This window comes from Nicotiana sylvestris, chromosome 1 (assembly GCF_000393655.2).
Source record: "Nicotiana sylvestris chromosome 1, ASM39365v2, whole genome shotgun sequence".
Taxonomy (NCBI): domain Eukaryota; kingdom Viridiplantae; phylum Streptophyta; class Magnoliopsida; order Solanales; family Solanaceae; genus Nicotiana; species Nicotiana sylvestris.
In genome coordinates, this window is record NC_091057.1 from 180,324,793 (window position 1) to 180,396,881 (window position 72,089).

A 72,089-nucleotide genomic window follows, 5' to 3' on the forward strand; every position below is an offset into this window, starting at 1 on the left:
GAAAGCAAGAGACAAGTTTGGAGGAAACCCTATAAACGCCCACAGGAGTAACTCATTTTGGAATTGTATCAACAATTGTCACCTTGTAGACCTAGGGTTTAAAGATAGTAAATATACTTGGTCAAATAAGAGGTACAAAAATAAGTCAAGTCTAATCCTAGAAAGAATTGACAGGTGTTTTGCTAATAATCAATGGGTAAATGAATACCCTGAAACTAACATTACTCACCTCCCCAGGACCCACTCTGACCACTGCCCCATGCTTATCAATCTAAGCAATACCAATCATACTCCTCTCAATAAACCTTTTAGGTTTGAATCAATGTGGTGCAGCTACCTTCTGTTTCAAAACTTAATTAGGGAAGCTTTTCAGCTTGATTCCTCCCTAATCCCTTCCACCATTTTGTTCAAGGAAAATGCACTCAAGTGGAATAAACATACCTTTGGAAATATCTTCCAAAAAAATCCCCCTATTATACTTTTAGCACCTCCATGCAAACCCTTGAAAGGACCCTCATTGAGGAGCTTAGTTCTATCCTAAAGAATGAAAAGGATTTCTGGAAAATGAAGTTTAGAATAAACTAGCTCTCAGATGGAGATGCCAACATAAAATTCTTCCACACTTCTACACTAAATAGAAGAAGGAGGAACAAAATCCTTTCCCTCAAAGATGACTCAGGACAGTGGATGTTTGAGCCTAGGGAAATCAAGCAATCAATTTCAAAGTTCTTCCAAGAACTTTACACAACATCCCTCCCCCAGTCCTAGAATGGCTTTTCCTCTTCTGAAAGCCAAGGGCAATGCCTCTCCCATATTCAACAAACAACAATTAAGATGGCTCTTAGGGATAGTGAAATTAAAAGTGCCATGTTCTCTTTCAAGCCCATGAAAACACCCTGATGGCCTTCATCCTTTCTTATATCAAAAATACTGGGACATAGTGGGTAAGGATGTCATCCAATTCTGCAAAAATTGTTTCTCCACATCAATAGTGAATCCAGTCATGAATGAAACCCTCTTGTGCATCATACCCAAATTCCCTCAAGCCTCAATGATCAAAAACTACAGGCCCATAGGCTTATGTAATATTGTCTACAAGATAGTGACAAAAATCATTGTTAACATAATCAAGCCTTACCTCCCTCACATCATTGGGCCTAGTTAGGCTAGCTTCCTCTCCAACAGGAAAGCCTCAGAAATGCCATCATAGTCCAGGAATACATCTCTCACTTTGGGAAAATGAGAGGCAAATCCTCTAACATGATTCTAAAGATTGATCTGGAAAAGGTTTTTGACAGACTATAATGGTCTTTTATTAAGCAAACCCTCCATGCTTTCAAATTCCCAAACACAATCACCAAGCTCATCATGTCATGTGTCAGCTCCTCCACCATCTCTGTAATTGTTAATGGAGAGCAAACTAACCCTGTCATGCCTACTATGGGCATCAGACAGGGTGATCCTTTCTCTCCTTACTTTTTTATCCTGTGTATGGAAAGGTTCTCCAGAGACATTGACTAAACTTTCCTCCAGGGTAAGTGGCACCCCATTAGCATTAGCAGAAATGGCCCTAAGATACCACACATATTCTTTGTTGATGATCTAACTCTTTTTGCAATAGCTAACCAAGCCAATTGCAACATAATCATGAGTACTCTCAACTCTTTCGACTTGACATATGGGCAAAAGATCAACCTTACCAAGTCTAAAGTCTGTTTTAGTGCAAATTGCCAACCTACCAAATGGAACTCATCTCAAACACTCTTGCCATAAAAGCTTCAGCAAACTTTGGAAAATACCTGGGCTTTCCAATCTTCCACAAAAGACCAACTCACAGTGATTTCCAGTTCATCATTGACAATCTCCATTCTAAAATGGCTAGATGGAAAACAAGTATGCTAAACATGACTGGGAGAACCACTTTGGTAAAAGCATCTCTGAACTCCATCCCAAATCATGTAAAGCAATACATCAAATTGCCTACAAAAACAACCAAAGAGATTGATAAAATACAGAGGAATTTCATCTGGGGCACTACTGCCACTAAAAGAAAGATGCACCAGGTCTCTTGGGATACAATCACTATGCCTAAGGATAAGGGGGGCTAGGGATTCAGTAAGCTGAATTGAAAAACAAAGCCCATCACTCAGGTCTTGATTGGAGGCTATATCAAAATCCCTCATCCATCTGGGTAAAAAGTCTGATTGCAGAACACTGCAATTGGAGGAGCCCTCCTAAAAAAGCTAAGTCACACACGTGGCAATGCATTATAAAAGGGTGAGAAATATGCATGAAAGCAAAACGATGGATAGTGCATTCAGGAAACAGAGTCAGCTTTTTCAATGATCCTTGGATTAATAACTTCTCAGCTATAAGGTCCCTAATAGAAGGACCTCTGATAAGAGAAGACATGACCAAAACTGTAGCTTCTGCTCATCATAATGGAACTTGAGATCTCTCTACACTCTCTCTTACCATCCCCCAAAATATCCAAAACTCCATCTACACTACCTTCATCTCACCCAACCTAGTTAAGGAAGATAGAATGATCTGGGGAGCCACCTCAAATGGAATCTATTTTACAAAATTTGCTTACTCACTCTTGGATACTTTTCAACACCAAAGAGAGGAAATCATGACCCACAATTTTTCGTGGATCTGGAAACTACAAGTTCCCAAAAAGATTTAGTCATTTTTTTGGCTACTATTCCATGAGAGGCTCCCTACTGGAGCTTTTCTCCACCATGTTGGGATACAAACAGACCCCATGTGCAGTTTTTGCAATAAAGCAAATGAGACATCAACATACATCTTTTTTGAATGAACAAACTCCAAACTCTTCTGGAAAGCAATCCTCTTACAAAGCACAAACTACAACGCTGCTCCTATACCATCATTCACTCCTAGGGATTGGCCAACCACATGGGCATCCCTTAAGAAAGAGCATTATAACAACATCATTACATGGAAAAAGCTACTACCCTTCTGCTTCTGGCAAATATAGCTCACAAGGAACAACAATCTTTTCAATAATCGAAAGGAAAGGGTAGACTCAAAAAGTGCTATAGCTAAGGCAACTGAATATGTTACCATTATGTTGAATAAAGCACCCAAAACTAAAAAGAATATCTGGGTAAAATGGGAGCCACCAAAAATCAACACCTGCAAGCTCAACACTGATGGAGTTGCAACAGAAAATCCTGGAAGGGGAGGACGGAGATGAGTCTTCATAAATGCAAGTGGAAATTGGATACTCGACTATATGGGTTCCATCCAGTGCACCATTAACACTCATGCAGAATTGCTAGCCATTCTGAAAGGGCTGCATCTTGCAGAAGAAAGACAGTTAACCCCATTGGAAATAAACACTGATTCAACAGAGGTAATTAGAATGCTAATCATTGGGAACCTCCCTTTTGACTCACTTATTCATGAATGTAGGTCAATTGTCCAAAGACTAGGCGATGTGGTAGTGAAGCACAGCTACAAGGAAACCAACAGAGTTGCGATCTACTTGCAAAAGAGGGCACTAACAACAATTTTTTTGAAGATATTTTTGTAACAACAATTCCTCCGGTGTTTGTGACGCATGTATTTTGGGCAGACATTGCAGGAACTGTTTTTAAAAGACAAATTATGGATTGTAATATTATTAACGATAGCCAAGTAGTTGGAGATTTGATATATCCACCTGCAAACAATCTGTTTGTAAACCCTAATGGGTAGTTTGTTTTATAATATGCATCTAATTTAACCAAAAAAAAAATATCTATGTTCAAGCATTTGGGAAGCGGCTCTCCAGTTGGTCTTATTTCGTAAATCAAACAATCAAACAACTATGCCTCAACACAAAATAAGTTGGGGTCGACTATATGAGTATTGTGATCTTTTCTGCTATATTTGGATCTTGGACTAGATAGCAACAACAAGTTGATGTTTAGGCCTCGCTCGTATCAACACTCATGGAATTTTGTGCAAGTAATGTCAGTTTATTATCATAACTTAACTCGTATGTGACTTTGAGCTTTGCACGGTATAGGTTGTAAATTTTACTCCCTCCGGTCCATTATAACTGATTTTTTGGTCTTTTTGTTGTGTTCCACAATATTTGAGTTTTTCAGTTAACTTCTTTTTTTCAAAATTGTATATTTCCAATGTAACAAATTAAGGTCAATATGATCAATTTTATTGTTAATAATGCTAAAAGATAGATTCCTTAATATGTGTGAAAACAACCAAAAGAATCAATTAAAGTGGACCGGAGGGAGTAATGTTTTACATTTCCTCCCAAATGAATAAATTACCTTGCATTAGAGCTCGTTTGGATTGACTTATTTTAAGTGCTTTTAAGCTAAAATAGCTTTTAAGTCATTTTATAGTGTTTAAATAAAGTAAAAAAGTGCTTTTAAGCACTTATTTTTAAGCTAAAATGACAAAAATAAGCTCAAATCTAGAATTCCTAACTTATGGCTTTTGGCTTAAAAGCCACTTACAACAAGCCCATCCAAACGAGCTCTTACTTTTTCATTGAGAATATTGATAGCGAGAAGCTGAAAACCAGCAAGTAGGCAAGATGTTGCACCTAATCGCATACTAATAATGGTAATCCAACATTACGCAAACAAATTTTTAGGGCTACACTAAATATTGTATAGGTATCCACCAGACAATCATAACCACATATGGATGACCTTTTTCCTTAAAAAATATTGCAAAATATGACACTTTTGGGGGCGATTTTTAACTTTTGACCCTCGCTTGCCCCATGTGCAAAACTTCAAGGTTAATTGTTAAAAGTGTTACCCAAGGGGCAACACTTTGAAGTTCTGCTCGGCAAGCAGGGACAAAATTTCAAATCCATCCACTTTGAGGGCTATTTGTATACTTCATCCCCTTTTTTCTTCTATTTTGATCGGGATGAGCGTAAAGCTATGCACGGATCGAATCGGATCGGATTTAGCACATTTCGGATTTCGGATTCTAGAAAATGCAATCCGAATCCGATCCGAATTATATCAGATTGGATCGGATTTCGGATCGGATCGGATTTCGGATCGGATCGGATTTCGGATCGGATTATTATGCCTCAAAGTTAAACTAATATGTATATTTTCTTTGTAAAAGAAGCAATACATTAAGAAAAAATTATGTTTATGCAATTATGAGAGTACTATGGTGCCAATATAGCTAAATCTAGCAATTGTAAAGGTAATAACTTGGAGGTTGATGTAAAGGAAGTACTGACTATCTGAAATTAAAGTGTAGTATTTATACATTCCCTAATAATTTCGGATCGGATCGGATTAAAATATACCAATCCGAATCCGAAATTTTAAAAAACACAATCCGAAATCCGATCCAATACAAAATTCGAAATTGAATGAATCGATTCGGATTTCGGATATCCGATCCGAATGAACAGCCCTTGATGAGCGTCATGATTCTTGAATAGGAGCTGTGGTGGGAATTCTTCAGCTTATCTACATACATAAAGAAAAGAGGAATTGATAGGGCACAATGAGTATGAGATATTTATTTTCTGATTGAACTTTCTCTAGCTAAGACAAATTACATTGTCAGGCCACAGACTTTCAGCAGAGTTCAAATAAAGTCAAAAACTCAGTGGGATTTACACAAACGCTGAAAATGACTAACATTTTTATCCACAACCGTAATTTACATCTGGAGTTGCCACAACTGATTCAAATGGGATCTCAACTCTCTCTTTCACGACGCACCGAGTTTCACCATTTTCAACCACTGGGACTTTTCCTGGAGGGCATTCAACAAACATTGTCGCCTCCCTGTTTGCGAGCTGTTGAAACAAGTTAGCGACCTTGAGCTGATTATCCCGTTTCTTTAGCTGAGGCTCGAATCCAGCCAACGTCAAGACAGAGATTACGCCAACAACTGTAAGTGCTGTTTTGGCTGCAGCACTAACGAAGAACTTAACCATTTTTAATGGGCTTTTAGGCTCCGATCTTTCGCGGTTAGCTTCATCGAGATCTTTCCTGGAGTCGTGGTTGTGGCTACCAGTTACCCCATTTTGAGTGAACTTACGTGCAGACGGCAAGTGCGCACCATAACCCTTGTCTGACACCATTGCACGAGAAGGTCTGCTTGGGTACGGGGGAAGTAGAAGATCGTTGTTGTCTTCTACTGTTTCAGAAACAAAAGCAATTGCCTCATGTATGACTCGGAATTCCTTGCCTTTGTACCCTTTCAGTGTCTGGAGCAATTTTTCTTGACTATAGCCTATCTCAGACAACGCTGCTTCTTTCTCATACCATTGTTGCTCTTGTAGTGCCTGAACATTTTAATTTGAAGGCAATAAGGAGGAGGACATAACTCAAATGCACAAACATAGAAACAAGACGAATGTTATAAAAGGCACGTTGTATAATTAATGCATAAACAAGCCTGTACAGATAGAATGGCAATAACAGCTTTGGAGTATGCAGCGAATAATCTCAGGCAATCGGGCCAAGAAGTTCCACAAAGTACTCAGAAATACTGTTGAAAGAGGCACGTGCAATTCAATCCATAAGGGAATCAGAAAATACTGCAGCTTTGGGATATTTAACTACGCCATGTTTGACAAGGGGAAGTTCTACTAATTTACTCAGAAATACTGTCGGAAGAGGCACAGGCAATCCAATCCCTAAGGAAATCAGAAAATACTGCCACTTTGGGATATTGGACTACATTCATGTTTGAAACAACAAACAGGAAGAAAAAAATCTTTACCCATGTAACTTCTCAACCTCAGCCAAACCATTATTTCACGGTTGGCATTATAAACATCTTCAACAGATACTTTGAATAAAGTATAATAATATAATCAGCCAGGTGCTACAAAGACGAGATTCTTGGCATCTCACCCCGCAGGGACGGGAACAACCTTTGGGCTTTACTGTTACCAGTCTTTTCATCGGATATTTCGATGGACAAAAGCTGAACTAATCTATCTATTAACCCAAGATTAAATCCTTCCTCCAACATTGTTAATAAGTCAATCTACTTACACTAAGCGAGTGACGTTAAACATTCACTAAGTGCAAATGAATATTATTAACAGGACAAGCCTCCTCACAGAAGATTATATTTAGTGGTAGTTCTAAAGCTTATAAATGGCATTACAATCATCAGACCAAGATCGACCATTGTAATGGTTAGATCAAAAAACTAATTCTGCATCTAGAAACAGTACCGGACAAGGTGCACTGCAGAACAATACAATCAAGCACATGCTACAGCCCCAAGCTCAGCATGCCACAACCAAGAGATAATTAAGAATAACAATTATCTGAAATTCACATGAAGATTTCGAACTCTTTGATGAAAGCCAGTGATGACACACTCAAACCACGGCACTCTTATTCTGGAAGCAAAATGTAATTCCCCTAACAACATGGTGATATCACTTTTCGGTTGACCATACATAGCAACTAGCTTGCAGATTAGTTAGGACTTAGGATCATACAATCACTTGAAACACACTTGCCTCCATGACAGAGTGACTATGAATTCCTGTATAAATGAGCAATGTTTTGCAGACACATTACACTCAGAAGTTACTTTACTATTATTGGATAGTAATTTTAAGCAATTTAAAAATAACGTGAAAAGAACAAATTTGTAATAAGAAATATCAGAAGTTAGACTAAAAAGAAAGAAATACCCAGTTTATTTAATAGATATCATAGCCGGAACCCTTGTTAAGCAGTTGCGGATTTAAGCTTCCCAAATCACCTTATCAAAAAAAATAAAAAAAATCAACTCTACGTCAAAACAATGGATGGATTGGGGGGTTTTGCAAACTAAGATTTGTGTTTCTCATGTTAGAATAGAGTGGCCAGACTGTTTTATCACAAATGTCACCTGAAATGAGGTATCTACTTCACCTAAATAGAGACTGCTAGGAACCAGCATTCATAATGTTTGTGGAATCAGTTTCAAAGTCAATAATTTTATGGAATGGTTGATCAAGTTACATTTTAAGGGGTTGGTGAGTCCATAAGATATGTTTTTCAATATCGTACTTCTACATCTCAATATCTTTAGTTTCAAATAGAGATGAGAAGATCATAATCTCTCTCTATAATGAAGATCATATTTCCAAAAAGCATTTCTACAACAAGCATGTGTTTAGGCAATTGACATTCCATTCACTATTCACCGCGTTCACTTTGCTTGAGGAGGCAAGGGTTCAGATCCCATCAACAGCTACCTTCCCCTTCCCATTCCCTTATATTCTATAGGTGCGTCAGTCTCTTGAATACAAAAGTAACAGAAATTAAAAAAATTCTCACTCAAATGTGAACAGGGTTGCATTCAAGAGAACTGAGAATCCTATCCGTATTATGGTTGATCAGGATCTTGAACTCTGATTCGTCTTACAACATCATAGACAGAGTAAGAGATTTTATCAATATCAACGTTAGGCAGTAAAGCAAACAACTTTACTCTCGGTTACCTCATCTAAACTTTAAACCCGATATGTCCGCTTATCACGGAAGAATCCACGTACTACTGATTCCATTTAAGTCTACCATTATGCCTCACTCCACAGAACAAAGACAACAAAATCTCCAAACTCTAACAAAAGCAAATAATAGTAACATGCAACAGCATTAGTGAGCAGATATATAACGGAATACCAATCCTAACTATCAAAAAATTTGTCAACTCTAAAATGCTATCCATTCGTTGGAACAAAAGAACTAAAATGCATGCTAAAGTACTGAGACAGATAAAACACTTTTTATCCATTTCTGTCTAGAAGACCTCATATCCACTTGATCGAACAAATCTAAATTGTGTTTAATTCATCTAATGCACCATTATATACCTACTTAATTCTCACAAACGCAAAATTCTAACGAACGTCAACATTAGTCTAACCATCAGATATGCATCCCAACTTCAGCTCCAAAAACTTTTATGCAAAATCTTGCTACCTAATGCACCATTACATGCATCATCAAGAGGACGAATGAAGTATATATCAAGACCAAAAAAAGAATTAAAAAAGGACCTCAACAAGAGAAAAACGTAAACACACAGAGGAAAATTTCCTAAAGCAAACATACTCATAGCACTACAGACAAACCAGACTAAGAAATCCCTAAGGTAATTAGAAAATGGAGAACAACTCAAATGTAACTTCTAACAACTATTTATTAAGGTGGAACCCTAATTTGGGCGCCGTTTTGCTTATTAACTCGACAAAAGGGCAATTTTGCAAAATTCCGAGTAGCATGAAGACATAAACAACTACTACGTCTCAATCTCAAATTAATTGGAGTCTGATTATATGAATCCTCTAAATATATGATATATACACATTTAGAAGCTGAAAAATAAAAAAATAAAAAATAAAATGAAGAAGAAGAAGAAGAGACCTGCAAAGAAGACACCTGAGCTTCAAGTGATTCAAGAGCATCCTTAATCTTCAACAAACAATCCACTGCCTCATCGTCCTCCTCAGCCTCAGGGTTCGTTCCATTTGCAGATTCCACTTCTTCATCATCTAATTTCTTTGATGCTTTGTGAATGCAGTTTGTTATCTCCACTCTCAGCTCAGAGATTCTAGCCAGTACTAACCCTATTCTGTCTTCATCCATATTAACCTAAAGATTTCGACTTTGGCTTCTGAAAAATGAAAATCTTGAATTTTTGCAAAAAAGGGTTTCTGTAATAGGGACAAACAAGTGCCAAGAAAGTGCCAAAATGTGAAATACAAGTGATTGTGGTGCTTTCTTGAAGCCTAAAGAGATGACATTAGAACTTTTTTCCTGCTAGACTCTATAAACCTCGAAACCTCCTCCTAACAAAGTAAAACAAAACAGATTATGCATTTGTCTGTTTTGTCCTTTACCTTATATTGAAAAATCTCCAATAAATATTTGATTTTGGGAAATTATTTTTGTGGTCCGGATCACACTCCTCGTTGTTATTTTTATTTTTCATTTGTCTTTCTTTGAATTTAAATAAAGGAGGGAGACCTTGGCGCAATTGGTAAATTGTTATTATGTGACCAGTAAATCACAGGTTTAAGCTGTGTAAATAACCCATTGCAATTGGTGTTGATCAAGCTTTGTGCTGTCGATCTCTAGAATATTCCGGCGGTGATAAGTACGATGAAAGAGCAAATGGTTATGTTGAGTTTATGTTCTGTATGAATTGTTACAAGACATATTATATTTGTATAAGAGATGGGTGACCCAGTTTCATATGGGTTTAGTTTGCATTGGGTCTGAATGAAGATATTAGCTTTGGGTCTTGGCTTATTTTAGCTATGACTCAATGTTTTGGGCCTACATGCATTCCAGACCATGGTCAAGAGATTAACTATTGTGGTTATCATTTTATAGATATTTTTATCCTTCCTTGTATTTATCTGATGGGTGGTTAGACATTAGGAAATAGGATACTGTCACTTGGCAATAATTAGTTATAGCTAGATTCCTTTCTTGTTATATTTATACGTGCACCTGGTACAATGTATTTTCTCTCTGCTTCTCATCCTGCATGACAAGTGAGTAAGCCTGACCAATAGAGGGTAAAGGGGAAGACAACAATATGTTGCTTCTGACCCCAATAAAAGTCTCATTTAGGCCCATCAAAAATTGGCCTCTCATCTTGACGTGCCTTTAGGTTTTAGCCTTAGCTCCATAATCACATTCACAAACACAAGCAGAAAAGGTGTTTAAAGCATCTAATTCATCCCATAGATTTTTTATTTTAGTGAAATACCTTGATACACTACTATTACCTTGAATTATTGCACTTAACTCTTTCTGCAATTGGAACAATTTTGCCCCATTTGTCTGACCAAACCTGTCTTTAAGGTCTCCCCAAAGATCTTTGGCACTTTGAGAGTACAAGACACTCTCTGCAATTTTCTTTGACAAAGAGTCGAGCAGCCATGACAGTACCATGTCATTACAACGAGCCCAGTGCTTTTGAAGCCCAGAATCAGCAGCTGGAACAGCTAGGGATCCATCAATGAAACCTAGCTTGTTCTTAGCAGATAATGCTATTACCGTAGCTCTTCTCCAGCCCTCATAACTCTTTCCATCGAACACTGAAGAGACAAGATTCATCCCTGGATAATTCGAGGGATGAAGATAGTAAGAATGAGCTGAATTCACTACACCAGTCATCCCTGAAGCAGTAGATCCAGTACCAGCTATAGTAGAAGAATCTGTAGTTGAAGCTAGTGTATCAGTAGGTTTGGAAACAGTACTCATTGTATAGAGAAAAAGAGGAGAATGAAAATTTGATTCAAAGTGTAAAAAGCAAATTAAACCCGCTCTGATACCATGTCAAATAAAGAAGAAGACACTTTGAGAATTTTTCTTTTGTGTATTGAGAATGAAAATACATTGTACAGGGTGCACGTATAAATATAATAAGAAAGGAATCTAGCTATAACTAACTATTGCCAAGTGGCAGTATCCTATTTCCTAATATCTAACCACCTATCAGATAAATACAATGAAGGATAAAATTATCTATAAAATGATAACCACAATAATTAATCTCTTGACCATGGTCTGGAATGCATGTAGGCCCAAAACATTGAGTCACAGCAAAATAAGCCAAGGCCCAAAGCTAATGTCTTCATCCAAGCCCAATGTAAACTAAACCCTTATAAAACCGGGCTACCCATCTTTTATACAAATATAACATGTCTTGTAACCATTCAGACATAACATAAATTCAACCTAACCATCTCCTCTTTCATCGTACTTATCACCACCAAAATATTCTAGGTATCGACGACACAAAGCTTGATCAACACCATTTTCAACATACGGCTACGTACAATAGACCCTTATAGTCCAGCCATTCCCCGGACTCCACTAGTGCACGGGCTGCCCCTTTGAATTTAAATGAAGGAAAACATATACTCCTATTTTCGAGTTTATATTTGTAATAATAATTTTAAAAAATAATTAAATCTTATTTCCAAGTAATTATCTTTGCCTTTTATTGTCATATTAGGAATATTCTGAATACCATTTCACAGGTCTTTTTAAAGTCTTTTTAGTTCATATGAAAATCCACTATTTTCTAGAACTAGAAATGTATTAAATCTTATTTCCAATATTTTTTAAAAAAATTAATTTTTCAAATTCAAATTAACCTTTGATTCTTTAAAACTTCTAGCTCTGTCAAAAAATTACAATCAATATCTAATTTTTTTAATTATTTTCTTGTATGGTTACATTAAGAATATAGTAGGTCTCATCTTCAAATTTAGTAATTTATTTTAATATAAATATTTTAGAACTTTGAATTAAACTATTCAATTCTTCATATTAATAAATAAATTTTTTACAATAAGATCCAAAATAATATATTATTAATACGTGGGTACCATCTTCTTGACTTAAATTAACTCTTATCAATATAGATAAACATTAGTAACAGTTCATGTGAAGTTAAAAACATGTCTGATAAGAATACAATATTATTAACAACAAGTAGGAAAAAACCGAAAAGTGATACTAACATTTTGCTTACGTGTCATACATATATAATATAAGTAATTATTTAAAAAAAGTTTAAGGTCTTTTATTAAAATTGACTTTGATAACCACTAACTGTATTTCTCTTTGTGTGGGAGGCTCTATATATCCCCTCTTTTCGACGACTTTATGTCTCCCCTCTTTTCGACTTTCTTATAGTGATTTTGATAGGGCAAGTTATTATTCTCCATACTTGCATGGCTCATCTATGCCTATTATGCATATTCTACGTATGAGACGTTGTCAGCATTGCCTAAAATACGGGATATACCAGTTGTCGTTGCAGCATAGCTCAAATTTATATATATGACAATCTTCGCTCTACATTACAAAACACACCTCCATCAGGGGTGCATACTTTCCTTATGACACTTTTCATACTTTTGGGTGGGGATTTTGCCAGTGGGGATGGAGAGACTTTCGGTTAGGACTGAGTTGCCGACACACTCATTAGCCGAGATGAAGCTTAATGTTACCATCGCATGCTGCCAAGGGAGGGCATTTAGATTAATAATACAAAAAAAAAAAACAATCTATCTATTATATCTTCATAAATTAGAGATGTTATGCATCGCGTCTCATGTCTCTTTAATTTTCTAGAATCCCTTCGCCATGCAATTCATATCATTATCCTAGTCAAGAAAGGTTGTTGCCACCACTGCAAGGGATACATTGCTATCAATTTTACATATGATTTCTCACCATAATAATAGTAGCATATTGGGATGTATCGAGCCATAGTGTAGGTTGTAAGTAGCATAAATAATTAATTTTTCAACCTTTCCACATTGAATTAATAGTTTAAAAATGGTTCATTATAATAGTTGAAGTGCAAGTACTCTTCGTAATTACTTCATTGAAGTACTACTGTGACTTGTAGCTTACTGATATGGTTTTGAACTAAAAATGGAATTTAAGACTCCATTGCACGAATCTTGACAAATTGTCTATTTAAGACTAGGGAACGTTAAAGTTAAATACTCTCAAGTACAAAACCAAAATTTGGGTTTTAGTATAACCTTTTGTGTTAACCGTTGAGCAGCCTTCAGCTTGCCAATGCAGGCATCTCGTCTCAAAGTTGAACAAGTTGGTCCAAGAGAAATCATGAGACATGAAGAGAAGCTAGCTTTCTAGATTCATCTCTACTATACACTGGTGATGCTTGTTAGATTTTTCTAGCTGAGAGAGGTGTCCAAATTTTGCTTAGTTTGTACAAACTTGTTAGTACTTGTTTTCAGATTGCACATTTCTTAGTCTTGTAACTGAATACCATTCAAGACCCTTGTGGTCCGGCCCTTCCACGGGTTCGAGCCATGGAAACAGCCTCCTGCAGAAATGCAGGGTAAGGCTGCATACAATAAACCCTTGTGGTCAGGCCGTTCCTCGGATCTCGCGCATAGCGGGAGCTTAGTGCATCGGGCTACCTTTTTAACTGAATACCATTCAACTAAGTGACTTGTGGGGTTGTGATTTCCACATCTTATGTTCACTGCTTGGGCCTCATTCATGTAACTCTGAAATAAAGCTTACGTCCTTGGTCCAAACAAGCAAAAAAAGTAATCACAAATGGTCTTCATAATTTATAATACCACTTGCTTTATACCTTTTGGCTTTTTGCATATCATTGATCTATTTAGAGCTACTATAACCAAAGAAACTCTAACAAAAAGGGGAAGAAAAAAGAAGAGAATAGATGAAGTTTAGACCATCCAAATTATTACAAACTCACTTGGGAAAATGAGGATACAATCATTAGGAATGACAGTTGAATCACAATTATGGCAAGAAGCAGCTCAAGAAAGTTCACTAAATTGAACCACCTCTCAATCTGAAAAAACCTTCTAATATATTCATGTTTTTAAGCTACTTTATTCTCAAAGCTGCTCTTCAACATGTTTTATTGTGATTCATCTGACATTCAAAACCATTGATAGTGAAGAGCCTGAAGAGAGGAATAAGACTGAGACTCACTCAACCAATTCACTTGAAATAAGGTAGCGGAAAGTGAAGTTGTGAGGAATCCAATCAATTTTCTTCCACAACTTACGTTGCTCGGGCTGCTGAATTTTCTTCCTCAAATAAGAAGGTAATGCTTGCTCCATCATTTCGAAAAAACCAGATGTGCCCAAATTTATCTCTTTAATATAAGATTCCACATTCTTTGGAAGGACTAGTTTTTGTTCTTTGTTTACCCTTATGTTTGCCTGAATGTACTCGTCTTTAGCCACTTCTAGTTCTTCGAACACTCTCTTCGATGTGTACAGACGAAGCTACAAACATATAATGGAATAACAAGTCAAAACATATAGGTTATAAATCAAGAAAACTATCATTCTTATCGATCAAGATACCATTAGTTTTAGGCAAAAAAGGAAAAATACAGTTTGACTGGACAAAAATGTAATAAGATACTAAGTAATGTTTTTGTCAGTGCATACCACATTATCAGAATGGTTTCCTGAGCAGAGAGTAAAGCGTAGGCGAGGATCTGGATGCTCTAATGCATATCCCTTTCGTGCATCTCCAGCCTTAAATCTTTGTTTAGTAAAGAACAATGATTGAAGCCACTATAGGCAAAATTAACTCCAATAAGCCCCACTAAACATACACACGTCTAACAAATTAATTATCTAAATAATACATATGGAACCAAAGAGGGAATACAGATGACTTGACTGTTACAGAAAATAGTTTTGACTTTAACTTACTATTCCAGAAATAGGAACTGAATTTACCTGACCAGGACGAGGCAACTGGCATCGTAGTATAGAATTTTGAATCCTGTCTGCGCTTACTGTATTCCCTCCAATGTTGTAAGCTGCCTGAAACATGAAAAGGTCATTCGCAGTACCAATTACAGTGCAACTAATTTCCATGTAAATCAGACACAATTTTGTTACCTTAAGAAGTAGAGATGCTCTCTTTAGATTACTTCTTGGAATCCCATGAACCAAAAATGCCTGCAACATATACAATGCCGGTTCATAATCTTTCACATTTTAATATAAAGCAGGAATACACAGTAAAAAACTCTAACTCCTAGCAACAGAAATCTTACATGCATCACTAGTGCATTGTGGACATTAATCCAAAAAGCTAGTTTCTCTCCATGTCTCATTTTCCTAGGGTCAACTTCTTCCAACTTTGAGACCAGATACCTGCATTGGAAAGTTTAAGACTATTCAGAATTGCAAAAGTTGCACAACTCCGCAAGCTTATTGAAAGATCAAAGTTACACCAAACAGAAATTTATTTTGTACTTGAAGTCGACTATATTTTATAAAAGCTGTCAACACTAAAATACCATTTTTAGTCATGTAGATGCACTTAGGCTTTGTTTCTTTAGAACGAAAAGCAAAAGGAAAGGGAAACTCAAAATCAGTACAATGATTTCGCCTCTGCTACCCTTCCTTCCAAATGCTTCCGTCCAACAAAATGTCAACTCGTCTATTGTTCTGCTAGGGTGTGTTCCAACATAATGTTAATCTAAGTGTACATATGAAGAGTTTAGCAAGTGGTATCAAGAGCTACCATCCACAAACCTACACATGGTATCAAAGTCAATGCTCCACTTATGAAAATTTACAAGCAAACACGAGCTTGAGGTATTTCCAAACCAGTGTGAAATGTGTCTGATTGGTAGACTTTGGGCCTACTACAGGTGTTCAATCAGAAAAAAGCCTAGTTAAAGTGTCCAAATGAAAAATCGTGGCAGCTTTAGGTATCTTCGCATGTATTCAGCCTTTAAATTTTGATGGCTTATATGTGGAGGTATTATACAAACTACAGCTTGAGTTATTAGGCTTACCTAAATTGCTTTAGCATGTGCTCTGCACCATTTAAGCTCTGGCTATCTCGACGCAGCCCTTGCACCTCAACCATTCTGACAAAACATCTGCTAAATCCCTTTGAATCTTCAATGTGGAACAGATTGTTCAACGACGAACCAGAAAATGAATTTTCTCTGCATTGCTGTCCCTGGATATCACCCTGAGCTTGAGGAAAACATTCCAGTTTTGATGATGAGACTGAGATGGGAGACAAACTTAAATCATGGCCAAAGAAAGGCGGATCAGCAAGCTGACAATATATGGCTGAAATGCACTTGATCATTTCTTCTGACAGCTGGCTTGGCGAGCCATGATAATTATTAAAACAATTGGGAACAAAATGCTCCGCGAGACTCCTATTAGAAGTTGACAGCTGAGCGTGCTGGTTGCAATATGATAAGATTTTCAATTGTTAGTTACTCTACAATGCATATTAACAAAACTTAGTTCATGTATTCTGCGCAGTAGCTACAAGAGATTGTTGCAAAAATTTATGACATGGTTCTTTTTCGATATCACTACTTACCTCGAGCATTGATAAAGGCAAAGAATGGTATGAGTCTACAGCCTCAACAAGAGCTGCAACTGAAGGTGAAGCTCTGAAGGAAAAAGCAGCATGTGATAGGGAAGAATGGCATCTCAAAATGGTAGAATCAACTAGTTTTTGTGTGTCATCACATTCTTTGATTGGATTATCCAAAGGTGGTAAAATAGGACTAGTATTAGTCATTTGATTTTCCTTTGGCTTGCCATTTTGCTCTTTGATTTCTGAAAGTCTCCTTTCGTTGGGAGTTGAATTAGTTTTTGACAGTGATTTTAAGCATTTAGCAAATGTTTTTCGATACATTGAAAGGAGATGCTTCTCCAAACACAAAATATCCAGCTCCAGAAGAGAAATTTCTCTAATCAGATCTTCATGAGCACGCTGAAAATAGGAAGAAATAAGAAAAGTTACTAAACAAAAGCTGGATTAACTAAAGACAGAACAAGTCAGATAGCATTTCAATTCCCTTTAACAGTCTAGTTCAGTTCTCAGGCTTACAAATATTTTATTTTCCTTAAACAAGAAAGTCATTAATCAAGTGCATGTTTGGTACGACTAACAATTATTTTGAAAAAAGGTTATCCAGGAAGTCATTTGTCAGAAATATTTTTATTTTCCAGTGAAAATATTTTTCACCAAAAAGAGGGAAAATAACTTCCTTCTCTTTTGGGCGAAAGTCGTTTTACTGCATAATTGTTTAACTCTTAACATTTACTGATGCTTGCATCAGGGTAGACTGCCTACATCACACACCTTGGGGTGCATCCCTTCCCCGGATTGTACGTGAACGCAGGATGCGTTGTACACTAGGCTGCCCTCTTAACATCATATATACTGCTTTAACTAATACTTAGACATTATTATCAATCATTGATACTCAAATTTTCATAGTATGTATTTTCTTCCTTAATCATCACCTTAAAAACAATCAGGTAAACTGCTACAAGTATAAAAAGAAGAAAAGAAAATCCATAAACAAGTTTCTTACATTAACTTCTTCCTTAGAAGAATCATGTTGTCTGCCGCCAGGTAATTGTCTTTTCTTCTCCTCTGTATAGTTCTGTAACATAGTGTCCTATTACATAATGAAAATATTAGAGCAAGGGAAGGAACAAAATCAAGACTCTGCTTAGAAAAAAAACTCACCAAGTCAAGATGGTATGAAGATTTGCAGAATTCACTAAGCTTTTCTTCCTCCATTGTCTAACTGCTGCTTTTGTCGATGTGAAAAATAGAATGTTTTAGTCGTTTAATGCTAATTTGGATTGGATTATTTATTGCTCCAAATTTTAATATGACACGAGGATAGCAGAGGATCTTTACTGAAAATAGCAACTAAGCACTTATGCTATTAAAAGGAAGCAGAATAAGAGTAGCTGTCAAAAGTGATGGCTTTACTTTTAGTTGATATAACTCAAGACAACAACAGGTTTTGAAGAAGAGCCATGCAAATTTACTTTAAAAGTGAAAATTGCAAAAATGACCCCACATTTGCAAATTTTACTGAAATAGCATTAATTGCAGCTACGTTAGATCCAAGTCCAACAAAAGTTGACAACTGCCCAAACAGAAGCAAAAGAAGACCGTGTTATGACAAATCCAAGAAACATTAATTAGTGGAGCAGTAACAACAAGAATGCCTAAATGATTGAGACTGCTCACCCCTAGTCACCCCAAATTGCAAGTTTTCTAAAATAATGAATCAAATATCTAGAAAATAATTGGTTCAATCTGATATTTTCCTAATCAACATTGTGTTGTGGCTATAACATTTTTCACTCCAAACTATGATGCACTCATTCACTTGTAGGTTTTTGAAGGTGTGGCTTATTTTGAGCATTTGACCAGTATTTATTTTAACCATCTCGTGTATACTAAGGGCAACGTGGTGCACTAAGCGTCTGCTATGCGCGAGGTGAATGGTGAAGCTAGGAATTTTTTCAAGGGTGTTCAAATTTAAAAGCAGTGAATTCCCGATAAAGGATGTTCAGTATGTGTTATATACCTCTAAAACATAATATTTTACCTATATACACAGTGTAATTTTTTGACAAAGGATAGTCAGTTGACCACCCTTATGACCATGTGGCTTCGCCTACTGGGCGAGGTCCATGGGAAGGGCCGGACCACAATGGTGTATTGTACGCAGCCTTACCCTGTACTTTTGCAAGAGGTTATTTCCACGGCTCGAACCTGTGACCTCCTGGTCACATGGCAACAACTTTACCATCATGTATATACTGATTCGATCAATCAAGCTTCGCACCATATAGGACAAATCGAAGAGGGAAGCGCTCCCTAATCCCATCGTATAGGACCTATCAAAGAGGAAAACGCTCCCTAATCCCCATCAGTAATTTTTTAATTTTCATGGCTCAAACTCGAGATCTCCGACTAGGGATAAAAGGATCATAGTCTTTGACTTGTCACTTAGAAAGCAATACTGCATTTATAGTGGGCTAATTTTTCTTTTGTGAGAGCTTTTTGTTGCACTAAAAGAAGTAAATTTGCTGGTAACCTTTTTATTTCAGGAAAGTCACATTTTATACCCTCGGGATACACCAAGATTTTTTAATGCATTTGTCCAATTACCGAATGACAAAAGAAGAAAGAGGACAAATTGTAATACATATTATATGCACCGGAAAGAACTGACTTTAAAAATTGACCTACGAGACAAGTTTAGCAGTATATCACTATATGGCCACCATCAAGTATTGTTGCGGTGGTATGGATAAGATATCTCCATTTTTAACCAGAGGTCTCGGATTTCAGTCATGAGAATAACGTAAATTCTTGTAAGGATTGCTTCTCGGCTTCTCCCTTTAATAGCTATTACGTGGCGTAAATTCAGATTAGTAGTTGTCCTTATGCGGGTATTGGACACCAGATCGCAAACCCAAATAAAACTACATCCGACAGTAGGACTGACTTTATAAATTGACTTTTCCCAAGGTTTCTGCTAGATTGTATATGGTACATGGATATTTTGGCAATTTTGTTTCACAAACAAACTCAAGTTACCTTTTTTTTAAACCCCACCCACCCGGAGAGTCAAGAATGCCCTCACTTACCGTGACTGGAATCTCTAAAATATCAGTTGATGGTGAAGGCGATTTTAGTCTAAACATTCGATGCGGATAAATTTTTAACCCATGTAGGCCTCAATAATGTGAAAGCGAGGTCTTCCAAGGGGCTTGTCCATGTTGTTCTCTTTAGGGATCGTTTGGTATAAAATATAAGAAGGTATAGGAGTATTATAAAAATTTAATACCACTTCCTACATTCAAACTCACAACTGCAAAATTGCTACATTAAAGAGCTAACACTAACGTTTTGTTTCGGATAAAAAGGAAAGGTTAGTGAGTCAGAAATTCAAGCACCAAGTTTGTTTTAAACTTGCGATCAGGTGGTATCTACTCAAATAGCATGGCCACTGCAATGTGTTAAAATGTTGGATCGTTCTCTCATTTTTAGAATATTTTATCTAGAGCCGTAAATAGGGAGAAATTCAAAAATAGTCAGATTTACAAGTGGTCGTTCAAAAATAGTCTAGTTTCAAAAGTAATCGAAATTTAACCATTTTTCATGTAAAGATAAATCTGAACGAAAACACTGTTCAAAATTCGGAAAAATACTCCAGCATAATATACTGGAGTTCCAGTATAATATACCGGTCCAACATAATATACTGGAGTTTGGAGCACCGGTGCTCCAGTTTCCAGTATATTATACTGGAGCCAGCAAAGTATACCGGTCCAGAATTCCAGCATATTATGTTGGACCGGTCTTTGTTGCAACAAAATAGTGGCTATTTTTCATTGACTTGGTAAACGCTGACTATTTTTGAATAACCAATCCGAAAACTGGATAGATCGTGCTATTTTTACCCATAAATATGCCCTTGGACCACTGGGTCGGCCCAACCCAACCCACGATTTAATAGGTTGGGCTAAGATTTTTGGACCTCATTTAAAACGAAATTTTTATCCCCTATAGCAAAGGTTAACACCTTATTTATTTTAAATAAATATCATTTAAAAATATATATTCTATAGATACTTTTTAATATTTATTGCAAAATATTTAATTTTGGTTACTTCATATCCCTAAGCCACTAAATACGCTATTCAATTACACTATTTTCTTTTTCTCTCTCTAGTTTGATACGCCATTCAATAATGAAAGCAGTAAGTTTCCTCTTTATCAATTTGCCATCTTCAACTGCTCCAATCCGAATGTCCAGCAATTACACCGCAATTGATAATCAGAATGTTTCCGGATCTGTTCCTGTAATTCTTTTCTCATTTTTTTTTTGGTTTGATTGAATTATTATTCTGCCGTCGTTCAGATCTAATTGTCTAATTTCTTATATATTATAGGCAGTCGCAGATCCACCTTGCCAAGTTGCCGTCAAATTCACTAGTAATGTCTTCAGATTTTCAACAAAATTATACAGTAGTATTTTTGTGGATCATTTTGAACGGCTCCGGCACCATCGCCGGACCAAGGCGGCGCGTAAAGATTTCTCAAGCAACTTATCTTGATCAAATTGGGATTGATGTTTACCAAAGTGGACCTATTAGTCTATGAAAGCCTTATAAGAATCTGAAGTGATATGTTTCTGTATAATACTTCCTTCCTTGTATCCTTGAAGAAACAACGTAATTTGGGAACCCTGATCTTCCTCTTCAACACTGTCTGAGCCAACGACCTATTTGAGAACCCTTTTCACTACTGGCTTCCGGTGAACGGCATATTCACCGGAAATTAGGGTCTGTTCTTGAACAAAGACAATGGAGTTTGGGGCTGAGCAACTTGATTTTCTGTTAATATATTTCAATGTATTTTCATGTATTTCATTGTATTCATTGTCTTTTTTTTCATTGTAATTCATTGTATCTCGTCGTATTTCATGTATTTCATTGTATTTACTGTCTTTTTTTCATTGTATTTCAATGTATCCCGATGTATTTCATTGTATTTACTGTCTCGCTATATGCCATGAATGTATTCATAAATATTTTTTTAATTAATATAATTTATGTATTCAGATGTATTATATAATTTCTCTGAAGATTGCTATGCTTTTGGGGTATTTTTTGGTTGAGAATCTTTTTTATAACTGAAAATATAAAATTTGTGTGTTATAATTGAGTTTGTTGAATTATATTAGGAGTCTATTATGTTAATTGATTCACTTTCCATTTTAAAAACAGTGTAATCCCCTATTTCACGTCGTGAATACAGTCGAATACAATAATCTGTCCAGCTGTAATCCCATGTTTCACTCCATGAATAAAGACGAATACAATCGAATACAACAACTGATTAGCTGGACTTTCCTGATTCACGCCTATTTTTGCTACTGTATTCATGAATACAATAGCTTAAATACATCAAATACATCTTATAACCACATAAAAGGTATTTATAATCCGTAATATAGCAAATGGTATCTATAGATGACTAATTACTACTAAAAGATAGTATTTTATGAAAATTTCCCTTTAAAAACGAAGCTTTTAAACTCGGTCCAAGTAAGCCTGTGATCCATGAGGCTTGACCGAAGCTGGGATGGCCCGGCCCGTAGGCTTAATAATGTATTTAATTAAAACTATAAAAAAAGTATAGGGAACTATAAACAACAATAAGAGTAGTGTAATCTCAAACTGGTAATATTTTTTATGCAAATATAAATATTTTTTGTTCTTAAACTTTTAGTTAGTTCTTAATGGTTAACTAATTAACATTGCATATAATTATATATTTAGATAAAAATAAAGATGTTAAGACATCTTTGTTTCATAAGAGGATTCAAATGTACTTGATAAAGATGATTTGTTGGTGTTGGATATGCCATGAGTACCTTGAAAATATTTTTGAGTATTTTGTTTTGAGTATTGATTTTTAATGAATGGAATATTATCCTCTTTTTTAAAACTTTAATTTTAAAAAATATGAAAAATAATTTTTAAAAATGGTAGGTCGGCCCGTGACCCTCGCAGGCTGAGTTGGACTGACCATTTTAAGGCCCATCGAAACAGTGAATCAGGCCAGCCCAGCCCGTCAAATGCCAAAGCCAGCGTGGGCTAGGCTAGGCCGGGCTGGCCAGCCCGTATTGACAGCTCTAATTTTATCCTTCTGTGACCCTTTAAATCATTTCATTCAAATCCTATTAGCACCTTAATCTAGACACGAAATTATCAAATTATATTCTGTATCAATATAAATGGAGTACTTATTTTGATTAGTGTGAGAACAGATTTCAAGCTTTTTCCAAAGTATGATGACTAAAATGAATGAAGTCTCCTTCCACTAAATCCAGATTTAGAAAGTTTCCAAATTTGTAATGAACCTCACTATAATCTTTGTTGAATTATGTCAATTCCAAGAGACTCTGTCCACAAATTGGCAACCTTTAGGTGTAGTTGATGAGCTTATAGTGCTAAAATTTAGTCAATCTCATGCTTTTTATGCAGTTCAAAATGTCATTCAACCTAAGTCTCAGGTCCAAGCTAGCAAACAAATGTAACCAGAAAATGTTCTTCATAATTTACAAGACTAGAGAATACTTGCTTAATAATCCCTATTGGCTTTTGCATACCATTGATCTATTTAGAGCTACTACAATAACCAAAATAACTCTCACAAAAAGGTAAAAGGGAAAAAAATAAGAGAATAAATGTGTTTTTTGACCATCCATATTGTTACAAACTCACTTAGGAATGACAGTTGAATCACAACTATAGCACTTTGTTAGACTATCAGCTGAAAAATTGAACCACTTTTCAATCTGAATAACCCCCTTTAATATATTCCAGATCTTAAGTTACTTTTTCTCAAAGCTGCTATTCAACAGGTTTTGATTGTGATTCATCTGACATTCATAACCATTGACAGTGACGACAATCAGAAAGGCGCGAGACTGTGAAACTCACTCAACCAATTCACTTGAAATAAGGTAGCGAAAAGTGAAGTTTTGAGGAATCCAATCAATTTTCTTCCACAACTTTCGTTGCTCGGGCTGCTGAATTTTCTTCCTCAAATAAGAAGGTAATGCTTGCTCTATCGTTTCGAATAAACCAGATGGACACAAATTCACCTCTTTAATATAAGATTCCACATTCTTTGGAAGGACTAGTTTCTGTTCTTTGTGTACCCTTATGTTCCCCTGAATGTACTCGTCTTTAGCCACTTCTAGTTCTTCGAACACTCTCTTTGATGTGTACAATCGAAGCTACACACATACAATGGAAAAACAAGTCAAAACATATAGTTATTGTTGCGGAAGCCAAATGTATATAGTGTGAATAAGTCACAACTACTATACCAAAAATTATGACAGCCACCAAATAATAAATAAGACAATAAAACAACAATAAAGGAAACACCAGAATTTACGAGGTTCGGCTAATTTTGCCTACTCCTCGGACACAACCAATATTTTATTCCACTCCAAAAATACAAGTGAAATAATACTAAAGAGAGAAGATACAAATGCCTTAAACAGATGAGAAGGCAAATGAGAGGTGTGTCTCAATCCTAAACATTAGGCCTTCTTTTATAGGGGAAAAATCCCCTCCAAACTTAACTCCCAACCAATGTGGGACTTTGGCATTTTGCCAAACTTCAACAAATCTCCACCTTGGCAAAATTCCACATTTTCAATTCTCTCTCAATAACAAATTTTGGTTGTGTCTTCATCTTCAATCTTCAGTGTTCAACAATGTTGATCAAATCCAAACAATGTTGAAACTTGACCGCAGTCACCACCTTTGTCAGCATATCAGCAGGATTCTCTGTAGTATGAATTTTCTTCACCGTGACTCCACCTTCTTCTATGATTTCTCGTACGAAATGATACCGAACATCAATGTGCTTCGTCCTTGCATGATAAACTTGGTTCTTCGCTAATTGAATAGCACTTTGACTATCACAAAAAATTGTGATACCTTTTTGTTCAACACCAAGCTCCTTTAGCAATCCTTGAAGCCAAATTGCCTCTTTCACAGCATCTGTAATAGCCATGTACTCTGCCTCTGTTGTAGACAAAGCAACTGTTGACTGCAAAGTAGACTTCCAACTAACTGGTGCCTTTGCAAAAGTAAACACATAACCAGTAGTTGATCTTCGTTTGTCCATATCACCCGCAAAATCTGAGTCACAATATCCAACTACAGACTGATTGTCTTCCTGCTCAAAAACTAACCCGACATCTACAGTATTATGAATATACCGTAGAATCCACTTCACAGCTTGCCAATGCTCCTTCCCTGGATTGTGCATATATCTGCTAATAACTCCAACAGCTTGTGAAATGTCAGGCCTTGTGCAAACCATTGCATACATCAAGCTACCAACAACATTTGCGTATGGTACCTTTGACATATACTCTCGTTCAGCTTCATCCATTGGCGACATAGTAGTACTTAGCTTAAAATGGGAAGCAAGTGGAGTACTAACTGGCTTAGTCTTGTCATCTATGCCAAAACGTTGAAGTACTCTCTTCAAATATTCCTTTTGAGATAAACAGAGTTTCTTTGAACGTCTATCTCTAATTATCTCCATGCCAAGAATTTTCTTTGCCTCACCCAAATCCTTCATCTCGAACTCCTTCTTCAGTTGAATCTTCAACTTATCAATTTCTTCCAAATTCTTGGAAGCTATCAACATATCATCAACATATAGGAGAAGATATACAAAGGAACCATCTTTAAGCTTGTGCAAATACACACAATGATCGTATTTGCTTCTCTTGTACCCTTGCCGCAACATAAACTCGTCAAATCGCTTGTACCATTGTCTAGAAGATTGTTTCAATCCGTACAACGATTTTTCAAGTTTGCACACCATATTTTCTTTTCCAGCAACTTTGAATCCTTCTGGCTGAGTCATGTAGATTTCCTCCTCCAAGTTTCCATGTAAAAACGCAGTTTTTACATCCATCTGAACTAGTTCCAAATCCAATTGTGCTACCAAAGCCAACATAATTCTAATGGAGGAATGTTTTACAACTGGAGAAAACACTTCATTGTAATCAATTCCCTCCTTTTGAGCATATCCTTTGGCCACCAATCTTGCTTTGTAGCGAACATCTAATTGGTTAGGAAATCCTTCTTTCTTTGCAAATACCCATTTGCACCCAATTGCTTTCTTTCCCTTCGGGAGATTGACCAATCTCCATGTATGATTCTGATGAAGGGACTGTATTTCATCATTCATGGCAATCCTCCACTTATCTTCTTCTGAACTTTGGACAGCGTCTTTGTAAGTAGTAGGAACATCATCAGCTACAATTGAGGTTGCACAAGCAACCGTCTCTATGAGACGAACAGGTTTCGTTATTGTTCTTTTTGGCCTGCTGGTTGCTATTGATTCAAGTTGTTGTTGAGATTCCTGAGTTGGAATCTCCTCTACTGGCTCTCCTTCCAGAGGGTAATCTTCATTTGTTTCCTCCTCTACTTCTTGTGTAGGAAAAATAAATTTTCCCTCAAACTCCACCTGCTTAGAAGCACCTTCATTTTGTTTGGTATCTTCTGTTACCTTATTTACCATAGCAAATTCATCAAAGGTAACATCTCTGCTGAACATTACTTTCTTTGTCATAGGACACCATAAGCGATATCCTTTGACTCCAGAAGTAATTCCCATAAAAATAGCCTTCTTTGCCCTTGGATCCAATTTTGACTCCGTCACATGATAATATGCAGTTGAGCCAAACACGTGCAAAGAGTTATAATCTACAGCAGGTTTTCCGTACCATTTTTCAAATGGTGTTTTGCCATCAATAGCAGCAGATGGTAGACGATTAATGAGGTGGCATGCATATGTAATTGCCTCAGCCCAAAATTCTTTGCCCAAGCCAGCATTGGACAACATACACCGTACCTTCTCCAGCAAGGTCCGGTTCATACGTTCTGCCACTCCATTCTGTTGTGGTGTATGTCTAACAGTGAAGTGTCGGATGATGCCATCATTTTCACAGACCTTATTGAAATGATCATTTTTGTATTCACCTCCATTGTCTGTGCGAATACACTTGATTCTCCTGCCTGTCTGATTCTCCACCATCATCTTCCATTTGAGAAAAATTCCCAACACTTCATCTTTGCTCTTCATTGTATACACCCATACTCTTCGGGAAAAATCATCAACAAAGGTTACAAAATAGTGCTTCCCACCCAATGAAGGTGTTTTGGAAGGACCCCAAACATCAGAGTGTACATAATCCAAAATGCCTTTAGTATTATGGATCGCTGTACCAAATTTAACCCTTGTCTGTTTCCCTTTAACACAATGCTCACAAAACTCCAAGTTGCAAGCCTTTACTCCTTTTAACAATCCTTGATCTGATAGAGTTTTCAAGGATTTTCCTCCAGCATGTCCCAAGCGCATGTGCCATAGCTTGGTTGCTTCTGCCTCTTTGTCGTCACTGGATGTTACTGTCGCTGTCCCAATAACTGTACTGCCACGATAGCGGTACATATTATTATTCTTCCGATTAGCCTTCATTACCACTAGTGCACCGGAGCATACTCTCATCACTCCATTTTCTGCAATGATTTTGAACCCTTTTGATTCTAGGGCTCCCACAGAGATGAGATTCTTCTTCAAATCCGGTACATATCGAACATCTATCAATGTTCTGATCATTCCATCATGGTTCCTTAATCGTATTGAACCAATGCCATATGAGGTAAGAGGGCTGTTATCCGCTGTGTGGATGACTCCATATTCTCCTTCTTGAAATTCCACGAACCAGTCCCTGTTGGGACACATATGATAGCTACAAGCCGAGTCCATCAACCATATGTCTGATGATGTTGATGACTCTGTTGTAACTAATGAGAAGTCTGAATCATCACAATCAGCTACATTTGAATCCATAATAGCCTTTCCATTGTTATGTTTGGCCTTATTCTTCAACTTCGGACAGTCTTTCTTCCAGTGCCCTTTTTCTCGACAAAAGGCACATTCATCTTTGCTGGGTCTGGATCTTGACTTGGATCTTCCCTTCTTTGTCCTCGTTTGATTTTGAGGACGACCCCTCACAAACAGTGCTTCTCCTTCTCCGCCCTTCTGTTTTTCTCGCTTTCTTTGTTCATAGCTGTACAAAGCTGAACAAACTTCTCTGAGAGAAATTTCGTCATTTCCATGGAGTAGAGTAGTTTCAAGGTGCTCGTACTCATCAGGAAGTGACGCCAACAACATTAAGGCCAAGTCACCATCATCATAAGTTGTATCCATATTTTGCAAATCTGTGACCAACTTATTGAAACTGGTGATATGTTCATTCATCGTGGTACCAGGAACATAGGTGAAGTGAAACAGTCTCTTCTTCATGTACAATTTATTTTGACTGTTTTTCTTCAAAAATTTATCCTCCAGTGCTTTCCATAATTTACTTGCAGAAGTTTCCTTTGTGTATGGATATTTCTGCTCTCTAGCAAGGTAGGATCGAATGGTACCGCAAGCAACACGGTTGATAATTCTCCAATCTTCTTCTCCAATAACATCTGGTTTCTTTTCTTCAATGGCCAGATCTAGCCCTTGTTGAAAAAGGACATCTAGAACCTCGCCTTGCCACATCCCAAAATGTCCGGACCCGTCAAAAATTTCTACCGCAAATTTCGCATTTGACACAATTCTTGTCATAAGCGAAGATGCCAATGATGACGTATTGTTGACACTTGATGTAGATTCTTCTTGTTTATTGTCTCCCATATTTGACACAAATATTATTTAATAGCTGACGACACAAATCAAGATTATTTCCTTTCTGATGTAGAAGATCAGACTAAGCTGCAACTACAGAGCATACTCAGACAGAACCTTGACTCAGTTACCAAGATAAATCTTTTCTGATGTGGAAGATCAGACTATGCTGCAACCACAGAGCATACTTAGACAGTACCTTGGCTCTGATACCAATTGTTGCGGAAGCCAAATGTATATAGTGTGAATAAGTCACAACTACTATACCAAAAATTATGACAGCCACCAAATAATAAATAAGACAATAAAACAACAATAAAGGAAACACCAGAATTTACGAGGTTCGGCTAATTTTGCCTACTCCTCGGACACAACCAATATTTTATTCCACTCCAAAAATACAAGTGAAATAATACTAAAGAGAGAAGATACAAATGCCTTAAACAGATGAGAAGGCAAATGAGAGGTGTGTCTCAATCCTAAACATTAGGCCTTCTTTTATAGGGGAAAAATCCCCTCCAAACTTAACTCCCAACCAATGTGGGACTTTGGCATTTTGCCAAACTTCAACAGTTATTCTTATCGATCAAGACATCATTAGTTTTAGGCAAGAGCGGAAAAAAGACAGTTATTCTTATGTTTTTGTCAGTGCATACCACAGGATCAGAATGGTTTCCTGAGCAGAGAGCAAAGCGTAGGCGAGGATCTGGATGCTCTAATGCATATCCCTTTCGTGCATCTCCAGCTTTAAATCTTTGTTTCGTAAAGAACAATGATTGAAGCCACTACAGGCAAAATTAACTTCAATAAGCCCAATGAAACCAGACACAAGTCTAACAAATTAATCATTTAAATAATACATATGAAACCAAAGAGGAAATGTGTGACAGTTCTCAAGTAATGAAACACAGGAATTGAATTTAATTACCTGACCAGGACGAGGCAATTGGCATCGTAGTATAGAATTCTGAATCATGTCTACACTTACTGTATTCCCTCCAATATTGTAAGCTGCCTGAAAATTGGAAAGTTCACCGAGTTATAAAGAACCGATTACACAGCAAACTATCACAATAACAATAGAATCTTCTTACCTTAAGAAGTAGAGATGCTCTCTTGAGATTACTTCTTGGAATCCCATGAACCAAAAATGCCTGTAAAAACATATATAATGCTGGCTGGTTCATAATTTTTCACATATTAATGTAAAGCAGGAATACACAGTAAAGCTTACATGCATTACTAGTGCATTGTGGACATTAATCCAAAAGGCTAGTTTCTCTTCATGTCTCATTTCCCTAGGGTCAACTTCTTCCAACTTTGAGACGAGATACCTGCATTGGAAAGTTTAAGACTCGTCATGTCTCAGGCGTAGTTGTTGTTATTGTCGTATCAACACCAAAAGACCAGCAGTAGTCATGCCGATGCACTTAGGCTTTGGTTCACAGGTGCATGCTTTCCAACTCATTTTAAATAGACAATTTGTAAAGATTTGTGTAATGGATAACTTAGAGTATCTAATCCGAATGTAATTTAAGAAAGCTCTATACGACATAATCATAAACTGCTTAGATTGATCCATAGGCTCACAACACAGAGAGATAGTGTTGTGACTATCTCGACACAGCCCTTGTAACTGTAAACTGAATCTACAAATGGAAATATTAGGCTTACCTAAATTGTTTTAGTGCGTGTTCTGCAGCATTTAAGCTCTGACTATCTCGACACAGCCCTTGCACCTCAACCATTCTAGCAAAACATCCGCTAAATCTCTTCGACTCTTCAATGTGGAACGGATAGTTTGACGATGAATCAGAAGACGAATTTTCTCTGCATTGCTGACCCTGCACATCGGCCTGAGCTTGAGGAAATGATTCCAGCGTTGATGATGAGACTGATATGGGAGATGAGCTTAAATCATGGCCAAAGAAAGGCGGATCAGCAAGCTGACAATATATGGCTGAAATGCACTTGATCATTTCTTCAGATAACTGGCTTGGCGATTTATGATAATGATTAGAACAACTTGTAACAATATACTCCGTGAGACTCCTATTTGAAGTTGATGGCTGAGCATGCTGGTTGCAACATGATAAAATTTCCATTAGTGATTACTCTACAGATCATATTAAAAAATCTTAGTTCATGTATTCTGTGCAGAGTGGTAAGTGAAATAAAACAAAATTAAGATGTATAATCTGGTTAGCAGCAAGATAGTTAATCCAAAATTAAAGAAGGAAAAGGTGACATCTTAATACCCTCTAATTCAAAATGACACCTCGGATAAATAGGTTGTTATACACCAGTTCCAGCCAGTGGCGGAGCTAGGATTTTCACTAAGGGATCAACTGAAGAAGCCAATGGGTGTCAATATGTAGTGTATACAAATAAATTAATTTACCTAGGTACACAGTGTAATTTTCTGACGAAAGGGTCGGTTGACACCCCTTGAATACATGTAGCTGACTGGTTCCAACAAAGACTATTGTCACTGATCTGCCTAACTTCCAACCCAACAGCCAACTCATGAGGTGAAGGGTTGAGGACCATTTATAAACTGTCCAGGCCTCCCTCTCCTATCCAATGAGAGAGGGTGTCAGACTCTCACCCACCCGGATCCTAGTTCCCTCACTACTGACCGACTGCCAGACTCAACTAGGTCACAAGCTTGGAACAAGGCGAGGGTGGGTCTGATACCACTCTGTCACCGATCCGCCTAACTTCAACCTCAAAAGTTAGCTCGTAAGATTGTCGACTGCTTATAAGCTGACCAAGCCGACTCCCTCTCTTGCTCCGAGTAGGAGGGTGTCAACGCTATTATTGACGATTATAGTTACAAGAGCTTGTTGCAAATATTTATAACATGGTTCTTTTCCTATATTACTACTTACCTCGAGCATTGATAAAGGCAAAGAATGGTATGAGTCGACCGCCTCAGCAAGAGCTGCAACTGAAGGTGAAGCTCTGAATGAAAAAGCAGCATGTGATAGGGAGGAGTGGCATCTCAAAATGGTAGAATCAACTAGTGTTTGTGCTCCATCACATTCTTTGATTGGATTACTAAGATTTGGCAAAATAGGACTAGTACTAGTCATTTGATTTTCCTTTGACTTGCCATTTTGCTCCTTCACTTCTGAAAACTTCCTTTCATCATTCATGGACAGTGATTCTAACCGCTTGGAAAATGTTTTCCTATACATGGAAAGAAGATATTTCTCCAAATACATTATATCAAGCTCCAAAAGTGCAATTTCTCTAATCAGATCCTCATGAGCAGGCTGGAAAGCAAGAAGAAGAAAGAAAAATTACTGAGCAAAAGATGGATTTATTAAAGACAAGTTTTTCTGCTAGCATTCAAATTCCTTTTAACAGTCTAGTTCAATTTCTCAAGCTTGCAAATACTCTTCTTTTCCTTAAACAAGAAACAACAACAACAACAAAAAATTCAGTGGGGTCAGCGGACGGTAGTGTGTACGGAGACCTTATCCCTAGCTTGTGAAGGTAGAGAGGCTGTTTCCGATTGACCCTCGGCTTAAACAAGAAAAAGAGTCATTAATATTTTCGACCCTCCAACCAAATACCAGAAAATAAGTCATTTTCTGAAAATTACTTCATAACAAGCACACCCCAAATAAATATCCACTAAACAAGCTTCTTACATTAATCTCATCCTTAGAAGAATCATGGCTAGGTAATTGTCTTTTCTTCTGCTCTACGTAGTTCTTCTCTAGCCCAGTGTCCTATTAAATAGTAATAAAATTATTACTGTAGAAGGAAAGAATCAAGACTCTGCTCAAGAACAAAGGGAAAAAAAAGGTAAGTAGTAAATAAAAGCCTCACCAAGTCAAAATGGAATGAAGATTTGCAGAATTCACTATGCTTTTCTTCCTCCATTTGTCTAACTGCTAATTGTCAATGTGAAAAGTAAACTGTTTCAGTGAAAGTTCAGTCAATTTAATGCTAATTGGAATGGTTTATTTATTGCTCCAAAATTTCATAGTATAAAAAGATGACAACAGAGGATCTTCTTCTGAAAAATAGAATAGAAATACCTGGTGATTGATTGTATTCTGAGGCTTTAACTTCCATATAACTCAACACAACAGCTTTTGAAGAAGAACCATGCAAATTCCTTTTACAATTGAAAATGAACTAAGCATGTTGCAAAAAGACCCCACATTTTTGAAAATTCACTGAAACAGCATTAATTGCAGCTATGTATATCCAACAGAAATTGACAACTGCCCAAACAGAAGAATAGAAGACCAGGTTATGACTAAATCCAAGAAACATTTAATTGGTAACAACAAGAATGCCTGTAAAAAGATTGAGACTACTCACCTAGTCACCACAAGTATTCCTAAAAAAATGAATCAAAAATCTTATTTTGACCATAGGATTCAATTTGATAATATTCCTATTGCGCACTATGTGTTGTGGCTTTCAGATTTTTTTAAGTACAAAGTATGGTGCGACATGGGCTTATTTATGAGCGCATGCACTCATGCATTCATTTACTTGTGGTTCTTTAAACATGTGGCTTATTTTGAGTCCTTGACTAGTCTTTTTATATTTAACGATCTAGGTACTTATTGATCTGACTAATTCATATTTGTAGGCGCTTCAAATCAAGACTTTTTAAATTCTCAAATTTAAACGCGAGATTTTTTATTAAGAGTGACAATATTCCATCCAACCAACGATATTCCTCGAGGGTGGGACTTTGATTCGTCACGTATGGGTCGTTTGGTTGGTGGGGTAAGGGATAATAATCTCGGGATAAAATGCATGATTATTTTATCCCGTGTTTGATTACATTTTTTAATCCGAAATTAATTATCCCGATATTGGTTACACCGTAATTGTGATATTATTTTATCCTACATTGGGGTGGGCTAACAATCCCCGATTACTAATCCTGGTATAAAACACTAAAAATAAAGATGCTTTTCTCCAAGTCTCTTCTTGTGGAGCTTCTTTAAAAATTCAAGATTAAAATCAAAAAATAAAAATTTATCCCTATTTATATAATATAATTAAGAATGAAGAAATCATATCTATTGTATGGCACTCTTCCGTGGTGAGTGTTTCACTGATGACTTATAATTTAGAAAGCAATATTGCCTTTATATGGGCTACTTTTTCCTTTCGTGAGAGGGGAACTTTTTATTGCATTAAAAGAAGTAAATATAGCTGGTAACCTTTTTATTTCAACAAAGTCACATTTTAGACTTGGGATGCACCATGCTAAAAAGTAGTAACAACATTTTCTAATGAACTTGCCCAGTTACCAAATGACACAAGAAAAATGAAATAAATTGTAAAAAGTAACATATCACTAGCAGTATATATCACTACATCCGACGGGATACGACTGACTTTATAAATTTACTTTACCCAATGTTTCTGCTACATTACACATGGTACACGGGGGCGGAGCTAGAGACCGAGGCAATCGAACCCGGTAACTTGGTCCAAATCAGGGGCGGCCCTTTCATAAAGTAAGTAAAGTAACTGTTTTAGGCCTCATATTTATGGAAGCCCCATTTTTTGTTACACCTAATAAATTATGTATAAGTTTTTAAAAAAAATCTGTGAAGTGAAAAAGTTTGATTTCTTTCTTTAACAAATATAGAGAAGAAGGATTTGCAACTGCTATGGTTTTTGCCAAGGAAATTGCAGTTGAAATGAATATCGAACCCGAATTTTGTAAGAAACGTGTGATATATAGAAAGTAACAATTTGATGAGGATGTTGATCATGAAATCTCAAGATCTTTCGAAGAGTCCTTTAGAGGACGGGTTATTCACATTTCATTTGATGGTCATAGGCGAATTGAAAGCTAAGCAGTGGGATTCCCTGGGAAAAAATAGAAATGTCTCCTATGTTACCCATTGATTACTTTTATATAGTAGACAAGACTATTTTTTCACTTCAAAATATATCTGAACAATTCGAAGCATATGAAAATATTTTTGGTTTTCTATTTAGCGGTAAAAACTAAGATCGCCAGATGATGAACATTTGAAAAGATATTGCCTTTAATCTTGAATGTTCCTTAAAGCATAATAATCAATTCGATATTGATGGTTTAGATTTATTTTTGGAATTAAAAGTATTAAGAAAAAATAATACAATTAGAAAATAGCAGTTCAACGATACACTCAATCAAATAAAAAGATTTGATTCTTTTCCAAATGCCTATATTGTTTATGGAATAATGTTAATAATTGATAAAATTTTACCTAAGATCAATAATTCTCAAGAAAGGTTAAGTGATTAGTTATATTGTCAATTGAGAAATACTTATTACGAGTTATTGATCATAAGAAAATTATTAATAATTTTATAATTAAGAAAAGCTAGAAAAATAGATTTCAAATAAATAAATAAATAAATAAAATTTTAAAAAAAGTTAAGGCTCCTTATAATATTTGGCTTTAGGCCACAAAATTCGTTGGGCCGTCCTTGATCCAAATTCTATATTTGTCTTAAAAAATTTATTTAGTATGTTTAAATTATTAATTTAGAACCCAGTAATTTACGTCTCTGATTTGTTTTTAGAACTACTCAAAATTCCTACTCAAAAAGCATAGCGAGTTGTATTCCGTGCATCTTGTATTAAAATTTTGGATCCGTCTCTCGAGTATTTCTCCTTCTGTCTTTTTAAATTATATCATTCAAACACAGTAAATAAATCATAACTCCCAATCACGGGGAAAACAAATCTTATCAATAGCTATGAGGAAAAAGGAGATAAAAAGTAAGTTGGTGGGCTTTCTTAGCCTTTAGGAGATAGCATTAACAAGAGAATAAGATCACCTCAAAAGGGCTGAAAGGTGAAGGTCAAACCAATTCCAAAAAGAATGTGAGGTATTGAAATGACCAGTCTAGTATTTGCTCATTTTCCTTTCCTTCTCATTTGTCTAATTTAAATGTTGAAATTAGTAAAAAAAGAATAGATATGATTTCTTTATTTTTAATCAAAGGTAAGGGTGTACATGGACCAGGTTAGTTCGGTTTTTATTAAAATCAAACCAACCCTATTATATCAGTTTGGATTGGTTCGGTTTTGTAGGGTTTTTCGGGTTTTAGACTTTTTTTGTTCCATGAATATTATTTCAATCTTACTTTGTTAAATTTTTTATAAGTAATATATGTTTAGTAAAAATTGACAATCATATGATCTATTAAAATAATTTTGTAGGAAAATTTTGTTAATAACATATGATAGTTACTTTTTAGTCGTCTGACAATATATTTTCGTTGGATGTATATTTTAAGGTTAAATGAATTTACTAATTAACCATAAAATCAATATAATACATAATGATATGTTCTATTTAATTTTAGATTGTTGAAATATCACTTCAAATTCGAAAAAAATAGTATAAGAATTTAATAAATCTTGACATATGAACATTGAAGAACAAAGAGATTGACGGATTTCAGTAGCACTTGATAAGAAAATGATCATATAACTCATTATTTAAGTTAATAAAAATGGAGTACTTCATATTATATTAAATATTACATCCCATAAGAGAATCCCAAATATTTCTAGAATTTTTATAAAGAAAATTCTATGTAAAGTCTTAAGAGTATTTATAAAAATTATATATTTATATATCGGTTTGATTCAGGTGTTTTTACTCAATACCAAACTAAATCAAACCAAACCTAGTCGGATTTTTTAATCGATTTGGTTTGACTTTTCGGTTTGGTATGGTTTTCCGGTTCTATTTATACACCCTTAGTAAAAAGTCTAAAGGAATAATTTTTAGGAGTCTGAAAAAACTTCGGATAGATAGCCAGAGAAAGTTTCTCCATTTTTCGTATGCAATGCGAATTTAAATTAGTTAGATGAGTGAATCTTAAATATCAAAATATGGTCACAACTCGCACGACCGAAAAGGATGCACCTATTGATTGTGAGTCACAGCTCAACACCCAGTAAGTTTGCTTCCCTACTTTTTATGGGAATATGTGCATTTTTCTTCATTACTAAATTGTCATGACCAAAATTGTAGAGGAAAAGACGACATTCTTTTCTAAAAGTTTATAAGTCATGAACAAAATTGAAAGAGAAAAGACAACAACATTGTTGCTTAAAGTTAACATTCCTAATAAAAGGTTGATACTTTTTTAGGCCCAGAGATGACCAACACCACGTGTGACTGATTGGCTGACTTTCGTCAATTGATTTTTCTCTGGTTCTGCGCTGCTTGAAAAGTTTTGTTGTTATAGTGGAGATCATGCAAAAGAGATAGAAATGTAGAATGGGAACTAAAATGTAATTGCTTTTTTTTTTTTTTAAATAAATAAATTATAATGGCAGTGTTCAAATCTATTGTTTGTGTCGTGCCTCTATTATCCTACTTAGTATATGCTATCTTTCATTAACATAGATATCTAATAATATGCCAAAATAAGATTCAGGAAAATGAGAATAAACTTTTTTTGTCTCTGTTGGGACTAAATATAATTTATTGACTTTGTTTTCTTTTCCTTTCTATTTATGGGTTTAGAAATTGGAACAGCTTTGGTGTACCTTAACAATTCTACATAATAATTGTCACCTTCTTCTAATATAGTTTCGAATAAATCTGCACACCAACACTTAAAATAAACGAAAATAGATAATTTTTTGTCTCTGCTATCAGTGACGAAGTCACGTGGTCACAACTCACAAGAATGGTTAACTAATCACTCTTTGTCAGAATATTACACTATATATATAGATAAAATATTATGTTTTAAAGATATATAACACATTGAATACTCTTTGTCGAATTTTTTTCACTTATTTCAAACTTGAATACCCTTGAAAAAATTCCTAGGTCGTCACTGTGTGCTATGACTGACATGTATTTTTTTTCACTTATTTCAAACTTGAATACCCTTGGAAAAATTCCTAGGTCGCCACTGTATGCTATGAGTGACATGTATTTTTTTCACTTACTTCAAACTTGAATATCCTTGGAAATATTTCTAAGTCGAATTGTCTGATATTTTTATTTCACTTATTTCACACTTGAATACCCTTAAAAAAATTTTTAGGTCGCCAATGTGTGCTATGACTGACATGTCATGAGCTTGGTATTTTTAAGAAACACAAACGAAAAAATAAGGATATCAGAGGACTGACATGTCATGAGCTTGGTCTTTTTTGTTGCTTAAAAAAGAGGCGAAATCAAATACTATCAAATTAATTAAAAGAAGATTTTCACTCAAATATTTACCATGGAAAATGTCCATCACTTTCGTCACCTAACACACTAGCTAGTGAAACAAAAAGCTACTAGAAAGTCCATTATGTTCTATAACTAACGTAAAATTCAAGAATAAAATCAGTAAAATAGAGGCTATATTTTCATAGATGGGATGATAAACCAGCAGATATCTCAAGAGAAACCCTAGTTCTTGGTAAGGCAAGTTCTAACAATTTCCAAAGGAACTGACAGACATGCTCGTAGACCAATTAATTAAAAACATATATAGAGCTTCATTAATTAATGATCATCTCGTCCCATCTAAAGGCACACTTAACGCTGATTATCCAAACTCCAAAGACATTAGGGATTAGTGCCAGAAATTAATTGAAGCTATAATATTAAAAGACAAAAGGAAAGAAACGCTACATAGATTTCTGCGGCACAAGCCTTTAAATCATTTTTTAACAGTCCTCTTTGGAAGTCCAACGTCTAAGAGAAAAAAAAAATCATGAAAACATAGATAATTAGAAGTAACATATATATTGAAATGTAAAGAATCTTTTATGTTATCAATATATTTTACCCGTTGCGTTATTTTTCAGGTTGCTAATTTCATTTGTTATGAACGATCTATCTGTATCTATTTTTAAAATGCTTGATAATATTGTTTTTTCCGATGGTGTAGAGAAGCAATAATTAATTTTAACAAATATATATATATGTATGTTGCGGAAGACAATAAAGCAACAATAAAAGGAACACCAAAATTTACGAGGTTCGGCCAATTTTATCTACTTCCTCGGACACAACCAATATTTTATTCCACTCCAAAAATACAAGTGAAATAATACTAAAGAGAGAAGATACAAATGTCTTAAGAAGATAAGAAGGCAAATGAGATGTGTGTATGAATCCCAAACATTAGGCCTCCTTTTATAGGGAAATATTCCCTACCAAAAGGCTAAACCACTGATGTGGAATTTGACAAATTCAACAAATCTCCACCTTGGCAAAATTCCACATCTTCAATTTTCTCTCTATAACAAATTTTGGTTGTGTCTTCATCTTCAATCTTCAGTGTTCAACAATGTTGATCAAATCCAAACAATATTGAAACTTGACCGCAGTCACCACCTTTGTCAGCATATCAGCAGGATTCTCCGTAGTATGAATTTTCTTCACCGTGACTCCACCTTCTTCTATGATTTCTCGTACGAAATGATACCGAACATCAATGTGCTTCGTCCTTGCATGATAAACTTGGTTCTTCGCTAATTGAATAGCACTTTGACTATCACAAAAAATTGTGATACCTTTTTGTTCAACACCAAGCTCCTTTAGCAATCCTTGAAGCCAAATTGCCTCCTTCACAGCCTCTGTAATAGCCATGTACTCTGCCTCTGTTGTAGACAAAGCAACTGTTGACTGCAAAGTAGACTTCCAACTAACTGGTGCCTTTGCAAAAGTAAACACATAACCAGTAGTTGATCTTCGTTTGTCCAGATCACCCGCAAAATCTGAGTCACAATATCCAACTACAGACTGATTGTCTTCCTGCTCAAAAACTAACCCGACATCTACAGTATTATGAATATACCGTAGAATCCACTTCACAGCTTGCCAATGCTCCTTCCCTGGATTGTGCATATATCTGCTAATAACTCCAACAGCTTGTGAAATGTCAGGCCTTGTGCAAACCATTGCATACATCAAGCTACCAACAGCATTTGCATATGGTACATTTGACATATACTCTCGTTCAGCTTCAACTTTTGGCGACATAGTAGCACTTAGCTTAAAATGGAGAGCAAGTAGACTACTAACTGGCTTAGTCTTTTCATCTATGCCAAAACGTTGTAGTACTCTTTTCAAATATTCTTTCTGAGATAAACAAAGTTTCTTTGAACGTCTATCTCTTATTATCTCCATGCCAAGAATTTTCTTTGCCTCACCCAGATACTTCATCTCGAACTTCTTCTTCAGTTGAATCTTCAACTTATCAATTTCTTCCGAATTCTTGGAAGCTATCAACATATCATCAACATATAGGAGAAGATATATAAAGGAACCATCTTTAAGCTTGCGCAAATATACACAATGATCGTATTTGCTTCTCTTGTACCCTTGTCGCAACATAAACTTATCAAATCATTTGTACCATTGTCTAGAAGATTGTTTCAATCCGTATAACGATTTTTCAAGTTTGCACATCATATTTTCCTTTCCAGCAACTTTGAATCCTTCTGGCTGAGTCATGTAGATTTCCTCCTCCAAGTTTTCATGTAAAAACGCAGTTTTTACATCCATCTGAACTAGTTCCAAATCCAACTGTGCTACCAAAGCCAACATAATTCTAATGGAAGAATGTTTTACAACTGGAGAAAACACTTCATTGTAATCAATTCCCTCCTTTTGATCATATCCTTTGGCCACCAATCGTGCTTTGTAACGAGCATCTTCTTGGTTAGGAAATCCTTCTTTCTTTGCAAATACTCATTTGCACCCAATTGCTTTCTTTTCCTTCGGGAGATTGGCCAATCTCCATGTATGATTCTGATGAAGGGACTGTATTTCATCATTCATGGCAATCCTCCACTTATCTTCTTCTGAACTTCGGACTGTGTCTTTATAAGTGGTAGGAACATCATCAGCTACAATTGAGGCGGCACAAGCAACCGTCTCTATAAGACGAACATGTTTTGTTATTGTCCTTTTTGGCCTGCTGGTTGCTATTGATTCAAGTTGTTGTTGAGGTTCCTGAGTTGGAATCTCCCTCTCTACTGGCTCTTCTTCCAGATGATAATCTTCATTTGTTTCCTCCTCTGCTTCTTATGTAGGAAAAATAAATTTTTCCTCAAACTCCACCTGCTTAGAAGCACCTTGTTTGGTATCCTCTGTTACTTTATTTACCATAGCAGATTCATCAAAGGTAACATCCCTGCTGAATATTACTTTCTTTGTCATAGGACACCATAAACGATATCCTTTGACTCCGAAGTAATCCCCATAAAAATAGCCTTCTTTGCCCTTGGATCCAATTTTGACTCTGTCACATGATAATATGCAGTTGAGCCAAATACGTGCAAAGAGTCATAATCTACAGCAGGCTTTCCATGCCATTTTTCAAATGGTGTCTTGCCGTCAATAACAGCAGATGGTAGATGATTAATGAGGTGGCATGCATATGTAATTGCCTCAGCCCAAAATTCTTTGTCCAAGCCAGCATTAGATAATACACCGTACCTTCTCCAGCAAGGTCCGGTTCATACGTTTTGCCACTCCATTTTGTTGTAGTGTATGTCTGACAATGAAGTGTTGGACGATGCCATCATTTTCACAGACCTTATTGAAATGATCATTTTTGTATTCACCTTCATTTTCTGTGCGAATACACTTGATCCTCCTGCCTGTTTGATTCTCCACCATCGTCTTCCATTTGAGAAAAATTCCCAACACTTCATCTTTGCTCTTCATTGTATACACCCACACTCTTCGGGAAAATCATCAACAAAGGTTACAAAATAGTACTTCCCACCCAATGAAGGTGTTTTGGAAGGACCCCAAACATCAAAGTGTATATAATCCAAAATGCCTTTAGTATTATGGATTGTTATACCAAATTTAACCCTTGTTTGTTTCCCTTTGACACAATGCTCGCAAAACTCCAAGTTGCAAACTTTTACTCTCTTTAACAATCCTTGATCTGATAGAGTTTTCAAGGATTTTCCTCCAGCATGTGCCATAGCCTGGTTGATTCTGCCTTTTATTCGTCACTGGATATCACTATCGTTGTCCCAATAACTGTATTACTGCGATAACGGTATATGTTATTGTTCTTCCGATTGGCCTTCATTACCACTAGTACACCGGAGCATACTCTCATCACTCCATTTTCTACAATGATTTTGAACCATTTTGATTCTAGGGCTCTCACAGAGATGAGATTCTTCTTCAAATCTGGTACATATCGAACATTTATTAATGTTCTGATCATTCCATCATGGTTCCTTAATCATATTGAACCAATTCCATATGAGGTAAGAGGGTTGTTGTCCGTTGTGTGGATGACTCCATATTCTCCTTCTTGAAAATTCGCGAACCAGTCCTTGTTGGGACACATATGATAGCTACAAGCCGAGTCCATCAACCATATGTCTGATGATATTGATGACTTTGTTGTAACTAATGAGAAGTCTGAACATCACAATTAGCTACATTGGAATTCATAATGGCCTTTCCATTGTTATGTTTCGCCTTATTCTTCAACTTTGGACAGTCTTTCTTCTAGTGCCCCTTTTCTCGACAAAAGGCACATTCATCTTTGTTGGGTCTAGATCTTGACTTGGATCTTCCCTTCTTTGTCCTTGTTTGATTTTGAGGACGACCCCTTACAACCAGTGTTTCTCCTTCTACGCCCTTCTGTTTTTCTCCTTTTTTTTTTCCATAGCTGTACAAAGCCGAACAAACTTCTCTGAGAGAAATTTCATCATTTCCATGAAGTAGAGTAGTTTCAAGGTGCTCGTACTCATCAGGAAGTGACCCCAACAACATCAAGGCCAAGTCACCATCATCAAAAGTTGCATCCATATTTTGCAAATATGTGACCAACTTATTGAAACTGGTGATGTAAGCACGTGATTTTTGCCCTATGAGAGAAATACTCCCAAAAAAATCAAAATAAAATAATTTTCCTTTGTGTGCAATTTTGAGAATTTTCCTCTCAAATTTTGATAATTATTTGTATTTTGTCCATGCATGTTTATTTGTTAAATTAATAAAAAATACAAAAATATGTCGCATTTGCATTTAGGATTTAATTCTACAATTAGGAGCAATTAAGTTTGTTTTTACAAGAACAAAAAATCATAAAAATAATGTACGTTGCATTTTTAGCATTTAATGTCCAAATTGTGTGATTTTATCGTAATTGCTATTTAATTGTGTGTTAATTGTTATTGAGAGTTAATTTGCACTTTTATAAATTAATTTAGTTCTATAGGATAATTTAGGATTTTTAGAATTTAGTTTTAGTTTAAGAAAAAATAAAAGAAGAAAAAAGAAGCAATAAAAGAAGAAGAAAATCGGATTGGGCCTTTCTAATTTAAATCAACCATGGCCCAAATCAAATAACCCCACCGGGTCGACCCGACCCAGTCCGCCCCATAACCCAAACTATGGTTAATCCCATACCCCCATTTTCATTTTTTTTACCCTAAAAAACCCTCAAAGCTACCCCCCCTCTTCTTCTTCTTCTCCAAAACCACCCCCATTCCCCTCGTCCCAAGCTCCCATGGCTGACCCCAAGCTCCAGTTCCATCCTCCTCCTCACGACCAGCTGCTGCCCAAGCTTCGTCTTCATCGACGAACAACACCCCTCCTCGTCGTCTACCCAAACCGCCATGGCTGCTCCTTCTTCTTCTTCTTCTTCGTTCCCAGCTCCACCATGAACGACCAACAACCATGGTTATTGTTTCTTCGTCTTCACTAGTCCGTCGACCTCCAGTCCAAAAATGAGCTCCACCAAGCGACCAAACAGTCCGTCGCTCCATGTCTAGCAGCCATTGTTGCTGCTTCATCTCCTCGTCCCAAGCTCCCATGGCTGCCCTCCCATGGCTGAAACCCCAGCTGCTCCGTCGACCACTCTTGCTACTTCTTCGTCGTCTCCCTTAGCTCACGTCCAAACGAACCCCATCGACGACCATAACACCATTGATGCTGCCTTCGTCAAGCTCCAACCAAACGTTGTTGCTTCTTCTGCTTCACCTCCCATGACTGCCTCGTCGACCTCCAGCAAAGAACACACAGCCCCACTGTTGTTGCTTCTATGACCACACGCACACACACGGAGGAAAAGTGAGGCAGTCCGGTTAAAGTCCGGCGAAGTTCTGTCAAGGTTTCGTTTGGTTTTGTTTGAGTCCGTTGTTGTTCGTCGTTCGGTGAGGTCCAGTATGAGTTCGTCAAGGTTAAAAGAGAAGGTGGGTTTTCATTGAAGTCGAGATCCATTAGGTCGTTGGCAGTCTTGGTTCGAGTTTGCCATTTCCGTTCGAGTTCGTCGTTGTTCATTTCCGGTTAGTTGGTTTAAGTTTCATTTATGTCCGTATTTTGTTTGATATTCTCAGATTTGAAATCAGTATATGTTTGATTCTTTTCTTGTTCGTTGTTTTTTCATTTCTTGATTATTTCTTCGGTTTGTTTTTATTCATTTGTTTTTGTTTAGTTTTAATATAGAAGTGTGTTAGTTTTATCACTTGAATCATTCATCTTTGTTGTTTAATTTAGATTTAATTCGTGTTCATTTTTTGTTTGAAGTTCGTTTTTAATCCAGTGATTTAATGTGAGTTTATGTTTTGATTTTTAATTTTTGATTTAGTTTGAATCATTCATCTTTGTTGTAATATTGTTGGATTTAATTCGAGGTTCGATTGATGATCGAGTTTAGTGATTTGTATTTACTTGTTTGTTCTGCTGAGTTTGTTCGAATATGAATTTGACTGTGTTGTTAATTCATGAACGTTGTCGATTAGGAGTTTGTTTGGCAAGTTTATTATGCAGAGTTTGATTATTAGTTGTCAATTGTCAGGTTTGATTGGTTATAGCTGTTGTATTTTGGTTAATTGATTAGGTGAATTGGTTATAGCTGATGTGGGTAGAATGGTAAATTGCTGTATTTTTAGGGGTAGAATGGTAATTTCAGTAATTTCAGAGGGGTATTTTTGGAATTAAAAATCTGAACAATTATTTATTTTGAGTGCTCTGTCCACTAAGCTAATAATATTAAAATAAGGTATTAAAATAATATAGTAGGGGACAAGACATGTGGTAGTGGGGAATAATGCATTTGTTTAATCAATAATGGGGAACAAGACATAGTAGGATTACGGGGCTCAAGAAAAGTTGATTAAATAAAATAATAATTGCATTTTTTATGTAGTAGTGGGTTTGGTAAGAGAAAGTGGATTGTTTTATTATTTGTTTAATTGATTAAGGGGTCTGTTATGAGGCATAAATAAAGCAGACTTGGACAGAACTAGGGGGGAATTGGCTGAATATTGGGAGAAAAAATTCGAAAAGATTAAAAGTTTTTTGAGGATTCGAATTTAAAGAGAGTTTAAAAGAAAGAATTTTCTGAATATAAAAAAAAAGATTCAGAATTCGAGTTAAAAATTGACTGACTTTTAAATCTTAGAGAGTCAGAATTTGAGAGAAAAGAACTAGATTTTAACGTTAAGAATTCAGTTTCTTTTTGAGAGTCAGTAGTTTGAGCGTGTTCTATTTTGAGTGCTAAAAGAACAAAAATCAGAACGGTTCCATTGCATCTTTTGCTTCTGGTTCAATCTGCATTCTGCATGTGATTGTTTGGTATTGCTGGGTTTCAAGTTGGTTTTTCCTGGGTTGCTATTTGGTTATTTGCCACTGTTTCATTGGGTGTTGCCGGATTTCTGCTCGTTTTTTTTAAAAAAAAAATCTGTTGATGGGTGTTGTTGTTGTCGTATGCTACTGCATTTCTGTTGATCTTCCTTTTCTTTTGCTTCCAATATCAGGTACACAACTGACATGTTGGTTACTGTAAACTGAAACATGAAGCATGAATATGAAATGAAGAGTTGAAGTTCTAAATTTATCTTAGTTATATTCTGAATTTTAATTGTATATATACACATTATTTAGCTTCCTCTAATCAGAATCATGTAGTTGTTTAAGATATATAATGGAACATCTGACAGTAGCTTAGTGGACGAACTGTCTATGTATTGCTAATAAATAAATAAATGGTGTAGTAATTCTGTTCAGTTAATTCGTTATTGTTTGATGATTATCATGTCTCAAAAAGCATGTTAGCTGATTTAGACTATTCTTAAACATTCAACAATTAGCTCATTAAACGAATAGACCGTTTCGGAACTTGTAGGAATATTGTTTAGCTAGATACTATTGGTTAATTTCAGCATGTAAATGGTCTAGGATTAAAATTAGATTGCCAAGTTTTTTTTTAATTTGACAAACTGTGAGCATGCCTAGTATAATGTAACTAGGTAGTAACATGTGAATGAGATGGCTCAGGTCCAGTTTTGTGCCATACACGTTGGGCCTGGGTCCACGTTGGCCAACGGGCTGTCCATATTATGTTCTGATTTAACAAATTACGTTCGGAACCCGACTATAACAACTCGTAAGCATGTAAATAAATTAGGACCTTTTCTCTTTCATTTTTTAGAGACAAATTTAATAGAAAAAATGTAGGCACTTTAGGATTATCCTTTTAAAATAAATGAGATTAGTCGCACCCAATAAAACGCACAAGTTGCGGGGCCCTCAATAAATGGTTAATAATTGTATAGACTTCGGGATCGGTCGTTTAGCAAATTTCACGGCCTTACCCAAAATAATGATACGCTAGTCGCTTTAGGCGCGCCTTTAACAATTTATTTTCTTAAACTCGGGTGCACATTTATGTGACCCAAATCCAAATCTCAACAGAGTCGAAATATGTCGATAACCACGGGTACATTGATGTGACGTGGTTCGAGATATATTTTCACGATGTTGCAATTCTCGATAAAAATAATAATAATGATAAAAGCGGTTAAAAGTTAAAATTCGCACATATGTTCAACATGTATTATATCAGATAATCAAGCCGAATATGACAGTTGAGCGACCGTGCTAGAACCACGGAACTCGGGAATGCCTAACACCTTCTTCCGGGTTAACAGAATTCCTTATCCGGATTTCTGGTGCACAGACTGTTAAACAGAGTCAATATTTTCCTCGATTCGGGATTCAACCGGTGACTTGGGACACCATAAATCTCCCAAGTGGCGACTCTGAAATAAATAAATAAATCTCGTTTCGAAAGTCACCATCATCATAAGTTGTATCCATATTTTGCAAATCTGTGACCAACTTATTGAAACTGGTGATATGTTCATTCATCGTGGTACCAGGAACATAGGTGAAGTGAAACAGTCTCTTCTTCATGTACAATTTATTTTGACTATTTTTCTTCAAAAATTTATCCTCCAGTGCTTTCCATAATTTACTTGCAGAAGTTTCCTTTGTGTATGGATATTTCTGCTCTCTAGCAAGGTAGGATCGAATGGTACCGCAAGCAACACGGTTGATAATTCTCCAATCTTCTTCTCCAATAACATCTGGTTTCTTTTCTTCAATGGCCAGATCTAGCCCTTGTTGAAAAAGGACATCTAGAACCTCGCCTTGCCACATCCCAAAATGTCCGGACCCGTCAAAAATTTCTACCGCAAATTTCGCATTTGACACAATTCTTGTCATAAGCGAAGATGCCAATGATGACGTATTGTTGACACTTGATGTAGATTCTTCTTGTTTATTGTCTCCCATCTTTGACACAAATATTATTTAATAGCTGACGACACAAATCAAGATTATTTCCTTTCTGGTGTGGAAGATCAGACTAAGCTGCAACCACAGAGCATACTCAGACAGAACCTTGACTCAGTTACCAAGATAAATCTTTTCTGATGTGGAAGATCAGACTATGCTGCAACCACAGAGCATACTTAGACAGTATTTTGGCTCTAATACCAACTGTTGTGGAAGCCAAATGTATATAGTGTGAATGAGTCACAGCTACTATACCAAAAATTATGACAGCCACCAAATAATAAATAAGACAATAAAGCAACAATAAAAGGAACACCAGAATTTACGAGGTTCGGCCAACTTTGCCTACTTCATCAGACACAACCAATATTTTATTCCACTCCAAAAATACAAGTGAAATAATACTAAAGAGAGAAGATACAAATGCCTTAAGAAGATAAGAAGGCAAATGAGAGATGTGTATGAATCCCAAACATTAGGCCTCATTTTATAGGGAAATATTCCCTACCAAAAGGCTAAACCACCGATGTGGAATTTGACAAATTCAACAATATATATATAAATAAATAAAAGCCCGACGTGACGTCGTACCATGAACGCCATGCGTCGTGCCATGGCGGCCTGCCACGTCCGGCGTCATGCCATGGCCACGCCCTACCACGCCATTAATTTTTATTGTATAATTGAACTATTGGAAATTGGGACATCAATTTTATTTTTTGTTCAGCGCATGCAATTCTAGTTGCAAGAACTGAAAACGGAAGGGGGGAGAGAAAGAATCTGAGGGTAGTTAAAGAAAGATGTTTAATCAGTAATAAATTTTTATTTCTAATATTTCGAAACTATAACCACTTCAGATTAAAAATTCATCATTTTGTTTTTTTCGAAACCATAGCCGTTAAGATAAAAGATAAGAAAACAATAGATAAGAATCTTAATGCATAGATTAATGTACAATTGTGTGGATCTAGAAATTAAAAGACAGGAGAGAACTTTCTATAGACTTTCTGCAGCTAATTAAATTTAATGGAAGATATCTGAAGATAAAGAAATCTTTAAACCTCATGACTATAACATGATTTAACTAGCAGCTGCTTCTGTTTCGGCTCTTCTTCATCTGCCATTGTTTTCTACTAACAGGAAACATAGCAAATTTTATGAAAACATATTGCATGTGCTGCTAAAATTTAAACAATGAAGTGCAAGGTTTTACAACAGGCAAGTCCAATATAATTAAGTCATGCATCATAATAATGGGATTTGAAGGATATGAGGGATCAATATATAGGATTTAAAGGTGGGATTAGGAATAACGAAACATTGATGCGATCTTAGTGAGCGGTAAAATAGTGCTAGCTAGTGTAGTTCGGAAGAATACGTTTAGTAAATTGTTGCATTTGCTCGGAAGAGAATTACGATACCTAAAATGTTCACAATTGGTATAGAGTATCTAGGCGAATTTATAGGAGACGTAATAGAGAGGATTCCGATAAGAGGGAAAATCGTAACCCTAGACCTTTCCAATCTTGTCTACAACATTTGTTTTGCTAGTAATAAAATTACAGCTTTTTAATTATCTTGTTGTCAGTTAGTAAACACTCAACTCATTATTCAATATGTTTGGAAGTTGATTACTTGAATTCTTGTGAAACTAGCAGTTGTGATTAATACGTTAATTCCTTGTGGGATTCGACTCCGGACTTATAAACCGGATTATATTTGCAACGACCACTTAATCTATATTATATTAAAAGCATGAAACCCATAACTTAAATGTTGAATTACAAAAATACCCTTTTAAATAATTAAAATACCATATATATAATATAATAAATATTATTTAAAAATTACGGATGAAAACAAATATGATTTGTTGCATCCTTTCTCAAATCGGTCGCGTCCCTTCACTTATGTAACTAATTAACTTGTCTTTCAAAATTAGTTTTAGCCGTTGGCAACTTTTAAGAAATTTTAACCAAATCCTTTATTTTGAAAGGCGAGTAATCTGCTATCCTTCTTTAGAAAAATAAAACGCATCATTTGTTTCTATTTCTAATACCTTCTATATGCAGTAACCAGACTCCAAAGCTTTTCTCTTTTTTTATAATCTTTTATCTCTTAGTGTACATTTATTTGATAGTTATGGTGTCCTCACAGTTTTTCTATCTTAATTAACAGAAGGTTGAAAGATATAAGTTGGGTAATCCTAGAGATGAGTACAAAGCACAAATGCTCAATGCAACAAATTAACCAATAAAGAGTGTATGGCATTGAGTGTGTCTGTTAGGTTGAGTTCTTATGTTGAGAAAATCAAATAGCGCAACATTAATTTTTTGATTAGATTGTAATTGTGGAGAAATTACTGTTCTGCAAATTACCTTTTAGCAATGAATGTTGAAAATTGTTTCCAATTTCATTTAAAAATTAATTAAAAAAAACCTGCTACGAATTTAGATTAAAAACAAAAGTATAACAAACTTTCAAAAGTTGTTTCTAATTGATTGGGTGTTTCAAAATATCTCCCTCTCGATAATTCCAAAACAACTCATATATTATTTACTTTATGTCAATCAAAATAACAAATGTATTATATAGTGATAATATTGATATATATTATGAAGTATGGAGGTGTCTTTAGAAAGGGATTAGTTGGAATGAGTTCTTGAAATGTATTTGATGTTGTGTCATAATACTTCATTAAAGATTTCCAATAGTGCATTTAGCTTGTTGGAGTTGAGTTAATTAGATCAATATTTTGTTAGAAATATAAAGTATATGAAAAATATGAACCATTTTAAAAAAAATTGACAATTTTTCGCTTGTATTACTGTTGATAAACTAAGATGGCAAGGACTCAAAGGACCAAAACTTGTTATCATGACTACTTGGTTAATGTTCTTTTTAAGATGTTATTTCGTTCTCCTCTTATTCTCTCACCACATTTAGGTACTTTATGTTGTTAAATTTATATATGCTTGCAGACCATCTATACGTAAAGATCTTCTTATTTGAAATATTTTTCAATCATTAATATAATTATTAAAGGAACTATATCTCATTTTTATGATATGATTTATTTTTTATCAATATTGCATGTATGGTAAATTTTTTGTCTTGTCATTTTTATGATTTCATTTTACATTTTATCAATATTTTATGTATGGCAGATACTTTGTCTTGTTAGAAGACTTTCGAAGGATAGATGATATTCAACTCAAATGTAGTCCGAAAATTATTTCTTGCAAATACATGGCCGAATAATTTTCAAAGTTCGTCTGTATCTATCGCAACTTTTTTTTTTAAACACAACCAACTTTATATTGTATTTTCAACAGGGATATCAATATCGACACCATGAGTCCTCGTCATGATAGAGCAACCAAAATAGATGAAATGAACATACAATAAGAACATCTTTTATACGGATGTAGTTGCTGAGATACATTTTATTATATGTTTGTACCTTGTAAAATCGAATATATATATATATATATATATATAGGGGTGTACAAAGGAAACCGGTAAACCGCACCAACCCGATTATCCGAGCCAAACCGAGAAAAAAACTCCGACTATGGTTTGGTTTGATTTGGTTTGGTGTTGGAAAAAAAAACCCGATCATAATTGGTTTGGTTTGGTTTTAACTAAAGAAAGTCAAACCGAAACCAAACCAACCCGACATTATATATATAGAAATTTTAGATATATTTAATATATAAATATACTTATTGTGATGTAATTTATAAATATTTCTTACAAAATTTCATAATTTTATCTTTTAAGGTATTATTTCAAGGTTAGACTTAAAACTTTTGAATGTTCCAATAAATTTTATAGCCATTAATATTAGGAAATTAAATAATGCTAACAAAAACACAAACCAAAATCAAATCAATACTAATGCTAACAAAAGGCATTTAATTCAATACTACGAAACGGAATGTATTGAATATCTATTTTTTATTTTGGAATAATTTAGATAAAAATGCATAACCTATTTTTATTTAATCTTCAGCGTTTAGTCATGTAATTAATACCCCTTTATTTGTCTACTTATTTTAGTATGACTTAGTACTTTTACATTATTTTTATTTTTATTATGGCTTTTTAATTAGCAATATTTATATTACATAATTTTATTGTCTTTATTGTTGAATATTTTAGGATAATGCCATGACAAATCTCATATTTTGTATTATTTTTTTGGAAAATACTTTATATAGTTGTATCTTACTAGGATTAAATAAATATTTTGAGCACAAGTTATATGTTTTGTTCTACGAAGATTTTACCAGAAACAAAACCCGAATAATCCGAAAATCCGAGAAAACTCGAGAATAATCGAGATTGAAAAACCCGAGTTTTATTGGTTTGGTTTGGTCTTTAGATTTAATAATTTGACACAATTGGTTTGGTTTTGTGATTGTAAAATCCGAACCAACCCGAACTATGTACACCCCTATATATATATATATATATATATATATATATATATATATATATATATATATATATATATATATATATATAATTAAATTTTGATTGTTCATGTTCATAGGTTCAGACGATATACGATCAGTTGACCTCGACAAATATGTTACCATACAATGATCCACAATATTGTTATCTGAAGAAATTTGTATTTTTTTTTCTTTTAAGTATAATTATTTATTTAATCCTTTATTTTGATAATACTAATATGAAATTATAAAATTGTACATTACATGACTTAACATTAACGTGCAAGGCACGTACGGAGAGACTAGTCCTTTTTATAAGGTATAATTGGGTATGATCAGTCCTCATAATACAACATGGTTAGTGATGATTCATACACTCCAGCTCAACTTGTTTGGAGTTGAGTTGTAATTAGCATTGTTAAGACTAGTTCTAACTCAGCATGCAAGATCGAATTTCGACTCGTGATGCTAACATCCCAGAAACTTATATCTCCAGAGAAATTTCTGTACTTAGAATACTTCACAACTTTGGTCTTTTTTCATGCTTGAGGTCTTGGTATGGATCTCTGACTCTGTTTATGTCATATACATAAATCTCATCAGATATGTAAGAGGCATAAGGAGACGTCAAAATGATTTAGATGAAAGTACATATGTACAACTCAGACCTTGTTTTTTCGTAAGCTAACCCAATAAGAAACTGTACAGTTGCATGAATAAGAAAATGTCCAATGACAAGATAAAACGAAACAGTAAACAACACGATGTAGAAATTTCACAAAATAAATTTACCATTATGGATATGAAGCCAAAAGTCCCACGGGAGCACTGCCCATTCTGGAAAGTGCACTACGAGAGGAACTGACTGGAGGGCGATCAAAAGGCCAGAAAAATAATAATCAAACTATCTCTACCCAAAAGAAGCCAAATAAAGGCTATACATTTGAAATCTTAGCCAAAACTAAGGACTTTTTAAGGTAATTCTTATCCTCTTACAGGGCTTACAAAAATTTCAAGAACAAAATAGGGTGACGCAGTGAAATGCATCGCCCACTGAATTATCATTTCAAATCTCTGAGAGTAGTTTTTTTTTTTTCTTTTTTTAAGAGCTGTACACTTATTTCAAATTAATCAGCAACTCAATAGGGTCAGTTCCTATCAATGAGCTCGGCAGGCAAGTTTAGATCGAAAAAACCACCACCTGAATTATCTATTCTTCGACGCTTCCTTGAAGAGCATCCACTGTCATCTGAAGTCCCAGAACCTGATGGCTGAACCAATTCTATGGAACCTCCTGCAAGATGTACAAGCACCACAACTTCAAATAATTTACAACCTACATTACACCAACACAACAAATAAAGAGGAGAGACTTATATAAACTGTTACTGTACATCCCAACCAACCAACCCCCCCACCCCCACAAAAAAAAGGAAAAAGAGGGGAGACATATACTGCAAAAGAGAATACGAGGGAAAATGGGAACAAAGACACGCATGTCTTAGGAATATTTGTATTGCATTGATGATCGACATAATAGCCGCATAAGATTGAACTATGAGTACGTTTAAATTGAATAAAACAGCCATCAATAACCATCAGAAAGCTCTTTAATGAAAGGTCAAAACTGCTGCATGGTGACAGTGACTGTTATTGTGTGGAGATAGAATTGTTAGGCAAAAAATTTAAACCAGTTTTTAAGTGTTTTTTTAAGCTCTTTATATGGATAAAAAAGTAAATAGTTCTTGAAGGTAAAAGACAAATTTGTTTATGAGATTAACAAAAGTTAGTGAAAGAGCTAATTTCAATGTGGGTGACTACAAGGATGAACTAACAAGAGAGTTTTTGACACTAACAGTTCAGAATTATAATATTGAACTCAGATACCTAAACTGGTGGGGTGAAATTGCAACATAACCACTAAACTTGTTTAGAAATTGGATCATCCAATATAATTACCACTAACCAATTAAGTTACTAGAACAGTGAATCATTTTACAAAACTGCATATTATGATCTAGCTCCTGCCTAATACTCAACAAATTCATCACATAAATGAACAAGACATTATCACTAGTGACAGTTCTCATAAGTTTAGATCCTGGAGATAGGATCTTCTACCATTACCTTTCTCCCTCTTCAAGAGAAAACTAAAAGTTTGGGCAACTTCCAATCACAACATTTCTTTTAATTAGACGTGCTAATTTTTCATTAGTTGCTTCAGCAAGATTGGCTTGAGATTAAGGCCACTTTTCCATTTCTCCAATTTTCTCACCACTCCAACTAGCGCCCACTGCCTTTAACAGTAACAGCATAGAATGTCACCCTCTCTAAGATGACAACTAAAGAAAGGCAACCTGCTTTCCCTTTGAAGATCTCCTCACCCATTTTTCTGCTATCCGTTATTTACTGCTTATCTTAGGATTAACTAGTTCACTGAGGACCACTCTCCATAAACACTTTGCCAGTCCACCTGCTCAACTGAGTGACAATGAAGATGATGTCGATGCAAAGTATTATTCAATAATAGCATGCCTAAAATACTAAAGTAACACCTTCCCAAACAACTAATAGCATGTCTAAAACACTTCAAGTAACATATTCCCAAGCAAATCAAAACACACTACAGTTCTATGATGTGGTAACACATTTTTTTGGGACTAAATCTGATGAGGTAACTATGAGACAATGTAAACTACTTGTATCACTTGCAAAAGCAATCAGAAATTTGAAGAGGTGGACACAATAAACTACCACTCCCCAGTAGGCAGAGATGACTGATCTACATAGGTACTCAGGCATGAGAAAGGATGGAAAATTTACCATTTGTCTGGTCATGAGCTTTTTGACATGTAATATTGTTGTTTGCTTTGGTGCTCCGTCCTCCATTAAGCTCTGTTGCTCTCTCAATGCCCTTTGACTTGTATGGAGCTATATTTGGACAACTGAACTTTAGAGCTCCCAATAAATCAGTCTCGATGCATTCATACCTGCATATCAGCACTACCATCAGTTTCTCAGTAAAACTAACAATAAATTACGATACCAAGATGCCTACTTACATCTTCTTACATAGTGTATCAGTTACCACAGAGAGATTTATAACTTGCATCCTCATTTCCGCAATCTCCTCCGCTTTGAAATCATCAAATGGCTCCTCAAAAGCTTTTGATAGCTTTTCAATATTTGCCTCAAGCTGCTGCTGCTGGTCCTCAAATAAATGTTGTTTTATTTCCCTTTCTTCTTTTGTCATTTCATCCTTAAATAAGTCATCACCAAACATATAATATGCAAATGGGTATGAAAACGAGAGAGCCCGTCTTGATCTGGAAAGCCTGTAAAGTCCATTTGTAATCCAACTAAAATCTTTCGCTATTGACTCCTTTGCTTCCAAAATTGCCACCTTTTCTTTTATAGTATCCCTCAGACGAGACTCCTGGGTAGAAGAATCTGTATGAGCTTTATAACGATTGTGATAATGCATGTAGCGATAAAGATCACGCTTAGCCCGTTCAGCTTTCTTCTCCTGATCTTCCTTATAACGACCACAGCTGTGACCAGTGATATGCGACCAAGTATGATCTCGGCCAGTAGCTCCACCACAAAGCCAACTACAGCAAACGAGAAAACATAATAGAAGATCAACCAACTAAACTGGGAAGGCAATTTCCTTCAGCTACTATTTCAACTTAAGAACAAATGGAATGAAGCAGCAAGAATTATATCATATGGCTCGAGTTAAATGTTGTAGCTACTATTTCAACTTATAGAACAAACGGAATGTCCAATTTGAGATTCATAAAGACTTCAATGCAAACTTATGAGAGAGAGAATAGGCTTCTTAAAGGGTAACTTTGGTACCAGGTAAGAGAATTTGAACATCCAGCTCAAAAACTTAAGGTGAAGTGGAGTAGGGAAAAAACATTCATAACCCCTTTGGATGCCGTTACACAGTCCATGTAAAGACAATTATATAACTGAACAGACTAAAAGTAAGACAAAATATATGCCCGGTAAGTTTAGAGTATAATAAAAATAAAATTGAAGTGAGATTAGACAAGGTTGTAGTGCCTAAAATGCGGACAATAAGATATTTAGACTCAAACCTTTAGAAATATATCATGATAGATGAAGATGTAACGTGTGCAATTAAAATAAGATGTTTGAACTGAAAGGTGCTAAGGAAGCATTATGGGATAGTAGAATACCTACCAATGTGTAAAGCAAGTCCTAAGTAATAATTATAAGACCAAAAATGCAAATAAGAGCCAATATTGGCATGTAAATCAAACCATATCAATAAGATAAATGTCGTAGCAATTCGAACACTAACATATATGTGCAGCCCATTCAAGATTAAACAAGATTAAAAATGATCACATATGACAGAAAATGCAAGTAGAAACATGCGGAGGAATGAGATAAGGTCGCCTGAGATGGTTTAGTTCTTACATAGACACCCAAATAGACAGATTCATAGCACTGACACCATGATCATTAAAATTATTTACTATATAGAAAAAAGAACCTTTAAAAGACAAGTTAGCAAGTCCTAGGAATCCAAGTTTTTCCAAACAAAGATCAACACCGCTTAAATTAAACTAGATCTATGTTAACTCCAAGCTAGATCAAAATAGTATAGGATCGCCCCCAGGACTTTGGTCTAGTGGTAAGAACGCAACGCATGATGTGTGGGTTAGATGCATGTCAAAGTTTCAAACCCTGCTGCAGAAAAAAGCCAGACACTTAAGTGGACGAGTGACGGGTGGGCCCATTGTACACCACTGGCTTCGAGGATTTCTCAGCAATAAAAAACGTATTGGATCAAGTCCGGTCCTGATCCTAAAATTACAAAAGGAGCCTCAATCTTTCAGGACTTTTCAAATTACTAGAGGCTGCTAACAGAATAAGGTAAAACAATATGTGCGCCATGAAGTCATGTTCTCTGCTAATGGGCCGACAGTGCTGATATGTATCCAGAGTGTTCGTCCATCAATAACATCAGAATCAGCTTTATGTTGCGAGAAATCTAGGCACAAAAAGACATCAAGAGTAAACTCACCAAAATGCTTGCCCACAAATGCAGCTAACTAGGTTGCAACCTCCATTCTTCTCAACGGGTTTGTGACACTTTGGACAAGGCTTAGTGTGAACTGTAATCCAATTAACTGTCTCTGATTCATCTCGGCACTTCTTGGTCCAAAGTTCCCACATCAAGCAAGAACAAGGTGAATGTGCTTCTGATAAGCAACTGAAACAGAACTGTAAACCACATGAACATTCAACTTCACAAAGATCATCAGTCTCTAGCCGTATAGCATTCCCACAATGAGGGGTACTTGGACACCATTTCACCATTTTATTGTCCTCAATGTATGATTCAAGGAGAAACCGATCAAATTTTTCTGCCAAATCCGGATGCCTTTTACTAACGAGCTTTCTGATAACGGCCTCATCACAAATTGCAAAGCATTTATGAGCCATGCACCTTATTCTCTTACTCTGCCCCTCCTTTATTTTCACAATGAAATGCTCTGTCCAACCTAAACAAACAAACAAGAATTAGCTTATTTCCAGCATAAAAATGAAATAAGTAGCAGCAAGCATGTGAAACAAAAAAGAGAAGCCTGGAACCACTTTAATTTGACAGGTTTAAAAAAAACAAATGTAGAGACCATTTGAAAATAAAAAAGCACGCCCTTTGATATAGAAACAAGAACATCCAAAACCTTAAAAACATTCTAAACAAATTGTACAATTGTATGCTAATACAGAACTGGAAGGCCAAACATTCAAGATTAACAAGATGTTCATAAAAAGTAGAATGAATTCTGATGGAATCAATAACGAAGCACTGGCTTTACTCAGAATTAGTTCTCACATTCATTGCAGAAGCAGTGACCACAGTCCATTTTTGTGACATCACTCCCCGCTACCTCTTCTATGCATATATTGCACATCGCCGTCAAAGAAGACACAGATGATCCAAAATTAACTTCTTCAAGCACAGTTACCCCTGCTTCAGCAAATAAGCAAGCTTTTCCTTTTTCTACAAGAACTGCAAACAACCTCTCGAGATCCCAACGGTAGTGAATGAGCAACGTTCTCGCATGGTGTTCTTTTAGCGAGAGCAAGTCCATCACTCTCCGCAACTCTTCCCTCTAGCAAAAATGTAAAAACACCTCAGATATCCGTGTTTAAACATCAAACGCAAAGCATACGCACATCAAGTGCCAAAAAAAGAACTTTTCAAGTCTTCATACCTGTGCCGCCAAGAGAGACTCCCTAGTGATTACCTGTAAAACAAACTGCAAATTATCAGATAAAACCAATAAAAAGAGGGAGAAAAAAGGGAGGCAACAAACAATGGCACATCATCCAATTGAAATCCATAGAAAAGAACCTAACTTGAAGCAGTAATTTCAAAGAAGGGATAATAGCACTTTTGGTCCCTCAGTGATTAATAAATTCTGATTTTGGTCATTGTGATATTTGACACCGACACATCTAACCTTCAATTAATTAAAATGTATGTATTTGGTCTCTTTATGTAGGAAATATGTTATATTTAGACTATCTTATGTTGTATTTAGACTATATTTAAAACTATATTACCCTCAAATATGGTGTAAAAATTACAATACAAACTTAGCACAATACATTGTAATTAAATGGTGGAACGGTTAATAATTCTCGTAAAATATTTAAAAGGAAAGGGCACATTTCAATCAATTGAAGGTTAAATGTAATTAGTCAGATATCAAAAAGACTAAAACCAGAATTTATTAATAATTGAGGGACCAAATGTGCTATTAACCCTTCAAAAAAACCTTTTTTCTCCCATTTCAGATAAAGAAAATTACAAAATCGTGAAAACCTATAAAGAAAAGGTCTGTAAAGACACTAAGACTTCAATCAATGAATCAATCAACTACTTCTCAATATCAAACAAATTATAGAACTAAAACTAAGATGTTCTACTTACAACAACAACAACAACAACAACCCAGTATAATCCCACTTAGTGGGGTCTGGGAGGGTAGTGTGTATGCAGACCTTACCCCTACCCTAGGGTAGAGAAGAGACTGTTTCCAAATAGACCCCGTACATCCTTCCCTCCAAGAACTTACCACCTTGCTCTGGGGAGACTCGAACTCACAACCTCTCGGTTGGAAGTGGGGGTTGCTTACCATCAGAGCAACCCCTCTTGTCTAGAAGGGGGTTCTATTAATAGCCTAAAATCAAAATGTTTGAAATTATTAATTATTACTCTTACCACATACATGATCATCAAAATTGAAGGTTTTATAGCACAAGGAGAGAAAAAGTAAACTAAAAATTTATACATAATGAAAAATTCTAGGGATTGTAAACCACCTTGCAGGAATTTCCTGTAGAAGAGGCCCACCGGGAATCAGACTCCTCATTCTCGAGTCCTTCCAAAGAGTCTTCTTGATCAGAAGAATATATATCTTCATCGCCACTCAGATAATCCTCCATTCACTTTTCGCCTCTGCGCAGATTAAATACCAAAAAAATACAAAAAATAAAAAAAGGAAATTCAAAAAGAATGTATGAATCAACAAATCGATGGATCGAAGTGAGAATTCTAGCGCTCCGATCAGATTAACATCGGAGGCTAAATAGGGAAATCGTTTCCTCTTTTCGTCGAGAGGAGATAAACAGAAATATTATGTGTGTTTTTTGCATAGAAATAATTTAATTTTTCTACACTGAAGGTGAGACTTTGGCTTTACTTATTTTTAGCTTCTGGAGAGCTGAGGCTGGGAATCCGAGTTGGAGTGGGGAATTTATGAAAATTATACGACGTCGTTAAGGAGGCTTCAATGGGAAGATTTTATCGGAACGACGCGTTTTGATGTTGAAAGGTTTGTCAATTGGCCTATCTGGATTAATTAGTCAAATAGTAACTAATTAATTTATTATATTCCTTGTGGATTATGTGTCTGCAAATAGTAGGTTCATTAATTAGCTTTAAGATAAAAATTCCACAAAATCTTACTTACAATTTAGTAGTAGCACCCCTAACAGTCCCTCACATAATAGGTGAGAGCTTAATCTCACCTTAATTAATGCAACGTATATGAGATGTAGTAGTGTAGGTAAATATGAGATGTACCTTGTGCTAAATGTTATGAACAAAATTCTCTCAAAGTTTTTTTAATATATAAAGAGGCCATGTGATATGAATATAGATTTTTCTGAAATTAGATGATTTTTTAAAAGAAAAGAAATTTAAAGAGTTTAAGCTGAAGAACGTTCACCATTAAAACATAAGATTGCTCACTTTATGTAATTGCAATTTCTTTTGATTTTGGATCAGTTTACTTTCTGTGTTACGATTTGATATTTGCTAATTTATTTAATTCATGTCTCAATAGGATTTGTAGTCAGAATTTATATTAGAAATGATTTTGCTATTTCTAGTTAAAATAAATTTCATACTATTATAAATAGGGGTATTGATAACTTATTTTATGTATATAGATGTGTGGAGACTTATAATAAAATATTTTTCTTCATATTGGTATCAGAGCTTTTACGATTTTGGGAGAGAATCAAATAGCTTCCGCTGTCGGCGAGTGGCGCTAGCCAACATATGCCGCCCATCTAGCAAAACTAATGTTGGCAAAAGCCTGGTCAATAATTATATTGGCAAAAGTCGAGCCAATGATATATTGTTGAAGACAAGTGCTTCAACAAAATTTGTGCTTGTCACCAACACTTTTTCTTTAGTCAGTGTCGTAGAGCAGCCTTATGTTCTTCTTCTACCTTTCTTCTAGCAATCTTTGCACCGTTTTTGTTAAATCCAGGATTGACAGTATGTCCAAACATAGCTATTTAGTGTTCAAAACCTTCATATGTAGGTTATACTCCCTTCTTTTTAATCTTTAGTTATGTGTTATAACACTTTTTTGATTGCGGATGATGTGATAATCAGCATAAAACCAAAAAATAAATATTTCTCAACGTCAATTGCATGGCTAAGAGAATTAAGATAGGTACATCACATCAACTTGTAGGTGTTGTATTGGATAATATGATAATACCTTCTCCTAGTACAATTAGAGTAGGATTATAAAACCGTATTATTGGATTACTATCAAGTTTGATGGGATAACGTGAAATATCTTGTATTAAGACTGGGATTAAATTTATACCATATTTGATTGATCGTATAAATTTAATCCTACGCCTTATCCCACCTCCCGCGTACCAAATGACCCCTTAGAGTCTTAGACTTTGAGCAGGAATGATTGCGCTCCACTGTATTTTTAGTAAATAGATGTAACAACTTGTTACTGTTGTGAGTTTTTTGCATTTATATTAGGGACAATTTCACATTAGAACAATTGGGCTCCCTACTTTTCAATTTTATAGCTCATATTTCAATTTACAACCAACTAATCAAAAAATAATAGGCTAAGATTCAACATCCAACTCCAACAGGTTCTCAAAATTACTATTTAATTTTTAAAAAAAGATTCCTCAAGCTTTTAAATTAATTTTTGAATCAGTAACTGTGACTCAAATATTAGTTCAACAAATCAAATTCATTTGGGTGGTGAAAATTAGATTTTTTTAACAAGCTTAAATATGTGGGTTTAAATTCCAAATTTGATTTTGTGAGAAATTTGGAGTAGGTGTTATTTAGACTTGTTAGAAATAGTACAAGGAGGTTGTATATAAAATTTGAAGTCATTTAATGGAGATTTGGACTGATTTTGAACAAGAATTGCAACTGAAAATCGTGGAAGAAGTTCGTCTACAGACGCTTGTATAAAGGTGTATAAAAGTGTATAAGGTGTGTTTCTATACTCATATACATTGTTATACAAGATTATACAAAATTATACAAAAAAACTCACTTCGTCTTCTTCCTTGCGTCTTTTATGAAATTTAACTCAAATTTTGCTCAAATCTACTCCAAATCACTTCAAATTTAAATTTTGAACTCCTTTTGATATTTTTCAATCAATTGGAACAACACCCAATCCAAACAACTAACAAATTAAAAAAAATATTTTCGAAAGCAAAGCTTTGAATGGTTTTCAATGGTGGACTTCTACTCTTCAATTTTCTTACATAGCAAGCAGGTGACACAAGAGAAACAAAAAATACACGGCCCCTTGAAGCATATGTAGAAGACGTGAGAAGAAGAGAGACTGAAAGCAATAGTTGTGAGAACACATATTTAACTCCATAGCTTTTAAAAGTAATGGTTGTAAGCATGGGCGAATTTGTAGGCAAATTGACGGGACACGTGAACCCATGATCTTTCCGTCAAACTAGGTATTTTATGTACATGTTTTTTTTTGGAATTGGTCTAGTATTCTCTGTTGGCACTCATGCTCTAAAGAGACTAAATGATGCACTTGGTTGAATGATGAGTGTGGGCACGTGATTTTTGCCCTACAAGAACTACTCCCAAAAATTCAAAAAAAAAAAATAGTTTTGTGTTGCTTGTGATTTATTTGTACTTGTCTGTGCATGTTTATTTTTATGTTAATTAAGAAAAATACAAAAATATGTGTTGCATGTGCATTTAGGATTTAATTTTACAATTAGGAATTAATTAAACATTATTTGGATTTGCGAGAATGAAAATTACAAAAAATGTGTACTTGGCATTTTTTAGCATTTAATCTCCAATTGTGTAATTTTATTTTAGTTGGTATTTAATGATGTGATAATTGTTATTAGAAGATATTTAGTATTTTTAATAAGCTAACTTGATTTATAATTTTAGAAAATAATTTAGGAAGAAAAGGAAAAGAAAAGAGGAAGAAAATAAATCTGGGCCAATTTAATTAATTTCCCAAGCCCAAACACCCAATCCACCAGAAACCAGCCCAAATCACCTTTATCTGGCCCAATCGACCAAGCCAACCAAACGACGTCGTATGGCCACGTTCAATCTGAACCGTCGATCTCCTAAGATCGAACGGTCCAGTCCACCCCCAGCATCGAAGAAATGACGTTGTTTCAAGCCTGTCGATCCCGGCCGTCTGTTTCATTTGATCCAACGGACCATAGCCATTTTCATCACCCGACCCCCTTGTCCCCGGATCGACCCAATCCCCAGTTGAAACCCAAACGACACCATTCCTCCTTAGGGAAGTGATCAAGGCCGTTGATCGTGAATGATCCAACGGCCAAGATCAAATCCCCACCCCACTATATATTCCTAAAAGCCTCACCTCACGCCCCCTAAGCCATACACTCGGGTCGTCTCTTTCAGAAACGAACCAAACGACCCACCAAACCCTAGCCGCCCTCGTTCCCTTCGCCTGAAAACTTGGCGGCCTGAGGTCCGATGACCATCAAATTCACACCCCTGAACCTTCTAACCACCCTCAACACAAATCCATACCCCTTTAACCTCGAATCATCTCGGTTTGTTTCGAATCTTCAATCGAAGATTCGAGCAAAACCCTAGCTTACCCAATAGCCCCCAAACTCACACCCTGTGATCTCATGGACTCCCTCACCATGAATCCTTGATCAATTCTTTTCAAATCATCGTAGGGCAGCTCAGATTCCAGATCGAAGTTAGGCAGGCCAGGTTCCATGAATTTTGAGTCAGAGACTGACTTTAGCCATGCTGTTTTCCTTCGAAAACACATGGTTAAAGTCCGTCTCGACTTGAAAGTGGGAAGATCCTCGAGGGTTTTAATCGAGTTATGATTCGGGTAAGTCTTTTACGTCCAGTTTTGATTGTTCATTCTTGCAGTTTCGTTTGTTTACTTTGTCCCTTCCTCTTCTATAATTTGCATGAGTTTCCCGTTTGAATTATGGTCAGTAGTCTAAGCTCCAATTTGGGCCAGTTTGCGAGTTGAATTTGTAAAGAACTGGTCTAATTTGTGTTCGGTTAGTTTGGTTTAAGGTTAGGCTACCATTTACTTTGTCATTGTGATTCCTTAATTAGTGATGTTGGCCTGTACAATAGACCTAATGCTTAGGAAATGGTTCATGATTGTTTGAATCTAGACTTGTGCTATTAATCGGGTTTCTTTTCATGACACTTGTTTTGCCTCATCTCTAATTGCAGGCTCATGTTTAGAGTAGTTGGGATTAGTCAAAAATGTTGTGAATTAAAACTTGTTCTATAGTGTGTGACTCCCTTTGTTTGCAATTCATAATGTCGATTACCTGCCTAGTTGGTCATCAGGAGGTCTACTGGTCTTTCAAATCTGAAGTTTTTAATCTATCCAGTTGAGTTAGGAGTCAGTTGTTAGGAATTTGATAGTTTGAATTGGTTATAGCTGAAGGGTTTGGTACAGATTGAAAGGGGTTCATGTAGGATAATAGTTTAGGGCATCAGGGGGTAATTTGGACTTTAAATTTAAGTGTTCTGTATAGTAAGTGCTAAGGTAACATTAAATTAATGCATTTGTTTAAGTGCTAATGGGGAACAAAATATAATGGTAGGGGAAGACTTAAAAGGGATTGATTAAAATATGTTGTCCATGCTTGTTTGAACATTAAATAAGGAAAAGACAAGGGGTAATGGGGAAAACATACTCTAGTGGGGTACTAAAAGAAGATCATGGGCAGAATTAGTTAAAAAATTCTGCCTAAGTGCTCTTGAGAGCTGACAAGGTCAGTGTTTGGGTATAAGTGGAGGGACTTAGGACAGAACTTGGGCAGACCTGAGAGGAGGAGGAATCAGTTTGAGAAAGTTTTTTTGGAGAGTTTTTCTAAGGTTTCAGTTCTTAGGGAGCATTTTGAAAACTTTGAGGGCATTCAGTTCTAATTTGAAACATACAGAGAATTTGAGATGTCAATTTTAAGAGTTTTTTTTAGAACTTTCAGATTGCTAGCCACTGGAGTCAGTAGTGTTCTCTACTTGGTTTTCCAGTAGACTTTTGGTTTAAGTCGAGACATTCTCGGATCAGTTTGAGTGTTTTGTTGTTGTGGTATGTTTCTAGGGTCAATTCGAAGGTCATTTGGGTTTATTCGAATCGGTTTTGGGTTAATCTATTCATCTTGTTGGTTCAAAACATTTCTGAACTCTTCCTGGATTGATAAATATATTTCTGGGCTGAACTGGTTGTGTTCGTGGCTGTTTGAACTCCAAATCTGCTGTTACACTTGTTGTTCGTTGCCACTGATTTTCTCCTTCTTCATTGTTATAACTTCCAGGTACACCTTTGGATCACCCTAATGTAACTTTGAGTTGAGTTGAAATAGAAACACTGGCCAGATTCGAGTTCATTTGGATGCTGTCAATTGTTTTATCATCTGATAGTTGCTAGTTAAATGCTTAGTATTTGTTTTTTTTTTTTTTTTGCATTATTAGAACAATTGTTTGGATTATATGTTGTATGGACTATTCTGGACTGTCTAAGCTTACTAGTTCATTCAGTATTACCAGGGTAGTATGGTATAGCTTAATTCAATTCCAGTAATTAATCTCCCGTAGTTATAAAATCGATTCAAATAGTTTTATATGTTAAAAACAGGTTCGGCTGGTTTTGTTGGTTGTAGTGAGGTGTGATGCAGCAATTTGCACTAGTTAAATGCAGGATGTGGTTCCATATTTTTCTTGGTAGTTTATGGTAGGCAACAATTTGAAGTTCATGTCTATTTGTTCTAGGTCCGGATACATTGACAAAAGAAATGCGAGTTTACTTCTAAAATTTTTTAACGAGGTGCTATGATTAGGACATTATGTTAAATAATAGGTTGAATCAAGGTTACTTGTTACAGTACTGATGATATTGAAGCATGCCCATTTCAATTTAAAGTTCTGATTAATTAGCTTGTTTCCATTTGCTGAGAATATGGTAGTTAATTAATGCTGGGGTGTCTCTTTATAAACGTCATGTTTCCGGTAAATCAAAAGTTTCTTCAGGAATTTGGGCTCACTCTTAGGCCTAGTTGAGAGATGACCCAGTCTCATCCCTGCATCCCCATTCATTTCAGTTTTGACTCGCCTTATTTGAGTGCTGCATTGAGCAGTCAATGGGATTCGATCCCTCTCCGCCATTGGGTTTGTTCTGCTTTTCCAGCACGGGTTGGCTTCAGGCCCAAATGCTGGAATCTAATAAAGCTAATTTATTTTAATTCAAGAAATTTTTGATATCGTAGTAATGATACATGGACTTGTTAAAATAATTAGGACCTTTTTCTTTTACTTTAGAGACGAACAAAATATATAGAAAATCATAGTCGCTTGTAGGTTTGTCCTTTTAATAAAATGATGAGACGAGCCTCGCCAAACAAAAATACAAAATGCGGGGCCCTCAATAAATATTATATGAAAATACTTAGAATTCGGGAGGGTTGTTTATCGAATTTCACGACCTTCTCCAAATAATAACGCGTTAGACGCTTTAGACGCGATTTTAATGAAATTACATTCCTAAACTCGGGTGCGCATTTATGCGACCCAAATCCAAATCTCAACGGAGTCGAAATGTGTTGACCACCACGGGTGCATTGATTCCGACGTAGTTCGAGATGCGTTTTCACGACGTTGTATTCCTTTTAAAATAAATATAATAATAAAAGCGGGTTTAAAGCGAATAAAAAGCACATAAGCTAGAGCATGTTTTGAAATCAAATAAAATCAAATACGACAGTTGAGCGACCGTGTTAGAACTACGGAATCCGGGAATACCTAATACTTTCTCCCAGGTTAACAGAATTCCTTACTCGGATTTCTGGTTCGCAGACTGTTAACAGAATCAGATTTTCCTCGGTTCGGGATTCAACCGGTGACTTGGTACACCATTAATCTCCCAAGTGGCGACTCTAAATCTCAATAATAAATCCCGTTCTGATTGTCCTTTAAGTGAAAAAACTCATTTACTCCTCTGCGGGCACGGGTAAAAAGGAGGTGTGACAGCTCTGGTAACTCTGTTGGGGATCGAACCTAGAATCTCTGGCTCAGGGTTCAAGAATTCGAGCTTAGATAAATTGTTATATATGGTTTTATGAGATTTTTTATATGTTTGGGCCTAATGTGCTAAATGATGCTTTTACCGCTTTGATATTATCTGAACTGTATATAAACTGTGTCGAAACCCTTCTCTTCTTACCTCCGGGGATGTGCTTACTGGTTGAGACTCCCTATTCTGTTAGTGTCATAACCTGAAATAAGAAAGAGGCTGGACAAGTTACAAAGCCGGATGATCTCGCGGCTCCCCGGTACGTTGCCCCCTCCTCGACTCGAGTTGTCCACTCGGGAACACAGTCTATAACAAATACCTAGGCTTTGAACCTAGAATAACGTGACTTCATGCCGGATCCCTAGTAGGAATGATTATTTGCATCATGTTGCATTTGACTTAGGGGACTCAACACAGGGGTTGGGTCCGTCTAGGACTAGCAACCTGAAATGAAAAAGACCATCCTGATGCATCTTATTTGTTTTCCGCGCATTTATTTGTTTCGGGCCTGCGTGCTGACCGGTTTCTGAATATCAGGAAAATTGAAAGAAAAAAAAGAGAAATAACAGTATAGAGAGTTGACTGCCTCATTTTAGAAAACCAACGCCCGAACGCTGTCGAAACTTTGCCTAAATAAATATTTTTATAGTTTGTTTCACTCAACAAAGCAAAAAAAAAAAAGGAAAAAGGGTCTTGTTTCCAAAAATAGTTTATTTTCCCGAACTACACCGGTTTGATTCTCACAGGGTGCGGAATACGTAGGCAACCCTCATCGGGTCCAACCTCCCTTTTACAAAAATGTCAAAATTTTTGTCATAAATAAGTCGGGTGACACCATTCTTGCTTAAAATAAGCCGAATGTCCCCAAAAGGGCACCAGAAGGCTGTTTTCGCAAGAACAGCTACCCTGAGTCATTTTTAAATGGTTTGCGGGCACAGCCTTAAAATCTTCATTCCCGAAGTGCTGAAAAGCCGTGTTCGGAACCGGATCTTCCTTTTAATCTGTGAAAAATTAAAAATAGTCAATTTGTTAAGTCAAATAAATTTTATTTCTTAATCATCTTAATAAATGTGTAGGATGAGCACGATGCAAAATGAACCTTTTTCAATAATAACTAAAATCCCTTTCGAGTTGCGGCTATGGTGGGATGATTTAGGTGGTAAGGGGCAAGATGAGGTCAATAAATATCTAAAAGGTCTTACGGGTTTATTGGAAATCCAGCCTCGGGGGATATCATAAGAGCTTTGGTCACCTGCTGGGACCCGGCACACAATGTCTTCCACTTCCCGATTTTGAACTCACCCCGACTTTGGAGGAAATAGCCGGGTACATCGGAAATGCTGAAGTTCCGATAAGGCAAAAATACCTGGTTGCTCCAAGAGCTGTCACCGCGCATCGGTTTTTAGATTCATTAAAGATACCCAGGACGGTCCATAACCCAGATTTGGCCGCGGGTTTTTGTAATTCGTGCTTCATATACGACAGATATGGTCATGTCGGAGGATTCCACAATCCGGGTAACAAGTTATGCAGCAAAAGTAACCGTCAAAAATGGGATGAGCATAGACGAGTGGCTTTTATGATAACCTTTTTGAGCCTTTTGGTGTTTCCAAGGAAAGACGGAAACATTGATTTGAAAATAGCTGGGGTCGTCAGTACCTTGCTCACTCAAGATGAAAGCACTTTTGCACCTATGATAGTATCTGATATCTTCCGAGCTCTCACAGCCTGCAAAGCCAGAGGGAACTTTTTCGAGAGGTGTAACTTGTTACTACAAATATGGATGACTGAGCATCTCTGCCACCGTTCCCAACTCTTGAGTTATGATGCCTCGAAGAAAACTTGCATAGAAGAATTTCACACAAGAATCAAGGGGGTCAGTCTACCCGAGGGAGTTACGGCGTGGACATCATTCTTTCGGACCATTACCGCCAGCCAAATACAGTGGACGCTAGGATGGTTGCCCGTTGATGATTTCATATATATGCCGACAATTAGGACCCACTTTATATTGATGGAGCTCAAGAGCATTCAGCTCTACGCGCCATATCGGGTTTTGAGACAACTCGGGAGATGTCAAACAGTGCCACAGGAGGAAGATCTTAGTGCTCAAGTAATTGAGAATAGCCCTGACGGACAGTTTCCTGAAGCAAGAGTCTGTCAGATCTGGAGTGAATGCCAATATTTAAAAGCAGATACTTGCGTGCAGGATCGGGCCAAAGGCGAAGTGGCGCCAGGATACCTTGCTTGGTACAAGAGAGAACTTAAGCACGAAAGGCCAGCTAAAAGACCCCATCTCTAGGAGTTCGTCAAGGCGTCGCAAGAACAGTGGGATTGGTTGGCTAAAGAACACGAGTACAGGGTGACAATAGGCAAGTTGGAGAAGCAAGTTATGGATTTGAAATTTGAGAAAGATTTGCATATCGCTGCAGATGAGGGAGAAAGGAAGCTCAGGAAAATGAGGTCCTCAAAACTCAAATCCAGGAAATGAAAATAGCTGCCAGAAGCCAGGAGAGAAGTCGGGCTGAGAAAAGGTTCATAAACGATCTAAAGAAGAAAGTGCTTGAGTATCAAGAAGACCTGGAAAGATCTAAAGCTGGTCTAGCGAGAATCCAGGTGAAATGGATAAAGAAGACAGAAGATCAAGTACGGTTCATGCAACAAATGAAGAGGGACTACGAAGAGCGGATCTTCAGACAAGCCCGAGATGCCAGAACAGATAGGAAGCGCTACTATGATCTGATGGCCCGAATGAAGAAACAGATGAATGAGTTTCAGGATCAACTCTTTTACAACGCTCAAGTGCTGGGGACGCGGAATCAACAAATAGAGCGATTGCTTATGTAAAGGGACAAAATCAAGGGAAGAATCAACGATATCGGGCACTACATGACCATAAAGTGCCTAGCTTGTGAGGATATGTCCCGTACTACCTTTTTTGCTTCAATAATGATTTATGTCCACCAGATCATGGAAGATTTGAAAGATCTGCAAAGGGGCCTTGCACCAAATCCCGCGGCGAGGTCGAACAACGCCCCGCGGGCGCCAAAATTCAAAACTTTGAGACATTCATAGTTTGAGTCTGTATTTTCCTTGTCTTTAGAGTCTACTATCCGTTGGAGTTTGTATTTTCCTTTTTGCATAAAGTATGTAGTCTGTATCAAGTCTGTCCGTTTCCTTTCAAAAATATTTTGCCTTGTAAAAGAACGTTTGCTAATGAAGATGGAAAAATTCAAAAATGGTGTATTTATTTTTCGCACTTGTGGGCAGAACTACGCACGGTCTGATTCATGTGGGGACATGATACGTAGGCAATCTCCATAGGATTCGACCACCACTAAAAAAGAAAAAAGGGGAAATGAAAAAATAAATAAAGAAGGAAGCTTAAAAGAAGGGGCACAATTATGAGAGGCCGGAATGACGCACGCAACCGAAGCAAATGCATGATAGAAAATGGTTAATTGCCTAGATGCATTGCATCCTAATGTGTAATTGCATATGTGTTAAACTCTAAAAAACTAACAAGTTTGTTGATTTCCAGAGAATTCAAGCAGTTAGTTTATTTAGAGGATACTGACACATTACCATTACCAAACCAGATCAAAGGGACCAATACCGGAAATCATGTCTATCCCAGATGTCGACACTAGTGTTGAGGTAGAGGAGTTGGACGTCTATAAAATGAAAGAGGAGATGCTCAAGCTTAAGCAACAGATGGGCGAAATGTACCAGGCCTGGTCCAAAGGGCACTCACCGCCAGCTTACCCCGCCAACCCGACCCTTACCCCACCATTAGCTCAGTCTCAGGATCATCCCGCCACCGATCCAGGTTTTCCCATTTATCAACACTACCATGGCACTACTTCTCATATACCACAAGCTCCCCTACCAAAATCAATTCCATACCCCCTCCGCCAATCACCCCTGTCTTTGTGGCATCTCCACCAACTGCACTCCATAAATCCCCGAGTGAACCTGTGTTCCAAGCGCAGGACAACTAGTATTATCCCCCGGAGCTTACCTTCAAAGCTCCTGAAGCCTATTCACATGATCCATATTCTGACCTACCAGGGAAAGCAGAAAAACCAGCCAGAAATCCTGAACAGGAAGAGATATTCAGAAAAATGAAAAGCATAGAACAGTCTTTCAGGGATATGAGGGGGTTAGGAGGTCAGGTGAGTGTAGCTTACAAAGACCTGTGTTTGTTCCCAAATGTACAACTACCAGCAGGGTTCAAAATGCCCAAGTTTGACTTGTACAACGAACACAATGATCCGGTGGCTCATCTGAGAGGTTTTTGCAGTAAGATGAGGGGAGCCGGAGGAAAGGATGAATTGCTAATGGCTTACTTCAGTCAGAGTTTGAGCGGAGCAGCATTGGAGTGGTACACCCACCAAGATCATAGCAGGTGGTACACATGGGACGATTTAGCCCAAGCATTCGCTTGTCACTTTCAATATAATCTTGAGATCATTCCGGACTGACTGTCCCTGACCAAACTGGAAAAGAAGCACAGTGAAAGCTTTAGAGAATATGGTTTCCGGTGGAGGGAGCAAGCAGCAAGGGTAGATCCCCCAATGAAAGAAAGCGAGATGGTCGATTACTTTTTGCAGGCTCTAGAGCCAACTTACTTTGGTCATTTGGTGTCCGCAATTGGCAAGTCTTTTAATGAGGTTGTAAAAATGGGAGACATGGTCGAGGAGGGGCTTAAGTCCAACAAAATCATGAGCTATTCAGCGATCAAGGCAACCACTCAGGCCATCCAAAGCAGCACTGGGGTGTACTTGGGAAAAAGAAGAGAGAAGATATCACGACTGTTGAGTCCGGAGCCTGGTTCAGATCTAGAGGCCCGTCACCCTACTATAGCCAATCACGACCCTACCACCAAAATTACCCCCACACTCCATATAGCCCTCCACAACATTACTACCCACCGCCAGACCCCCATTTTTCTGTCCATCATGCACAAACTTATACCCAAACTCCGGCACACGCACAATGGCGTGCGCCATCTCCACAAAATCCATACCCAGCTCCGCAAAACACGTATCCACCCCCAAGAGCCTACAGAAATCCCTCCGGGATGGGTTTCCGACCAAACCAAGCCTTCAAGAATGAGAGGTTACCAAAGCAAAAGACTTTCACTCCACTGGGGGAATCATATACCAGTCTTTTTCACAGGTTGATGTAGTTGGACATGCTGAATCCAATTGAGCCTAAAATGCCAAATACTCCTCCTAGAAATCTTGACCACTCGGTGAGTTGTGAGTACTGTTCAGGGGCCCCAGGGCATGATACAGAGAAATGTTGGAAGCTGAAAACAGCTATGCAAGAGCTTATTGATACTCATCGGATCAAGGTTCAAGCCCCAGAAGTGCCAAATATCAATCAGAATCCACTACCAACTCACCAGGAGACACACATGATTGAGTTGATACACAAAGAGGGGGAGTCCAGGAAGCCCTCACAAACGGTAATGATGATCCATTCCAGCGAAACTGG

The 72,089-nt window shown here is 36.3% G+C and overlaps 5 protein-coding genes across 11 annotated transcripts; all 5 read right to left on the reverse strand.

The window, feature by feature from the left end:
* Nucleotides 1-5,508: 5,508 nt before the first annotated feature.
* LOC104222285 (plastid division protein PDV2) lies at nt 5,509-9,856 on the reverse strand. The gene is made up of 2 exons (XM_009773505.2): nt 9,405-9,856; nt 5,509-6,307 (listed from the first exon to the last, which is right to left on the reverse strand). Exons 1-2 carry the CDS (start codon nt 9,624-9,626, stop codon nt 5,660-5,662), a joined length of 870 nt encoding a protein of 289 aa, XP_009771807.1. The 5' UTR covers nt 9,627-9,856; the 3' UTR covers nt 5,509-5,659.
* A 799-nt stretch (nt 9,857-10,655) lies between these two features.
* On the reverse strand, nt 10,656-11,255 carry LOC104222291 (uncharacterized). The gene has a single exon (XM_009773517.1). The coding sequence runs from the start codon at nt 11,253-11,255 to the stop codon at nt 10,656-10,658; it is 600 nt and encodes a 199-aa protein (XP_009771819.1).
* Nucleotides 11,256-14,229: 2,974 nt separating this feature from the next.
* LOC104222286 (uncharacterized) lies at nt 14,230-18,226 on the reverse strand. 2 transcript variants are annotated; one of them, XM_009773506.2, is made up of 9 exons: nt 18,060-18,226; nt 17,902-17,988; nt 16,896-17,294; nt 16,348-16,751; nt 15,598-15,697; nt 15,440-15,499; nt 15,275-15,361; nt 14,978-15,106; nt 14,230-14,809 (listed from the first exon to the last, which is right to left on the reverse strand). In XM_009773506.2, exons 1-9 carry the CDS (start codon nt 18,111-18,113, stop codon nt 14,507-14,509), a joined length of 1,623 nt encoding a protein of 540 aa, XP_009771808.1. In that variant the 5' UTR covers nt 18,114-18,226; the 3' UTR covers nt 14,230-14,506. The 2 variants fall into 2 exon arrangements, with proteins under 2 accessions (XP_009771808.1, XP_009771810.1); XM_009773508.2 differs by lacking the exon at nt 14,230-14,809 and having other exon boundaries at nt 15,009-15,074.
* Nucleotides 18,227-23,420: 5,194 nt separating this feature from the next.
* On the reverse strand, nt 23,421-33,063 carry LOC104222287 (uncharacterized). 6 transcript variants are annotated; one of them, XM_009773510.2, is made up of 11 exons: nt 32,973-33,063; nt 32,684-32,872; nt 32,472-32,533; nt 32,291-32,371; nt 31,523-31,909; nt 30,306-30,709; nt 29,866-29,965; nt 29,726-29,785; nt 29,560-29,646; nt 29,288-29,416; nt 23,421-24,153 (listed from the first exon to the last, which is right to left on the reverse strand). In XM_009773510.2, exons 2-11 carry the CDS (start codon nt 32,718-32,720, stop codon nt 23,851-23,853), a joined length of 1,650 nt encoding a protein of 549 aa, XP_009771812.1. In that variant the 5' UTR covers nt 32,721-32,872; nt 32,973-33,063; the 3' UTR covers nt 23,421-23,850. The 6 variants fall into 6 exon arrangements, with proteins under 6 accessions (XP_009771812.1, XP_009771811.1, XP_009771815.1 ...); XM_009773509.2 differs by having other exon boundaries at nt 32,472-32,536; XM_009773513.2 differs by lacking the exon at nt 32,291-32,371.
* Nucleotides 33,064-52,436: 19,373 nt separating this feature from the next.
* On the reverse strand, nt 52,437-59,404 carry LOC104222289 (probable E3 ubiquitin-protein ligase ARI2). The gene is made up of 7 exons (XM_009773514.2): nt 59,047-59,404; nt 57,933-57,965; nt 57,551-57,830; nt 56,732-57,212; nt 54,732-55,280; nt 54,493-54,659; nt 52,437-52,963 (listed from the first exon to the last, which is right to left on the reverse strand). The coding sequence occupies exons 1-7, from the start codon at nt 59,167-59,169 to the stop codon at nt 52,818-52,820; spliced, it is 1,779 nt and encodes a 592-aa protein (XP_009771816.1). The 5' UTR covers nt 59,170-59,404; the 3' UTR covers nt 52,437-52,817.
* Between the last annotated feature and the right edge of the window lie 12,685 nt (nt 59,405-72,089).

Coding starts and splice junctions, on each gene's coding strand:
- LOC104222289 (XM_009773514.2), bottom strand. CDS start 59,169: ATGGAGGATTATCTGAGTGGCGATGAAGATATATATTCTTCTGATCAA. Junction 57,966..59,046: donor CTACAGGAAATTCCTGCAAG/GTGGTTTACAAT, acceptor TTTGTTTTACAG/GTAATCACTAGGGAGTCTCT. Junction 57,213..57,550: donor TCACTGCTTCTGCAATGAAT/GTGAGAACTAAT, acceptor TTGTTTGTTTAG/GTTGGACAGAGCATTTCATT.
- LOC104222285 (XM_009773505.2), bottom strand. CDS start 9,626: ATGGATGAAGACAGAATAGGGTTAGTACTGGCTAGAATCTCTGAGCTG. Junction 6,308..9,404: donor CTCAGGTGTCTTCTTTGCAG/GTCTCTTCTTCT, acceptor TAAAATGTTCAG/GCACTACAAGAGCAACAATG.
- LOC104222286 (XM_009773506.2), bottom strand. CDS start 18,113: ATGGAGGAAGAAAAGCTTAGTGAATTCTGCAAATCTTCATACCATCTT. Junction 15,698..16,347: donor CACATGCTAAAGCAATTTAG/GTAAGCCTAATA, acceptor TTTCCAATGCAG/GTATCTGGTCTCAAAGTTGG. Junction 14,810..14,977: donor GAAACCATTCTGATAATGTG/GTATGCACTGAC, acceptor ATATGTTTGTAG/CTTCGTCTGTACACATCGAA.
- LOC104222287 (XM_009773509.2), bottom strand. CDS start 32,720: ATGGAAGTTAAAGCCTCAGAATACAATCAATCACCAG. Junction 31,910..32,290: donor CTTCTAAGGATGAGATTAAT/GTAAGAAGCTTG, acceptor CTTGCTTTCCAG/CCTGCTCATGAGGATCTGAT. Junction 29,966..30,305: donor CACGCACTAAAACAATTTAG/GTAAGCCTAATA, acceptor TTTCCAATGCAG/GTATCTCGTCTCAAAGTTGG.
- LOC104222291 (XM_009773517.1), bottom strand. CDS start 11,255: ATGAGTACTGTTTCCAAACCTACTGATACACTAGCTTCAACTACAGAT.